Source organism: Harmonia axyridis, chromosome 2, assembly GCF_914767665.1.
Source record: "Harmonia axyridis chromosome 2, icHarAxyr1.1, whole genome shotgun sequence".
In the NCBI taxonomy this organism is placed as follows: Eukaryota; Metazoa; Arthropoda; class Insecta; order Coleoptera; family Coccinellidae; genus Harmonia; species Harmonia axyridis.
This window is the reverse complement of record NC_059502.1, coordinates 33,258,152-33,330,240: the sequence shown is the minus strand read 5'-3', so window position 1 is coordinate 33,330,240 and position 72,089 is coordinate 33,258,152. Positions and strand designations below refer to the sequence as shown.

At 33.1% G+C, this 72,089-nt stretch overlaps 3 protein-coding genes across 4 annotated transcripts in view; 2 read left to right on the top strand and 1 right to left on the bottom strand.

The window, feature by feature from the left end:
* The first annotated feature begins 31,128 nt into the window (after positions 1–31,128).
* On the top strand, positions 31,129–41,395 carry LOC123671967 (leucine-rich repeat-containing G-protein coupled receptor 6-like). 2 transcript variants are annotated; one of them, XM_045605889.1, is made up of 3 exons: positions 31,129–31,469; positions 40,169–40,908; positions 41,158–41,395. In XM_045605889.1, the coding sequence occupies exons 1-2, from the start codon at positions 31,420–31,422 to the stop codon at positions 40,902–40,904; spliced, it is 786 nt and encodes a 261-aa protein (XP_045461845.1). In that variant the 5' UTR covers positions 31,129–31,419; the 3' UTR covers positions 40,905–40,908; positions 41,158–41,395. The 2 variants fall into 2 exon arrangements, with proteins under 2 accessions (XP_045461845.1, XP_045461844.1); XM_045605888.1 differs by having other exon boundaries at positions 31,134–31,469; positions 40,169–40,900.
* A 26,327-nt stretch (positions 41,396–67,722) lies between these two features.
* On the top strand, positions 67,723–70,039 carry LOC123671966 (protein extra-macrochaetae). The gene is made up of 2 exons (XM_045605887.1): positions 67,723–68,245; positions 69,592–70,039. The coding sequence occupies exons 1-2, from the start codon at positions 67,865–67,867 to the stop codon at positions 69,634–69,636; spliced, it is 426 nt and encodes a 141-aa protein (XP_045461843.1). The 5' UTR covers positions 67,723–67,864; the 3' UTR covers positions 69,637–70,039.
* Positions 70,040–70,189: 150 nt separating this feature from the next.
* The window catches only part of LOC123671965 (tigger transposable element-derived protein 4-like), a 2,156-nt gene continuing 256 nt past the window's right edge, over positions 70,190–72,089 (bottom strand). The window contains exons 1-2 of the mRNA XM_045605886.1: positions 71,582–72,089; positions 70,190–71,521 (exon numbers count right to left, since the gene is read on the bottom strand). The exon at positions 71,582–72,089 is cut by the window's right edge and continues 256 nt beyond it. Of these exons, the coding sequence (XP_045461842.1) occupies positions 70,300–71,521; positions 71,582–71,976 (1,617 nt within the window). The 5' untranslated portion in view covers positions 71,977–72,089 and the 3' untranslated portion in view covers positions 70,190–70,299. The remainder of the gene's footprint in view (positions 71,522–71,581) is intronic.

Here is a 72,089-nt window from a genome sequence, read left to right as displayed (position 1 = left end):
TTCTCTAGTCCTATTTAGGAAAAGAGATGGATGAATCTGGGTCTGCAAGGCTACTCCTGGTTGAACATTTATATAGAGGACAAAAACAATGATATTATTATATTCTATCATATAATAATGATTCACATATTAAAAAAATATATAAAACAAATATCAGTATGCGATGATTCTTCAATTAAAATTCTGAATGGGATTTTGGCTCGAAACAATTACGGACAGTCAAGAAATATTGAATTCAATAATAATATTTCAGATACACACGTTCTAGATCTTATGATTGCATGATGAATAAAGTGAATATAGTTCAATAATTGTGAATCATTTTTTTTTATTTGATGCCTTGATCTTTGACCTGTGAAATTCATAAATCCAATTCTGGATCGAAAAGGCATAATTCTTTATAACAACAAATTATTTTACAGTTTTTTTTCTTGGAAAAGGTCGGACGGATTCACTTTGGTTTATAAAAATCAATAATATAATAATAATCATATAAATGTTTCAGAAAAATATTTTTCTCAATTTTTCAATTATTATTCTATTTAATGTAAAATCATCTAAAATTAGAATTCAACAATACTTTTGTCCAGAGCTTTTCCGAAGAAGTATGTGAGATATTTGAATTGGATTTTGTACAAGAATTGTTTGCTTTGCCTCATTGATCATTCAATGTGATTATTAAATTCTCAAATATATTAATCGAAAAGTCCTCTAAAAAGAATCACATTGTCGAAAACTAAAGGGCTATACTGAACTTTTGTATTTTTCGCTGTAGAATAAGAATCTCCTTTAAAAAAACAGGGATTTCCATTTGGAATTCCAAAATTTGACCTCCCCTATTCCCTCAACAAAGAGATTTTCGACTGATTTAACTCTAAAAAATGTCCCGGTATACAAAATTTTTTGGATTGATGATCACGGAAATATTTTTCTTGAATTTTCAATAGTTCTGAGGATAGGATCCTCAGCTGGAAATTTTGTACTGAGCTTGAAATTGTTATTTCATATGAGAACCTCAACTCCATCGGTTTTGTACTCATGTGACTACTCAAGATAGCTTTGAAAATGTACATCAAATGAACGTAGGAATTGAGAAATACCTCTGAGTATGCAATTGAGTTGTTCCATTAAATTTTAAAATGTTGGGAGTATTTTTGATGAAATCAGAATCCTGTATTTCTGAAAAAATATTCGAGGGGGTATTTCGAATATATTTGGATCTAAAAACTTATCGGATCGAGTGGATTTATTTTTAATTGATTTTTGTTGATTTGATATCCGAGAAATATTATTATTTTGATAGAATAAAAAAAAGTAGGAGAAAATAAACGTAAATTGAATAATTGGGCTAAAATATTCCTTTCCTATCTTTTCGTTAAAAAAAATGTTTTTTTCTTTTTCAGAATTTGTTATGTAGTATAGAAATGGTGGTAAGTAACAACCAAATAACTGGAGGTCGAGGAGAATTTTTGTCGAAAAATGGGACATCTGCTGACAGAATGAAACAGCCCGTCCACACATTTACACAAAAGACGTTTGGCATTTGGCTCAAGCAATAAAGTGCGGTGGGTCACTTGGGCAACATGGTCAATGTGTTCGTATTTTAAGATCTGTTTTACATGTGTTAAAATCTACTGCTTTGAAACTGTAATGCCATACTATTTTCCGCAATAGCGACCAGATGTTGGCCACAAAATGTGGAGTTCGAGAAGACCTCGTTTTTCAGATGTTTGCCGTTGATTTTGACAACCAACCCAAAAAACAATCTCGAAAAGATTTCGATCTTATCTACTGGTAATATCAAATAATTCAAAACGGTCACCTGATAAATTGGATTAATTAATCCGAATATTCATTGTTTTTTGAGCGCTCGTTCCCCGAACAGTTTGTTATGTCGTTTTGTTACGAAGAAGTAATTTTCGGATTTTGATCCGACAATTGTCTAAAATGATAAGATTCCACTTACTAGTGACAACTTAGTGGTCAAATTCAATGACGTTCATTCGGTCGTTCGCAAACACAATAATGGTCAAACGGAACGACCTGTGAAATTTAAATTTTCAGACTAGGATCGGATCTCGACTGCTGCGATTAAGTTCTTTGATGGCTAAATCCAACTAGGTGACTTTGGCCATTAGAAATTTTCCTGATAATTTCAACACTACTGATTTGATCGAAACGGAATCTGTATTTAAATATGAAATAACAATAACCTTCATGCAAAATTTCATGTTAATCGCGTCACCAGAACCAGAGAAAGATCGAGGATATAGAAAAAATGATCCAACATTTCCATGACCACAAAACCGAACCTTTGATATTTTTACTATTACTATTGCTGACATGTGAACCGCATAATTGAATATTATAAAATAAAAGCAAACAAAATATTGGTGATGAAAATATCAAATTCACTGGAACCAATTAAAATTCATATAGTAAGTTTTCAGACTTTAGATTATTACCTACAATGTTAACGATATTTTCATCAACTCAATTATATACCCATCGATAATTTTCTTTAGGAAATTTATATTATTTATTTCAGGAATATATCTCCTGACATGGTATGAACATGAACAAGTCATGACTCATCGTAGAAGATACAAGAGCGAAGATCTTTTTTTTCTTGGGGGGGTTATCGAAAAAAAAATTTTGACGATATTGTTTACTCATATCTATAATGTGGGAAAAAGAAGTTTGATAACGATGTTTGAACCAAATTACTCGAAATATTTTTTTTTATTTCCATTTCGATTGTTCTTATGTTATACTGGGTGTTCCTGAATTGGAGTTACGAAGGAAAATGAGTTTCCTTGGATAATTTTAAGAATAAAATGGCCCAAAAACATGAGCCCGCAAACGCTTTGTTTTCGAAATACAGGGTGTTTCTTGTAGTCCAACCTTTTTGTAATGCTTAACCAGTTTATCGAATCTTTATCAAACTTCGCTATATAGTTGGTAAATAAGTTCATAATTTTTTAATTAATTTATTTATCACAGCTACTTAACTGGATCTTTATAATAATTTGGATTTTCCTGAGAATTACTATAGAGAGCTGTTTGAATTTTTTTAACAAAATTGATTGCAGACAAAACTACAACAAACCAAAAAGTGTAGTACTGAACCAGAGTTTCCTTCAGAATTTTTCTTAACTACCAGTGGTTCACAAAAAATAATTCTGGTGGAAAGAAGCGGGCACCCTTCCAGAAAAATTCTACCTGTAGATTTACATTCAAAATTATGATATCTCATGACGAAAACTTTGAATTGGAATATCTATGCCAATCCAAGTTAAATATCTTGTGGAGGGAAGTTGCTATGAGAGAAAAACTTGAACTTTAACACCTGTATCTCAAAATGAAATAATCCGAGAAATCTGTCATTTTCAGTTGATATCCTGTAAATATATTCTTTGATAACTACCAATTGAAATTTTCTTACAATGATACAAGAACCAAAAACAACGGGTAAGTGTATACTGATGACGAATGCAAAAATTACAGATGACCAATAAGGGGCGATGCCGAGAAAGCGGATAGATACAGGAAAATAATAAAACTCGGACAAAGACGAGCTCGTAGTGCAATAAAAGTACTCTTCTTGAAAGCGATAATAAACTTATTAACCGTAAAGGGGTTCGATTTTTTACTGACGTGTCGATTTCAAAGGAAAGTAAATTGATTATTATTGGTTCATTTTATAGGGAAATTTTCGTTCTTCGTCTTTGCGAGATTTCTGAAATGTTATATTTTGAAAATTTTGGGGGGGTAATTACCTCCAGTACCCCCTATCTCTACGCCCTTGGAAGATTAGCACACTATTTATTTATGCTTATTTATTATCTTTGGAAAAATCTGTTCAGGACACGAGCTCTCGAAAATGAGAGTGACTGCCTTTTTCATCAAAACTGTGATTTGGAATTGACGATAAGGATTATAATATGGCCATGATCTCAATTATAATCTGAAGACTATTCTCAACAATTATTCATTTGATCTTCATCCCACTAAAAATCAATATCAATGTCAGACTCACAAAGTGAAAAACACCAAGAAAAAATAATATAATCTCCCAATATACCTTCTGGCTTTTGTGCAAAAATTCCGCCAAAGTATCCTTGGGAATGTTGATATAATTTTTTTTCCCAAATTCCGCAATACACGAGGACTCCTTCTGAATAACGAAAGCAATCTTCGGGTCTTACCCACCGAGCGACTCGGGCGGATTTACAGGTGTTTCGACGGTTCGAAATCCGTTCCCACGGAGGACAAAACAGGTGAATGTCGAAAGTGAATCACAGCTTATTCAAGCCACCGCGATTCTCACGAAAAGCTCAAGGCCTCAGATTCACGAATCGCCTGCTGTGCATTTTTTTCTTAGCGGTAAAAAGATAAAGATTAAATATGAACTGAATGTACCTGCAGTTTGTATTTTGGACTGCTAGGAAGTAAGTGCACGCAAGGATATGATAGAATATAAGAAAAAAATCCTAATTTTCAGAAATATAAAGAGACTCATCAACTCATTGTATTATTATTTTTGTTCAATGAATTTTAGACATCTAGTGCTAAGGTTATTAGATATTTACTATTGCTATATACATGCGTAAAAAATACATTTTTAGAAACAAGCTTTTATTTGAATGCCCTAAAAAGAAAAAATAAACCCCTCATTTTGTTACATTATAGAATTTTATATGACTTAAAAGCTTATTACGAGAAATTCACACAATAAAATCTATTGGCAAGCTTTTTATATCATATAAAATTGTATACATTTAAATAAATGCATGTATGCCAACCACACTTGTCCGTAATTTTGGAGCCGTCATCTTGAATATTCTAATTTTGACAATGGATTCATAATTTCCGACCCAAACACCCCCCACATACCAATTTTGAACAAAATTGGACTATAATCACCAAACTCATCCGACAATTTTGAGCTGCCCTCTTGAATTTTGACGTTCCTACTTACGGAACCCCTACTCGGATTTTGTCCATTGAAGAACTTATCCGTAACATTCAAGATCTGAATCTATCTTGCAAATTCCAATTTTTTAGGTATTTTCTTTCGAAAGTTCAATGTTTTCTTATGGCCTGGAAAATGGGGAATTTTCTTCAACTTGAGATATTATCAGAGATACAAATTTTAACTTAATACTAGCTTCGTTCATGATTTTTTCAAATTACCTGCAATAACTATTTAAATTCAGTTTTCAAAAGGTTTTTTAAATTATTATTCATTATTTAAATTTTAATCCGCTTTGTTCAGCTGTACAAATTGGCAATGGCTCCTACTAGGATATCTTGTACAACCACAGAAAACTACTCTTTTTTGTGGTACTATACCAAGGTCTGTAGATTACACTAAGTTCTAAATCTATAGACCTTGGTACTATACGTGCTATTTTTCAATATAGGTAACCAAACAGAAAACATCACCCTTCCTAAAACCTGAATTCTCAGATGATGTGATATGACAGATATGAAGTATGTCCTATTTTTTCTACACTTTGATTGTTGACATCTACTAAAACCTAATTAAAATGTCTTTGTTTACCCTTTTTTATCTAATAAATGTCATATTACCATAAAAATTTCTTTCTTCTCGTTTGAAGGATCATTTCCCATTCACCAGATCGAGCTCCCAAATTTATCGTTAAAACTCAACGTATACTGCAGTCTCACCATATTGTCTTGATTTAACCTCTATATGGACTTAGTCCTATGGAGTTATTTAAAATCAAGAATTAATGCAGTCCACAGCTAATATGAAGCCCATGAAGTGACTTATTTGAAAGAAAATTTTTTCAGGAAATGGAAATCCCCAATGATTCCATCTCTCGGCAGTCAAAGATCATTTAGTAGAAGGTGCTACTACCAGTTTCAATTTTTCTGGTACTGCAAACGAATTAACATGACTTTTTGACTAGAGCCATAGAAGTTAAGGCTTTTTATGTAGACTTTGATTTATAATATACCTTTCTTGTGGAAAATTCAAAAATATATCTTCAATTTGTTGAAACGTTATTGTGAGACATGATGTATAAATCTCCTTAGAGATAAATATTCCAATAAATATTCACTAAGCGAAAGAAGAATTAAGCAAAACGAGTATAAATTAGAGAGAGAACTGATTCAGAATAAATAAAATTCGCTATGTTGTTCGATTCCTGAAACGTAGGTACCTATATTTTTCATATAGTTCTGCTCTAATAGATTATTGTTTCATGGGGTATTCGTGGAAACAGATAAATAGATTTCAAATCAAAATCCCCTAAATGTATATTATTTATCCACAATAAAAATAAAAATCCCACCCATATATCGGGTACCTAATTATCAAAAATTATGAAAATAAATAACAGCTTATCTTCTCTGAAACTGAATCGTTTTGCTTCTCCCACCTATTAGTCCACAGCTAATGTGTCACAAATTAGAGAAAACTTGCCAAATCAGCTCATTAGAAGGACCAAAAATCGGCTCTGCCCATTAAAGAAGCCTGTGAAAATATGCCGGACGTATAACACAACAGATGATATACCACACATGTGTCAAGTGTTCCTTCAGTAACGAATTCTGTGAGTGATATGTTAACAATCTGTTAAAATTCTGCCAAATGTACCGTCTGACTGATACGTTGAGCAGCTGCATTATTTTCGTCGAAATGCTATATAAAACAAACGATACGTTTCGAAGTAGGCTTTTCACAACATTCTCACTTCTTGTCTGTTTTATGTTTTAGACTTTTTTTCTGGCCAAAGAAAGATTTCTGTTAGTGATCTGGTTCATGTACCTTTTTTCGATTCAAAAAATTGTGATGTTCTACAGGCTTATTGAAGAATAGCAGAGCCTTGTTCACTGGTTTGATCATTAATCGATTCTATATTCTATTCATTTGGAAAACCACGATTTTTTTTCTTTGTGAGTTTAATCGTAATTTGCTTCCGGGTCTATCGAAGATGAAAGTATATGAAGATTTGTGTTCACTTTCGGTATGAATGAAAGTTTTTGGTTTTCTATGTTCAACTTTCAGACTGCTGAACTACTTGTTCTGCCTCTATATGTTGGTCTGTGTCTGCAAACCAGTGTGACCATCTATAGTAGAAATCTACTATTATAGTAGATTTCGGGCCACCCATGGTAGATAAATTTTTCATAGTAGATTTCTGATTTGTTTGTCTGTTAGGTACTAGACGGCACTATTCGCAATGAGTTTCAAAATTTGAAACCACCAAAACTCTGGCTCAGCCAACATCGAAAAATATTCGCACATTTCGAAATTTGCCAAGCAAATGCTATGTTTGCCATTGCCTAATGTTAAATGTGAAAGAATATTTTCCGAAATCAATAAAATAAAAACAAAAGATAGGAATAGATTCATGAACATAAATGTTGCTTCGATTCTAAAGAAGGATTAAAGGAAGCTGGTGAATGTAGCGAATTTACTCCAGATTCAGAAAAGTTGAATATGATGAATAAAAATACACTTTATGAAAATATGAAACTTTCTGAGATAAATGGTTAGTTCAATGTAGGTATGTCCTTTTTTCAATTTTAGGTAGACAACGTTATTTTATTGATTTTCTAACTATACTTTATATATTTTTTATTATATATTATATTTTTGTATATATTTTAATATGTGTATATTTTTTAGATATTATTTTTACACTGTTAAATGTATAGGGGCCAATAATATGTTATGATACATAAATTAACATTATGTTATAATGCTTTGAATAAATCCGTTATTTATTTATTTCATATTTGAATCAGTATTTTGTCAGTTTTAAATATCATTGATAAATGCCTACAAATATGGATATGCGCATGCGCAAAGCTGATAGTAGATTTTAGTAGATTTCTATCATCCTCGTAGTAGATTCGCTTTTTGAAAGATGGTCACACTGCTGCAAACCCTTGTAACAACCTTAACTTCTAAAATACTCATCCGATTTCGATGGAATTTGCTATAGGCTGTAGAATGTCCCATACGAATATCAGCTTTTATGGAAATAGGTTATGCGTTGAGCATACGCAAAGAGTGGCGTACCCAAGTATGGGGGAAAGGGGTATATATCCCCCCAAGAGAAATATATATCCATTATAAGTCGCAACGCCCAATAATTCAATTGTGCAAAATTGAATCAACGAATTCACCAACCAGCGGTTACATCAAAGGCTCGATCTGATTCGACTATCGTTTGCACAATCATAATTAACATACGGGCTATAAAAGCTGAACTGATGATGAATAATAGCGTAAACATTAATGATATCCTGGAGTAAAAGCTCCGAACTACTAGAATTGAATCAGCGGCACTCCTGATGGCAATTTTTCAATTCTCTGGACCCAAAAGTGAATAAATAATATCACATTATATCTAATTACCCCTTTGCCGAAATTTTTTTTTTTTATCGGCACTTTGGATTCCATTACATACGGCCAGTTTGATAAACGAAAGGAAAGTCTAGTTTTCCATAAGAATACTTTTTTACAAATGAAACGTTTTTATAAACCAATTATGAGGTTAGAAAAAGGTTTGGAGTGTCCTTCCTCATCCCCCGATATTGGCCCTTTATGGCAAGAAAGTTATCCTTTTCTCCACGTATGTTCTATGACTAAAAAACATAACCTCATTTGTCATGTCATTTCCATCACACGTTTTTCTCTACCACACAAACTTTTTTTGTTGATATTGATCACATTTGAAGTTAAGGACCTTCATTTACTTTTTCTTTACACACGAAATTTCAGTTGAATTTCAATTTTCAATAAATCAGTAGTTCTCATAGTAACCAACCCTTGGAAATTTAACACTTACTAATTAAAGGAAGCTTTCTCTAAAATACGGTCGGAATATGTTCATGAAACTGGAGCCACTTTGAAGCTCCATAAGAAGACTACTTTCTAATGTCTTTACTGAGTGTAGCTTTTTCAGATGGATTATGAAACTTTTTGCCTCAATATTTTCACTCACATAGATAGATCAGTAGGTTTAGTATATTCTATATCGATCAGTTTGGGGTGGATTACGTGAAATCATAATCTCTATTATAATCCGTGTTTAACTTTTGATGTGTTACATGATGTCATAACTAATCAAAATCTCATTATGAGTAAGCAAACTTCTTTAGAAAACTTCTTCAAAGAAGGAAAACTGATGCAGGCGAATGTTTTTCGCGTTTTTCGCGTTTGAATAAAACAGCTGCCACTTCGACAGGTGAATATCAATCTTAAGAAGAGGACATTCGAAGGACATTGGAAACGAATAGAAACGAATTGTTTTTTTGTTTAAAACTCTTCATCCCCTCCAAGGCTTATGTCTGGGTACGCCACTGTACGCACACTTGAAATTACCGATATTTTCATATTTCGGGATTTCAGCTAGTCCAATTTTGATGAAAGTCAGTATATGAGTTCAGATTGATAAGATGTGTCCAAATAAATTTCCGCTGATCCAGATATAGTACACGTTTTTAGCATGCGCAAACATAAAATTTCTTGAACCTTAATATTTCGCGGTCTACTAGAACTAGACTCTCTTCTGATGAAATCCGTTATGACTATGAGATAGCGTAGTATTAAACCCATTGAAAATTTGGCTGTATTAGTCAATATCATTTTAGCATCCTATATTTTCCATTTCATTTCGTACGTCTCAGATCTTCTTTTTGTATAAGGACCGGAATTTATATTCCCTTCGCCTCTACTTTCCTTTCACCTATTTTCTGCTTTTGTCTGGTCAGGAGGCTTTCCTCCCTACTTCATGTCACTTTTTTCTTCTATCTAGTTCTTTGAAAGAGGTATTTCCTCTTATCGGTCGTTCTTACTTTAATTTGTATTATCTTTCTTAATTCCTTATTCTCGTGCTCTTTCAACGTCTCTATTATCTTCTTTCTATGCTTATTGACTATTTCTTCAATAGTTTCAATTTTCAGTTCTTCTCTGATTTGTTGGTTAGTTATATACCATGGGGCGCCAACCGCTGTTCTTATTACTGAATTTAGTGTACTTTGCAACTGGTCATTATTGTTGTCCTTCGTATTGTACCAGGTAACTCCTGCATACGTAATGCTTGGTATTAGCACTATTTTTACTATCTTTAGCTTGTTTTCTAAAGAAAGTTTACTTCTAGGGTTGAGCAATGGGTACAATCTGCCGTGCAATTGCCTTGTCTTTTTTCTGTTTTCTTCTATCTGTTTGTTAAAATTCATTCTTTCATCCAGTATTACTCCCAGATATTTTGCTTCCTTTTTCCATTCTATCGTCTGGTTATCTATTCTGACGTTTCCTGCTCTTTCTTTCTTTACTGTTGTTCCTCCGAAGTAGATTGCAACTGTTTTCGATGTGTTTACTTTGAATCTCCATTTCTTGAAGTATTCCATCAGTCATTTTGTACGTCGTATTATTTTTTATTATAATCCTTCATTGTTTATTATGTCTCGGATGCCGGAAAGGTTAATGATATAAACAAAACAATTTTTATACAGAATTTCATTCGTATGCTATAGTAGTTACCGTGAAAAATTTTAGTTAATGCATTGGGAACGGACTATTTTATTTGATTTTTATATTCTAAATATTCTGAAACTGTATCAGTGAGTTAAATTTTTTTCCTCAATAATTCAACAGATATTGTCCAGTTGAAAATGAACAGAATTGTTTGGTTCCTTCTCATAATTTTACAATCTACTCATAAGAAAGCAATCCATACAAAAATGGTGTGCATTATGATCTAGGAAAATAATTAGGTCGTTAATTTCAAAGAAGTATTTCAGCACCGGAGAATGGCGTACGTTACCGTGCATGATCTGGATGTTATGCTTGCATTTAAAAAAAATGGAAAATTTTATTTAAAAAAAACTATCTCAGTATAATCACAAAAACTTATAATGAAAAAATCGATAAAAATGAGAAAACAAAATAAAACTTGATAAGGTGATATTTGGACAAAAGCATGTTTCCATACTATCCATTATAAAATGAAACTGATTTACTGATTTTACAACAAAATCAATGAACTGGGGAGTAACTAATATTATTTTTTTGTCCCTTCAACACCTGCTTCCAACATAAGGTTGGAAGATTTGTTTGTGATGTCGAGTGGTTTCAGCAGGACGCCTTATAAATGGAATTGTTTCAGTTAAATGTCCATTGTATGTGTCGCTGTAATTTATAGGTGCACCACTTATCTGAAATGGACAAATAATTTCTTACATATTATGAAAATTCAATTCGAAATTCGAGATATTTCTTGGATAAAAGAAAATAATGAATTAATGTATGAATATTTGTGTGTTTTTTAATGATTGTTGTTGAAATTATTCAACGAAAAAATTAACCCCCACCCTTCTGAAATTATTTCAGCAAAAGGAATCTGGATATAACATCCGACACAAAAAATTGTTCGTATATGAGACGAATACTTTATGATTAATAATATTTTTATTCAATAAATTCGGTTATCAGTTAATTATCAATATTTTCATCGGACCTAAGAAAATCAAATCATGTTAATTTCGTCATCGGTTAGAACATATTAGAATATACACCAAAGAACCAGACTAGAACACATTACGTTAATAATTTATATCCTGTAACACTTCACCGCCCGAAGCATCCGAATAATAAATATTTTAGGGTCTCCGTAATTGGCAGCTTCCTGTCAAAAGTGTTGATCTTTCGAGGGTACCATTTGAACTAATCACTAATTACAACGATTCTCTCGGAAGGAATTATAATGATTTGTTAATTTCGAACGGATTCACACACAGGTGTTTTGTCAGTTATATTTGGATGCTTGTCGATAAATACTGTCATTTGAAAATGTATTAGTGAATAACTGATCGTGATGAGCCAAATATAATGGCAACATAGAGATGAATGGTTTATCATTTAAACCTAGACTAAAGGTTCTTCGTTCCATACAGAAAAAACTTGATTATATTTGGTATTCTCATTTTTCTATTCAATGGATTGTGCCTTCGATGGATTTGAAACTGGAATCTTTCAATCCTGGATCATACCGCTGCCATACCAGTTTTGAAAAAAAGCGATTAAACAATTTTATTGTTTTGATTGTATATGACTCTTATCCTCAAAATGTCAAATGGAGAAAGTATTTCTCAATCGAACCAAACTGAAATAAAAAACAATGCGAATTTCACAACATGATCTCACAATTCATTTTGTATCTATGAATTATGTAATGAATATCTAGGACTCACAACCTTGATTATTCATTCCGAAATTAGAATAACACTTTTCTGAAAAAATTAAGGGTAGGACATTGCATTCGGAAACATCGTATTTTGAATGTCATGATTTTAAATTCCTTCAAATGTCCCAAAAAATTATTTGCCAGTTACTCTGCTTCCCAAGAATGGTTGACCCTCGGACCTCGGTTGAGTTAAACCGAGCATCAACTACCAAAATGCGTATTATAAACGTCAAACCGTAGTTTGAGCTCGGACTCAACTGGAAGTTGATCAACTTTTGGAAAGAGTAGAGGTTTTGCCTCGAACCGACACGACGGTTGAGGGCAGACCATTGAGGAAGATAAGGGTATAACCTTACTTTCTATGTTTATTGTTCATGTCTAGATGATGTCTGAAAACGGAAATGAACAGAACTTGCATTCGGAATACGATTAAATCTAGAAACAACAAAATTGCTCATTGTGTCATGTGCTATATTGCATAATATTGAAATAGAAATGAAAGAATTCAATGCAATAGATGATCCATCCAAATGTAAGTGTTGAAATTGAGGAAGTTTCTCAAATAAATGTTGTAAATGGGTGAAAGCATTATTTACGCCAGGAATTTATTTCCAATTTTTCAAACTTACTTTTTAACGGAATTAAATGTAATCATGATGAAATTTGAAATAAAATTATAGCATTCCAGTATATTTTTCTCTACATGTCTTTTTGATTATATATCATGGATTGTATATCCATGAATGTTTTGTCATTTGAGTTCAAAAACAGAAATAAGTTTGATATAGGTACCTATTAATCATAATCATATTACGAGAACCCAAAATTGAATTTTTCCCTAACATTATTTAACCATGGTGGAGAAAGGTCCGTATTATGTGTTTGAAATTTTATTCTAAGTTACTCAATGATATCAAATGCTGTTATAATTTGTGTAAATATACGAAATTAGTTAAGAATATGTTGGTTCACTTAGAACCCTACACTTTGGTGGATTATTTCATATCCGAGCAAATATGATGATTTAATTATGTTTGATTAAGGCGCCACCTCATTTTTTATGAATACTTTGTAAAATCTGAATTTCGAAATATTTTCTTTCTAATCACACAATCCAAGCCCAATATACCAATATAGAGATTTTGATCTATCGCTCATAAGAATTGAATATTATTATGTTAAACATGTTTATTAGGCTGAATTTTGAGGTTATAGTCATTGAGGCATATGTGTTTGGGCTAGGAAATCTAAGAGAAAACTCATCAGACTTGAACAAGCAGTGTAGCTAACCAAAATAAATCGGCTGAAACCGATGTACAACCGACAAAAAAAATATCTTAATCTACTCCTATTGAATTATATATTCATTATTCAACTGCTTTTGAGCAATCTTTTGAGTATCTATTGACAAACAACGTGAGTTATAATAACTCAATGCTATAACTCACTATAATAAATCGGAAAAGATGGTTTTGTGCTTCCATTCGGTTGGCCGAAAGGGAATATTCCATTGGTGTTATTGAGGTTACTCGAGGAGTAATGTCAATTTGATAATTTTGACGTTTATAGGTAACTTTTGGGGTTTGTCAATACTCGTAAAGTTCTTTCTCTATTCATATATTTTAATATTTATTGATATAGTCGTAGATAAAGTATAGTATTCAACTCGCGGTAATGGTCATAACTCACTTGATGAATTACGCGGCTCGTGCTGCAAATTTCATCTGCGTGAGTTATGACCTACATTACCACTCGTTGAATAATATACTATTATAATAGCCACTCCGTTTCAACTGTCGGTTGAATCTCAATTTGCCGTTGGTCGACCTTCAGTTCAACCTTTCTTTTATAATACCGACCCTAAGGAGATGGGAGGTATATTTGGCAGAAATCAAAAAGTGCCAAATTGATGATTCTATCAGTGGCTCGGAATGAAACACCACAATCCTCAGAGAGAGGCTCACCTTCGATATTGGCTCGAGAACGCCTCACCAAATAATAAACCATAGTATAGTATATCCAAAGTCACTTGAACTAGTCCATATAAAAACACTTGGCCAGAGTCCCTTTGAAGTGGATATCGCGATCCGCTAAATAACAGGTTTTATTTGGAAGTATTATTAGGCAATGAATTCACTGGCCTCAAAGGAATTTCTGGAAATTTAGACAACCCTTGTATAATCGAAATATTTTGGCTTCCTCCAAGTGACTTTGGATATACTATATACAATTTGATACAATTAGACTAAAATACCAGCGTATTCCTCTACGGTTACTTCATTGGACAAAGAGTATCCAACCCAGTGCCCTATTACCGCCTAGGCCAACATAGGCCATGGCCTAGGGGCGGCACAATTTTAGGGGCGGCAAATTTTTCGGTGAATAAAAAAAAATTCTTCAACTCCTCTACGAAAATGTAGAAATAGCCATCTTCGAAAATTTCGCACATTTTTTCATTACCGATGTATAATTCTTTTGAATGGAAGATAGAAATATTGTTGCATTTTTCACACCCCTCGGTAATCTGAAAATCAAAGGAGCCGCCCTAAAACCGAACAGCAGTCGGCACTGTCGGCGGTTAAGCGCATCAAAGAGAACGTGGAAAACCTATCCTATCGTAAATTGTAATTGCTACTAATAAAACACGAATTACTGTCAGGGAAATCAGAGGACTGGCATAATATTTAAAATATGAATGCGGCACGTTTGATGAGTTGCCCTAGTAGGTATTATTTTCAATGGATGCAAGTAACTAGTTAAATTTTTTGCGTGAATTTCGGAATCGGCACTGGCAGCTCGTCAGTCCTATTTTTCCGTCCATGCAATACACTCAGAATCGAGAACTAACCACTATAGAGTTGTCGCCAGTCATTTTTAAACATTACTAGTGCAATTTTTAGTATAAATAAATTTTGTGGGAACTTATCTTCAGATCTACTTGTTCATTCTTTTTTTCGCAATGTCAAGAAAACGTGAAAGTGGTTGTGAATATAGAAAACGAGCAAAGGAAAGATCAGAAAAAAATGAGGAACTGGTGAAGAAGATTCCCAAGATTGACACCTTTTTACAAAAAGGTGATAAAAAACAAAAAGTGGACTCGACAGAGCTGAGTGAAATTCAACAAGAATTCGATCAACCTTCAACAAGTGGTAACAACACATCAAACAAAGCTGAAAGCATTATGGAGATTCCGGAACAAGTGGAATCTTGTGAAAATCCGAAAAAAGCTTTTCCAGAAATTAGCGGCAGTTCAGATAACTTCAGTTATGATCCAGCTCTGTGGGATGAAATAACAGAGGAGTTGAGGCAGAATTTTCTCAATCGTGGAATTAAACAAAATATTGATTTATTAGATTTTGAAGCTTCAAGAAGGAATTACAATGATCGCGTTCGATATTGTTCGAAAGGATTGTAGGGGCGGCAAATTGTTTTTGGCCTAGGGGCGGAAAAGAGTTTAATCCGGCCCTGATCCAACCCAGCGCAAAAAGTGACGTAACATTGAGCAATTTCCCTTGAATTATTCAACCGTGGCGTTAACCATTGCGACCACTATCTAGGCCTGCTTAATTTCCACTCCTTCTGAAAGCAAAACGACGATGTCACTGTAACAATCTGATACCATTCATTCTGAAATGGGCCGCCACTATCGCAAACCATTATACTGGCGTATCTCACACGTGCTGCAGCCACGCGATAACGTTCATTAAATCGGGATTTGGCACTGGAATAACAATGGATTAAACGAAGTATCCGCCCCTCGGATCACTGGATTATGACGGTTAATAAAACGCTAGCGACGTCCATCGTAGTGCCGCGCGTACGGCCAGACATAGTACGCGTATCGCAACGTTTAATACGCTTGTCAAACATACATTTATCTCTTTGTGTGTGGGGTTAATGTAGCTTTTCCAGTTTCCAGAGTGATGGATCGGTTTCTTGTATTATGTTCGACTCGGAAAGTTTTCCCATAGTTGGCTTAACTTGGTGATTCGATAGGCGGTTTAGAATTTTAGATTGATAAAACACGAATATTGTTGCTCAGCTGGATTTGTTTCCAAGTCTGGCGAAAAAATGTTTGGTCTGAGATTCTGAACAACTTTTGTGTCTCTCTCTCTGACAGTTTGTCAGTGTGTCGGTCAATTTTTTTGCCAGTTTCAACATCTACAATTTTTCTCCGATTCCACTGAAATTTGGTGTTGTTATCCTGTTTGGACAGTAGATAAACCAATGCCAAAAATAGGCTACTCATAGAGAAGACGCAAACGTGAAATTTCCGGTATTTCCATATCTCTCAATTTCACCTGTCAAATTCGTTTTATATTACATAGATATATGTATTACATTCAGTGTGATCCATTGGTAAATGGGCGAAAGCTAAGGTTAGATCAAGATACAGAGTGTTTTATTGATTTTGTCAATTTCTTCAATTACCCACAACCTCAAACCGCTTTTTATATTTGTATGATATTTGGACCGTTTATTCTCTGCAACAACTGCTTCAGACAGACATAGGGACATAGCAACATTAGCAACTGAATTTTTTCCAGATCCGGCCTAGGGAAAATTGATGATTAAGATTCAACCCAAAAAAACACCCTGTATTTCAAAATTCCTCAAATTTGAAAGGATACCCGAATAAAGTAAAAAAAAACTAAAAGGAACATGATATTTCTCGAACTTTCGCATGCGATTTCGATACAAAATAAATCTAGTCAAATCTGAATATTCAGAGAACACAGTACCTAACCAAAATTCCAAAAAATTTAATTTCATTCGTTATTTATTAATTTTTTCTTCATCTTCTCATCAGGCTCTTATTTTTTGGGTCACAAACTTGAAACACAACAAATGAACAGATTTTTATTCGGATAAATCTTTAATGATTTCTACTAATTTTACCACACTTGCGAATTTTCGTGGGAAAATCACATAAATATGAATTTCATTTGAACAAGAACATAAAACGTAAGTGCTGTTTCATTTTTGGTAATTGCGTCAGCAGTATTAGTTATTAACTTTTTTACACATCTGAAAATCCACAAATTGCCTATGTTTAAAAACGAAGCATTTTTGAGGATTCCCACAAATAAGGTATACGTTTAGGTCTCGCTTAAAACCATATAGGTTTTTATTATGCTTGAAAACTATAGAAAGACTATTGCTATTGCTTTCAAAAACAATGTATTGAAGTAACAACAACAAAAATCCATGACAATATTCGTATGTCCTCGGAGTTACTATTATTTCCTTTTATGAAATACTAATCTATGTTCAATGATATACAGAGTCTTAACGTAGTGTCCCGATCTCCTCTTCTCAAAATTTAAAACCTTTGAGGTAACTTCGAGATAGCTTCTTTTTTTTTTTGACTCTCTTCGACTTCATAAGCCGAAGGTATATTTCCGTTTCTTTATAGCTCGAAGGATTCGATCATAATATCAAATGGAAGATGGTTATTCTTAATTTCAGAGTACTCAATATATCTTCTCTTCAAGCTATTTGCATGGGCTCTCTTCTCTAAGAATTTTTGAGGTATAGTTAATACATAGTATTTCCAATCTTGTCGGTAGTCCTTCCAGGTTTCTATTGGTAACTATTGTTACAATGAACTTGGCAATACACCATATCACCAATTTCAAAAATCTGGAAGATATAGCAAAATTGTCATTGAGCGGATGAACTTTTTCTCGAGATGGTAAACTGGTCAAGAGTTGTTCTCAATTTTCAACTGATGAGTACTTCGGCTGGAGATGTTCCATTTGGTGTAAAACAACTCGAAGTGTTTCGGTATGTTCACAAAATTGTCTGAATCTGTTGTCCCAAGGGTTATCATCCCTTTTCAATTTTTTTCAAGGCTCGTTTGAATGTTATCGAAAAACCTTTCAATTTGTTCATTTGATTGGGGATAGCAGGGTGATGTCCTTATGTGTCCCACTTCATTTTTTTACAAAATATCTGAAGAAATCCACCGCAAAACTGACTAGAATTATCAGAAACATGAGTTTGTGGATTTCCGAATCTTGCAAAAATTTCTTTCAATGTTGTGAGAATTAATGCAGTTGTCATGTTTTTCGTGCTTACTATTTCTGGTCATTCTGAATAGGCATCAACAATAATGAATAAGGAATCTCCTTTTATAGGTTAACAATATCCATGACATCCATGCTTTGCTTACTTTTGCTGACATGTGGGATGGGATTGAATAATTGTGATAAATCTGCTTACGTAATACTTGAACGGAATTTTTCAAGAGATTTGAGAAATTCGATGAGGAATTTTACAACGATGCATCAAAAGATAAACATGGAGTTGCATGTTCAATGATAGGGAAACTCAACAACTCAGTATCCTTCAAACTTCCACCGACCTGCAGTATTCATACTGGTGAGCTATTCGCAATCTACGAGTTCTTATTCAGCACCATGTCGCCAGGCCAGCATATAGCAATATTCACAGGCTCACTATCATCAATTTAGTAGATATCCAACATCTACCACTAACAAAAAAAAATCAGGCACAATGTCATACACTCAATACCAACAAAGACATCTCTATACGACCATAATTTGGATACAATCCCATGTAGGCATAGAAGGAAATGAAGCTGCAGACAAATCCTCGAAACTGGCACGGTCCCTGTTCTTCTCTCAACAAACTTTCAGATGCACTCAGACCTATGAGGTACATTAAAGTTAAAATCCCTTCAATACTAACAAACCAGATGGACTAGTAGCAATAACAAGCTACTGGCAATCCAGCCTGAACTTGATGTCATCAGAAGAACATCCTATATGCGATTACTTTCGAGAAACTCGTTTAACTGTAGAACACCTTCTATCTCGCTGTCTACATTATGATAAACTCCGTCGTCTAATGAAACTCAAAGAAAATATAAAGCACAACCTCAGCTCATCGACACAAATTGAAGGAACAATAAAATTTCTGAAATAATGTCAATTGTACAATCATGTATGATTGATGTAACTACGTTTCCTTCTCTGTAATTACTCATATTTTGTGAACATTATTACCTGTAATACTTAGAGGAATACAACATTGTACCATGTGTCAATGGCATAATTGTCGAGGCACGTTGATTTAAATTGAAAAAATACTTGAACAGCTCCGTACCTAATGAAAATTTATTTATTATTCTTATATAAAATATGTATAAACACTTCGAATTATTCGACCTCTCAAGACGTGATATATTGCAATCCAATTTCCAGATTTCATATTATGTACTATTTAATTGAGTTATTCATTCTCTCTACGAGGGCTAGTTACCCATTAGCACCATCAAATAACCTATATTTACTTCATAATCCACCCCTATTGATGGCCGAATGGTGCGGGTCCACTTTTCCACATTGCACAATTTTCATTAATTACGAAAATCATGGAATTAAGGAAAAAGTGTGTCCAGCTGCATGAATGCCGCGCGACCGTACACGTGACACGTTGTGAACTGCACGCGAACAACGTTCACACGACCGTTCCCCACCGAATGGGGTTTGATACACCCGGTATATTTACATGCCTGTTGTGCCTTGAGCCTTTGTGCGCTCTGGCTTTTCACAATGAAAATAATAAGTGGAGCTTACATCGGTGAGCAATGACCGCATTCTTTCTATTATATTTTGAGATGATGATAAGAATAAGGAAAATATATTACGATTGGAGGTATCATTCATTAGTTTAATCTGGATTTTGTTATGAGATTTTTTTTGGATCTTTATTTGAAATTCACGTATAACACGAAAATTTTCAAAATATTTACTGAAAGCAGCAGGTAGTACTGGTATTTTTTTCTTATAATTTTACTTAGTCATCTCATTAATTGATTAATAGGTTTGTGGCTTGAGGAATGGGCAAATCAAAAAAATCTTTTTAGAATTGTCGACGTTTTGATCCCAATTTTTTTTTCAAGACTGAAACATTATTAATTTATTACAAACATTGGAACAATACAACAGTGAACAAGAACTCGCTTCAGCAATAGGTACAAAGTATAATGTAAATTATGAGATAACTATGAGAAAAAATAATCAAAATCTACTATATACGCACTAAAATATTCTGCAGAAGCCATCTCATCTTTCCAGAAATGTCGATTTGATCGAAAACTATATTAGTAATTATTCTCAGAAATAACGAATCATCTCAGAGCACAGTTGTTTTAGTCAAAGGTATTCATGTTTCCCTGAAAAAAATAAAGGATTGAGCATAATTCCAGCCAGAAACAGAATATCTAAAAAATTTCTAATATGCAAGGTAGCACAATAAAAAAAAAGAGAATTCAATTTCAATCGTTTTGTTAAAAAAAAGACTAACAACCTCGAAAAAGGAATGGTAAGATGAGAGTTGAGATGAACTTTTTTTTAACCCCATTAATATAAATATAAAAGCAATAGAAAAACTCTCATCACACTAGGGCACAATATAATCAAAACCGAATCATTTTTTCTAGGCTCACTTCCTAAAACAGTCAGTCTTTGAAGTCGTCTATAGATCAACTGTTACTTTGCAATAATTATTATTATGGTTTCCAGTGGCGAACCCAAGGGGGGGATATATCCCCCCAGAAGGAATATCCATTATATGTAACAACCTTATATATTACAATCTTATTAGGAGTAAGCACTTCTCTGGAAAACTTCTTCAAAAAAAGGAAAATTAGATTTTTTTTTTCTTTATCACAAGACCCACCTCCCCCGCCCCCAAGGCTTATGTCTGGGTACGCCACTGAATGTTTCTGATTTTTGAATGAACTCCAGAATTGCCAACTTAATAAAAAAGGATTTCCACGATACTAATCCATAATAATTCTCGTTTCTATGAAATTGCATCTATTATGGAATAATAAAATAAAGCCATTACCCAATATCTTTTACAGTCTGCAGGTGCACATTTGTCAAATCAAAGCAACCAAGAATGCCACCTGATCAAAAAATAAGTTTTTCGGCAACCGTCCGGGAAGTGCTCACTTCCTGGACGCTTTTTCTCTGAGAAAGTAGCATTTCCCGGCCTAGTCCGGAAAGTACGTACTTCCCGGACTAGGCCGGAAAAGAATCATAGAATCCATAGCAACCGAGATAACGGCTGACAGTTCATATGAAATTAGTTGTCAAAAATTTGCATGTTTTTTGATCGCAATCGCAATAAGATATGGAAAGCAGCAGCGATAGTGTTATTTTACATGGTTGCCGAAAAAATATTGTACGCAACACGCCCGAAAATGGTTTTTTTGGACTCACAGACTTCCAGGACTCGCTTACGCTCGTCCTGGAATTTTGTCTATTCGTCCAAAAAAACCCTATTTTCCGGACTTGTTACGTAAATTACTATTTTGTCGGTATCAAGTAAAATTTGTTTCGTGTTATAGTTAGTATTTTTCTCTTACTGATCTGAATAGCATTGATTAATGTGCTAACAAACGACGTTATTAACATTATTGCGCTCATCATTAAAATCTTCAGTTTGTATAAACATAAAACAATAGGGATAAAATCACTGGATCTGAAATTGGAAAAATTTAGATAATTTATTTATTAGATAAGTCTCAAAAAACATGGTTACTATATTTTTCAATCGTTAGGTGTTACATTTCATTTATGTGTGAGATGTCAAACTGATAAGCGTTAATTATTAATTACTTGAGCACGAAACTTGAATCAAAATTTCAGAAAAATTTTATGTGGTTGAATCGATTGTATGGTGGATGAGACTCTAGATGAATATTCCGAATGGTAGGTATTTCGAAGTCAATTTCTTCAGCATTCCTATCTTTATACGACATATCGGTAATCAACAGATTTCGGTACAGTTATCCAAAAATTTTCTCATCGAGCATCTGCTGCTATTTATCACCTGAAATCTCGTATATTTTCGATCGGAGTTCTTTTTTAACTGATGAATTCAATAATTGTTGTGTAATAGTTTGGAAAGTTTCCTATCGTCTATGTTGTTATAATTCGAGGACCGCTAGTCTTGAATCTTGATGGAAGATGGACGAAATTGTCTGAAATACCATTAAAAACACAGCTAGGATGGATTATATTACTGGAGAACAATGAAACACACAGTCCTCAGAAAGATATTCAATACAGAATGATTATTATTTCTCTCAATAAGAGAAGAGCCATGTCGTTGACAGAAGATCGAAAGTTTTCTATCTGGTATCCAAAAATGTTTAGGCATTTGTTTAACATATATGGGGATTTCTAAGCTATTTTCTTCAAACATCCAGATTTAACCTCTCTCGATGAATCAAACGAAGCTGTAAAGTCTTTATTTTTGATATGCGAGATACATAAACCTAGTATCTTTATAAATTATCATAACATCGTAGTGGCTTCTGAAATGTTTTTTTTTTTTCACCTTTTACTGATACTGAGAATTATTTTATATAACATTTAGAGATTGACCATCATAAGTTGTGCATTATCGCTTCTAATTTGAAATTTGCGAACTCTATATTTTAATCCCACTATATCAAATTAAAGAGGCCCTACGATGTTAGACTATGTAGGTACGTACCTGTTAAAGTTTCTTATAAGGATCAACTTTATGCTGTTAGTCATCTTGGAAAAAATTCTAAGCTTCGCTAAGAAAATTTACCACGTTGTCATGACATTTTGCCAAGTTATTATTACCATTTTTTCCTGAATTTCTAGGAAAGTTCCGTCGATAAATGAAGGGGTCTCACTAGAAGAAGTTTTTACATGCGATATTATGCTGAATTAATGGTATTTGATTCTTACAATCAAAAGCAAGATAAGTATTCAGTTGGTACTTGATGTTACCTTGAAGTCCTTTTCTTAACAATTTCCAAGTATTATAAATTAAAGAAAATATACAATGTTTCGCTAATTTTTTTTTCCCAATATTATATTTCTCAAGTTGTTGAAACTTCCCTAAAAATTTAACTGCAGATTTTTGAGTAGTGTAGACTTTGATATACTTTGAACCGTTAACTTTTGAGGAGATTATATTCGATATTTAATTACTAAATTTGGAAACACTCTGATCGTTTATTATTGAAAAAAAAACAAACTAATGAACTTAAATATTAGATAACCTTCTCCAAAAATGCAGTATTATATTTCTCATTCATTAAACTGATTTACGTATTGCAACAAAACAATAACAAAACATTTATGGAAAAAATCGAGAATATAATCAGATCTGATACAACAGGTTAATTCCTATTTTCAATAAACAAAATTTGATTTCGTAACTTGTTCACAGATTAACGCTCATGTCAAAAATCAATACGGATTGGAAGAGGAAATATCGAATAATACTATACTGAAATATGTGTGTATACTCATTGATAATTGAGGATGATATTGGTATTCGAATTTCATGGATAATAAATTTGAGTACATTCCCTGATGAAAGGAAAATTACTGAATAACAAAATGAAATAATTGATTGACTTGCAATTGAAGAAAAGGGAGATAATGACAATATGAGAAATGATTCAGACGAATGATGAATTTCGGAAGAAATTCAGTGAAATTATCGATTATCACACATTCATCCAATAAATATTTCAAATCAATCACATTGCCCTACTGAACCTTCGGACATAGAATCATATAAGGTTCCTCTTCTTTCGTTTCAAACTGAAAATTGTTAACGAAATTAATTTGAAGTATGACTAATTAAAATTCCTAAAACTGCTACTACTACATTTATGTTAGTTGCCATACAGAATAGATAAATATGTGATTCAGATTCATGAACCAGACATGAATTGAAAGCTACAGATCGATCTTGAGGAAAGTATCTTGAGAAGATTCTTTCACTGAAAAGTTATAGATCCCAAAATCTATTATCCAGATTATTCTAAAAATGGAAGGTGTTCTCCTAATATTTAGATATGAAACAAAAAAATATATTTTCTCTACTGAGGTCTCGATTTTACTAAGTACTACGAATCTTTTTTTATTTAAATGAAAAATTGGTGAATTACTAAGAAAAATGGTTTATTATTTGCAATAATGAGCGTCTGAAATTGTTCACAGTTCACTGCAAATTTTACACAGAATAATCACAAATTCGAAATGTTCCGTACCTACTGAAACATATTTCTTGACCACCATAGAAATATGATGGAATACCATGAAAAATATTACAAAGCTGTCTATAAGACCTCCTTGAAAAGAATTTCTTTTTTAATCTATCATTGTAACATAAGATATTTTTAAGGTATGAATCTGCAAATGGATGAATTTTTCAGAATTGAACATTTCGAATATAACTTTCGCTTTCTTTCGAAACGGACATTCTGGATATTTTTCGAATGTGATGTAGAATATGATTCATAAGAATTTTTCGTTTCTAGAAGGCTAAGGCGATTCGTAAAAATTTTCGACTAATTGAATTTTAAAAATTGTAAGTAGCTAGAACACACTGTTTTTGACCAAATGTAACAACACCGAATAAAAATGCTTTCAATAGTGTCTCATATTAATGACTGTTCACATCTTGATTACTCAGAATAATGATGATTATCCAGGATAACGTTTTGTATTGTTTAACAATGAAAAACAATGTGAGTTTTCAGGGACTTCTTACGTCAAAACTGGCCTAAAGAAAAACTTGTGATCTTTTTGTTTGAAATGACTTAGACTAGAATATATCAAAAATTCAGCCAGATTGATAGGGTGACACTTTCTCTAAGGACTCCAATAAAGTGAACGGTATCCTTTTACCGTAATTTTCAAGTTCATGTGATCAGGTTGCATGTTCTTCTAATTTTCTACAATAAGGTATACGAGTATTTGGTGTTCGAATCCCACTTTCATATTTTCCTTAGTAAATTAAGATATTCTGCGAAATGAATGGTATAATAAGACTTCATATTATCATTGTAAAGGTCTGCGAATTGTTATCATAAATAGTATCCATCCGACATAGTTTCAATTTCAATCAAAATGCTGGCTTTGACGAACACGCAGTAGATTGCATGTATTTTCCCACTGCTTACCACACCCGGACGTGCTATAGCAGGCAGGACACTATCTACATAGAAACTCCAGATGGGCACCAAGCAATGGGTTCGGTCTCTCTTTTGACTGAACACTTGCGTTCTGCAGCTGTGTGCAAGATTTTGTCTAACGCTCTTTTTCGCCCTGACCGGTGTTTGTTCCTGGTGCAGACCCGTGAGACTGAAACCCAAACATTCAATGCTCGAACGGGTGTACACCGCACCCCTTACCTCTTGGTGGCGTTGATTATTTTCGAGTTCACTTAGACTGATTAGTACGGGGTTGTATCACAGAACCAATTAATCAGCACAGACGACCCTTATGCCACCCTGAATCATGTGATAAAATCATAATATGGGGTTCAATTGATAGGAGGGACATAATTAGTAGTTATGGATATAAGAGGTGTGTGTTTAAATTATTGGCGTAGGCTCGATCGAAAGATATGAGAATTTTTTTTATGAACTTTTATCTAGATTAAAGATTCTTCAGAAATTCGGCATTTACATATACAGAGTTGATATCAACCTAGACCAATGTCTTGTTGATTGTTTTTTCGGTATTCTCTTTGAATTTTCTATGGTTCTGATATCGCGATTGTTAGATACGAAATTTTCTACGCAGCTTGAAATTTTCATTAATTTTACATACATATGCAAAATCTCAACTCGGTCTGATTTGTTGTCGCTCAGTCAATGAGATATTGAGTATATTTTTATATATTTTCTCTAGATTTTCTCTGATGATACGATCATCATGTATGGGATGTCCCAAATACGTTGTCTAGTGAGGGGATCTCAGAATCCTTCTGAGCTAGAAAAAAATGAATGTCCCATTTTCGGGCTCGATGAAAACCGCATAACCTCATAAATTCAACTATATTTCCAGATAAAAGAGAAAATTTGTGAAAAGGCGTGAAAAGAAAAGTTCTCATAACTTCTTTATCACTGGTGCTATAAACATGAAACAAAAACGTTCTGCAGGCACTTTTTTCAGTTAAATCCATTCAATTTAATTTTTTTTATCGCAATTATTTTTGAGGTTATAATACAATCTGAGGTTTTTTTCAATATAAGCCATATAAAATTTTATAACGAATAAAATTGCTTTTTTTCCTTTTCAAAACTTAAATTTTTATCAAATTATATGAATCATCAAAAGTTTGAGTTGAGAACATCCCTCGCAAACTGAAAGAGATTGTAGTTTTTCAATAAAAATGAATATTCACTCCAATTTTCATATATACTCATAATTTCAAGTGGGGATCAACAACCCAATTCTTTCATGAAAAAGGTTTTCTTGTTCACATGTTCCAAAGTTAAATTGTAATGGAATACTTCTGTTCTAAATTTTGAAATTGGCTAAGCTAAATGTTTCGGAAATACGATTGTTCTACATTGTATGTAAACATACCCATGATTCTTCTGTTTCTATCGCTTTTATAATCTCCAACTTGATCATATAATCGATATGTACTTAAGAATATTAGGTTTTTTTTTAATTTTTCTTCAGTTTTTTGATATTCCATCGGATAGAATAACCAAGAATAATAGATTTGTATGTCGAATTCAATTTTATCTAATTTAATTGGACACTACTAACGTTCAAAAAATTTTTCATCCAAAAACAAATTCATGATAAAATCGCATGCTTTCAAGGAAATCAATTTTACGAATATGATCTTTTTCCATTAAAATTGATTCTTTCGAAATATCGGATGAAAATATATTTTTTCACGGCCATACGTTTTTACTCAATTTCCAGAATTTTCGGGTCTTGGGAGTCCCGGTTTGAAGGATTGACAAAAAAAGACCTTTATGGAAAAGTAAATAAGTACAAAGATCAGTAGAACACCCATATCAGGGAAGTTGAGCTTACTTCGAACTAAAATGAAGAAAATGGAAGATTGAGAGGTAAGGAAGAAATTTGTATCCAAGTGATATGTCATTCCTACCATTTCCTGATTTTAGATAAAAAAACAATAAAGATGAAAAAAATTTACTGAAAGGGCTGAAGAACCTCCGTCGATTGCTCTCTGATAACTAGTTTTCAATAAAGATCAGTTATTATTATTATTTTTAGTAAATATCCAAGAGCGTAAACCCAATTCAAATTTTAAAAATTCGTTACTCCGAAAATATTAGTGATAGGAATTTTCGGTGAAATTATTCTATTCAGTATCATCGTAACAATATACGTTTTAAATTTCATAATTAAAGGTGAATAAGTTTGCGAGTAATGTTCTTTCAATCTTTTTCCTTTGATATTTTTATCTTCAAAATTCTCGAGCTAGAAGGATTCTAAAGTTCCTTTTTTGGAAATAAATAATAAACCAAAATATTTCAAAGAAGTTTGAAGTTTGTTTCCAAGAATATCAAATGTTTGTCCTTTTTTAATTAATGGTGAATTGAAAACCATATGAATATCAACTACTACCAAACTAAACAATTTCAAATGAAATCTTTTATTCCTTAATTATATCCTTAAAAATTACAGTGAAGCCCACCGCAAATTTCAGCAACGGTTATTTCCACCTGCCCATACTACCCCTATCTTCCTATTTCACTGTTCAACCCTAATCTATTTTATATCCGGGGTCAACTTGTATGCAACTTAGAAAGTTCCAACGATAATTTACAAGTCCTTTTTGGGGAAAATATATCAATTGAAACTTGATTTTTTTCAACCCTCGTTCTCTTTATTTCGGTCATGGTCAAATTCAAGAATTCTGTTCGACCAGCCGTGAGCACGATGACTGCCAAACGAGATTCGTTCAACAAACTGATAGTTCCTGACTTAAATGAGACAGCTTAAACGAAACTTTTAATTTCAGTTGATTATTATATCAAAATGCAATATTATAATTAATACTCAAATCAATGAGTTTATCGATTGATTGGAGTTTTATGTAATCCGTATAATTTCCTAAAGTTAAAAGATGTCATAATAGTTCAAAAATCGAAAATAATGACCAGAAAGTCTAGAATTACAAAATCTGTTTATTGTTTCCTTGTATATAAGTAATCGCGCACAGGCTCTTGCCTCTGCGATCAATGTTTATGTTTAATAAACTATTATTATTATATCATAATACATTTAGGTAAAATTTATGTCAAATAATAGGTGACTTATCCATATAGGTATAGGAGAATCAAAAAACTGCAGTTCGCAGTCCCGGTTTTATATTCAGAATTGTAAAGTACACTAGCAAGCAAAGAAAGGGCCACTAAGATTTTACACTGTTCTTCCAATAGCCTCACGTGTTTAAATTGATTCATTAATATTTTGTTCTTCATCTATCTTTCATCAGAGAATTAACTAAATATGCGCAAAATGTAGACATATGGGCTAAAGAACTTCATAAAAAAAGCCATCTTCGTATAATTCTTCACGAAAAATTCATCGTTTATAAGTTGCGTTCAACAATGGTCATTGAAAAGTTTATTTCCCACTCTCTGAAAGAAACAATTTCTCAAAATCAATTTACCCATCGAAGATTGTGCGAGAATCTCGGCACTTGTTGAAAATGGCCTGAGATAGAGATCTGTTGCTGAAAGAATGAATGTAAGCCTATCTACTGTCCAAAAAATATTGACATGTGATCAAGAGGCTGGCAGGATGACCAGAAGACCTAGATCTCGAACAAGACGGTGAACATCGTTGAGGGATGACAGATTCATAGTTTCCACAAGTCTTCGAAATGGCCATCTCACTACTATTGAAGTTCGAAATCGATTGATGAAAGTACGTCAGGTAAACGTTTCTCAGACCGAACCGACCTGTATAGGTCTAGAACTTCCCAAAGAGCATCAAATTGCTGGTCTTCAATTTGCACGAGATCACATAAACTGATTAGAAGCTCAGTGGGCCTAGATACTTTTTTCTGAAGAATCCAGTTTTAACATTCGAGGAGAAAGATACGCCAATGCCTGTTAAGAGGAGATAGTTCCATTCGATGGAGGATTTGTTATGTTCTGGGGAGGTGTATTTTTAGGAAGCCGTACACTACATAAAGTAAATTCTTATTAACCATGTTGTACCTTATATACCATTTTTGAGGGAATTTTTAGAGTGATAATGCACGCCCACATACTTCTCGAATAGTGACAGCGTACTTGAATGAGGTTGGAGTTTCAAGGTTCAACTGGCCAGCACGAAGTCCTGACTTGAATCCCATCGGTCAATGAGACCAACTGGAAAGGAGGGTCAAAACTATGGTTCCATTGCCCAACAATTTACAAGAGCTAAGTGAAGCCCTTCGTCATGAATGGGGGAATTCCACAAGAGAATATTCGAATGCCCATCACGAGATGTGAAAACGTTTGAATGTTATAGTCAGAGCTAGGAGAGGTCACATTTCATAATGATATGTGGCGGCTCCTCATAAAGCCCCACTTAACAACAATAAACACAGCGCTCGGTGGCCTAGAGGTAGAGAGTGTAAAACTCCTTCACCGAGTTGCGACAAGGTGCCGGGTTCGAGTCCCGGCGGCTCCCGATAATAATAAATTACCCAAGCGTCTGTGACACGGCACACACAAATATACCAAAGATGAGTCCGGTGTGTGTGCCAGGGACGAAACGCATAAGTAATCATATGTGAAATCCTACATTGGTGACCCCGACGTGATGGGAATGGCCGTCTTAACGATGTGTCCTGGAAAGCAGAAGGTTGATGCGTAGCTCCCATATATCTGCAATTTCCAACGAAACTCTAGACGCCCATTCCCCTGACGTGCAATACGTGCTCCTTGGTCTGCCGCGGTATAGCGGACCTGAATAGGCGGCATTCACCGTCCGCACGATACCGCGAGGTGCAGCTCTGATTAGGCGGCAGTCACCCGGCTGCACCGATGACCTCGTAACACGCATAAGTTTCGTTCCTTCGTCACTGGGGAGGGAGTCATGTGGCGGCTTCTCATAAAGCCCCACTTAACAACAATAAACACAGCGCTAGAGCGCCTAGAGGTAGAGAGTGTAAAACTCCCTCAGCGAGTTGCGACAAGGTGCCGGGTTCGAGTCCCGGCGGCTCCCGATAATAATAAATTACCCAAGCGTCTGTGACACGGTACACACAAATATACCAAAGTCATACTGATGAGTCCGGTGTGTGTGCCAGGGACGAAACGCATAAGTAATCATATGTGAAATCCTACAGATATAACATTTAATTTTTTTAGAAGTTTTGATTTCTTAAGAAAAAGCTCATTATTTTTATACAAATCGAATTTTTCTTTCGGAAATTTTCTTTTTAGAAATTTCTTGATTGTCCTGAAAATTTTAAATTGTAAAGGTATCTGAACAGTTATGATCAAGTGACCTGTTTTTTCTGCTCGGCAGAGTTTGTTTCAATATGCTTTGTTTTCTTTAAAAACTGCTCTGGTCTTTGGACGGTGATCGAATTTCTTTATTCAGTTTTCTCGTTATGGGTATACTTACATTTCAAAATTAAATGTGTGAAAATTCGAAGAGAGAAATTAACATAATTTGTCCTTCATCAGTCCCAAATATTCCTTATTGGGAATAATAAACTAAGTTCAAATTAGAGAAGAACATGAATTTTCGAACATTATTTCATGAAAATATTCAACAGGATAACTTCCGTTATATAATAGGCTTGTCTGGTGAACGACCCAATCAAATCGTGATACTCAAAATTGAAGAAAGAATTCGTCGAATCATATAATCCTCGCCAAGTAGTGAGGTTATGACCGATGAAACAAAGTACTTACTCTCTACCAATTTCAGAAAATGTTTATTACAAATAAATCAAACAGCATTTCAATAACACATAATTGTTATCATCTAAATGAAAGCTTGAATCGATGGTGGTTTTAAAAATAGCACCAATAAGATAACCTCTATTCACCATTAGGAACTCCAAATTAATTATTTCTATTGAATTTCAATGGATGAATACATTATCAAATATCGAGCAGAATAGAAACACCTAATATTATTGAGGCATTCGATCGAATGCAGCGAGTAGAGGACATCACATTTATCGAGTCTATTAGAAAATGTCCTGTTTAACATCAGTTTGCCATCAGACGCGTACGCGGACATCAATCATCACTCAATTGTTTAAAATTGGCGCCATTTTGTGTGACGTAGTGTCGTTGATAAATCAATCTTAATGAAGTTATTAAGAATCCACGCTGTTCTAGTGCCTGTTGTTACAACCTAAAATGGATTTTTATCACGTGAATTTGGTGATTCTGGTACTCAGTTGTCAAAGGTATGTTGATATGACCTAGTTATTTGTACACAAAAGTAAATAATTCCCCAACCACGAGATCCGTTGAATTTTTTCACCATTTGCTCCGAGTGACTAGTTACTATTCAAATTCAATATATCCTAACAATTGCATGTGGTATTCTATTGTCATACCTTCATTCTGAAGGAATCGTGACAAGACCATGGAACAAAAGTCATGTTAGAGTTCAGAATTCATGAAGGTTGTCCATTAGGAAGGGCAAATGGTAATGAACAGTTAGTTGTTATTTCATCATTATGACATGCGATACGATTATGTTTTATGCAATAGCAGTTAAAAGGCAGACAAATAATAAATATTTAGAAATGCAACTTTTTGAATGGATAACAGTAACAAAATTGAATGGAACCATTGGAACCTGAATATATTAGTTGAGTCTTGAAAGACCAACATGTATTATCCAATGAAATATTGAAATTTACTCAGTTTTTTGAGAAAAATATACAAAAATCTTCCTGTATGGATTTATAGAAGAAAAGTTCTTTGAAAGTAGACCGAGGTCAACTTAATTTGGATCACATAGTGTAATAACATTTTGATGTCAAATGAATTATAGAGATATCTGGAGTATTCAAATTTTAGGTATCTATATAAATTTGTCGCCTTTTTTTTAGATACTTGATCATGCAGATGCTTTTTTCTTTTTCGGATATTCAGTAAACAGTTTCTGTTTAGTGTAAATGAATCTTTTCACAACTGAAGATTTGAACTTCATTTTGATTATATTGGTTTTATTCAAAATACCATCTTTCAATAATGTTTAATGTTTTCACTTGGCTCACCTAGACCTCTGTTATAATTTTTAAAAGCTAAGAGGTATGAGTAGGAAGAACCGGTTGTGCTCTGAGGGCCGGCTTCATAATCCATGCGAAAAGGCTCCCTTTGGTAAAGAACGTTTAATTAGAAAGTCACCTTCATATGGAGCTCGAAAGTGGCTTCAGCTTCGTAAACATATTCCGACCGTTTTTTAGACAAAGCTTTCTTTAATTTGTGTCAAATTTCCTTGGGTTGGCTACTCTGGGAACTAGTGATTTATTGTCTGCATTTAGTAATATTTCATAGAAATTGAAATTTTGTTGAATTGAAATTTTGTGTATGAAGTGAAAGTAAATAAAGGTCCAATTTTAACAAGAAGGTTTGTGTGGTAGGGAAAAACGTGTGATGGAAATGTCAAAACAGAATGAGGTTATGTTTGGTAGTCATAGAGCCTGCGTGAAGAAAAGGATCCCTTTGTTGCCATAAAGGGTCAATATCGGGACCTTATGAGGAAGAACAAAATTTTTCATAACCTCAAAATTGGTTTAAAAAAACATTTCATTTGTAAAGGACTTCTTATGGAAAACGAGATCGTTCTCTTTCAATTCGAAAAATAAAAGATCTCTTGAATTGTTTAGCTACGAATAATCAATCGTTTATCTGTTTATGAGAAAATGAAAGTCCTTAATTTACTCCTCGCTACTTCATAGTTAGTGGCTATGGAAAGAACCATTGGCGATAGTCAATGAAATGTCAACTTAATTTTTCAATAAGAGAAACGCATTCATGTTGATTATTTTAATTTGAATATTTCCAACGTGTCATCACTCGAAAGTTTGTAAAATCAATTATCACCCTGTATATACTCGTGGTGGTCTATCAAATGACAATGTTGCAGCTGTTAGTTTGGCACAAATGTTGTTGGAGAGCCAAGGACATTAATTCACTGTCGTTCAGATCAATTTAAACTCAAACAAACTAATTCGTTTGATATTTCACACAAAATCTTCATGTGGGGGACCTTTGATATGCATTTGAATCAAGGCCAGGCCAAATGTCAATAAATCCTCAATTGAACCATCGAAAATGGAATAAAAGGAGAATTTTCCAAAATAAAATCTCATTTCGCAAAAGCGAAACACTTAAGTAACATGATACATTAACACAATCTTCATAGAACACGATCTGCACAAATTCTGATTAAAAATTGACTAGACTTAAAATTTGTAGTCACTTAGCACATATTATTTTCGAATAATAATAATAATAAATGTATTTGTGGCCATCGACCTAAGTCCTTCTTTTCTATTATCAGCTGAAACCGATTCGTTTGAATATTTATTAGACATTCCACACAAATCATTTCACTTTCAATATGAAATTAAATTTGGGATTAATTTTTCAATATTCTAATCCTTCTTGAAGATGAAAAACCGTAAAAATCAAATAATTGAAAATGCATCAAATTTCATAAAAAAGTATTACATATGTCCATACCTGATATATGTATACTCAGAATTCTTTTACCTATATTCTCTTTATTTTTTCGGTTCAGAAAGAAAATTTATATTCAGTCGATTTCTTACTTTCTGATTAGACTTATTTGAGCATCGTTTTTTCCGAGCCTCTTCTTAACTAGTAAAGGTGCTCATGTTAGTGCTCAAACGTGTTGGTTAAATGGTTTGATTCGGGTTTGAACCGGTTGTCTGCTTGGGTGCATTATTTCTCCTACAAAGATAACATTCCACGGAGCAACAGTGGAACAAATCACGGATGGAATCAACCGTAAACAAGGGGCTGTGTTCTTGGACATGGCCAAAGCATTTAATAAGTTAGGGTATAAGGGACTATTGAGGATATTTACCGAAATAACCAAATACAAGCAAATGTGGGCAACGAACTCACAGAAAGAAGTATACGTCAAGATGACTCATTGAGTCCAATACTCTTCAACACTATTATGTTTGACATCATGATGAAAGTACTCAATGATAAAGGCTATTGAATAGGAAGTAGAGAAGTGAAGATTTTGTGCTATGCTGATGATGCAGTCTTGATGGCAGAAAATGAGAATTATCTGCAAAGGATTCTCTACACATTTAACATGGTCGCAAAAACGCTGAGATTCCCAATACCACTCTCTAAGACGAAGAGTACGATAACAGCAAAAACATGTTTAAGATGTAAATTGGCATTTGATGCCAAATATGTGAAAACAAAAAGTACATACTACAATAAGGCCTATACTTGCATATGGAGCAGAGGCAAGACCTGAAACATCAATAACACAACAATTCATTGAAGCAACACAGATGAAAATAGTTCGAAGAATAGCCGGAAGAACATTAGGGAACAGGGGAAGCCAGATTTAGTGGGTGCTGAGTAGAAGAATAAAAAAAGAATGACCATATTCCCCAAATAACAAAGGACAGAATGGTGAAGGTAGTCTGAGATCACGTCGGGAAGGCGAAGCATAGGAAGAACTCGAAAGCGCTGGAGCGACAGTCTAGCCGCATAGGACGAGTTACCATGAGGGACCGGCACTGAGCCTATTTGTTAGAAAATATATTAGAAAAAGAAGAAGGAACTGCTTGAAGTCGGTTTTCCACTCTTCATGGTTAAAACTTACAGCCTCTTACCATGTGTTCTTACGAGTTTAAAGCCAAAGTTGATAGAGTACTGTTTTCAGCTCTAACCTATTTATTTTAATATCCAATACATATTTCGCACAGAGGAGGGACTCTTTCTTATATTCCTGCAGAGATCTCTGGTGTCACCGTAATTGCTTACATTGGATGTGCCCGACATGATCAAAACAAAGAAAACCTCTTTAGCACTCTCGGCTGACACTATTCTTGGCAGGTTTTGGCAAGTACCTTCAAAAAGCAATCTCAAGACTTCAATTATGGTTCGATCTATGGAGAATCGAGAGAGAACAGTGAGGCTGTTCTCTTCTGCCAAAAGAAGAAAATTCCCACTGACACGTCGTAATGTTCTGTAGGAAGATCGAATGAAAAAACTAACCAAGTATCTAGGAGAAATACTTGACAAGAAGAACCCTTGGAAACATCACGCCTCAACAGCCGTGATAACGGCTTCGTTGCAACCACTATTTTGCAAAAGCAGCAAAATATCTATTTTCAACGAGCTTATTCTCTATGAGTCCAACATTCGGCCGGTCATGCATGCTCTCATTCGAAAAAACTTCAAGTTGTGCAAAATGCAATGCTGAGACGAGCCTTGAATACGCTATAGTTCGTCAGCAACGAACGGATGTGGATACAACGAGATATCACGAAAACCTCCTTATACACATAAGGAAGGCTTGCGACAGCTACCAAAAAGCTACTATAAAAAAAAGCATATAAAACCAAAGATAACAGTCTCATAGGAAGTGCGTGTCAAGCTGAAATAGGAATGTGCAATCAGTAGTTTTTGGTATACGTTTTACTGGTATATTGCTACCTGCTAGAGCAGGACTCACTTCTAACATTGAGATGGTGCAGTAAAAGCAAACGGCTTAACTGCAAAAGAATTAGAAGTTCAAAGTCAGTTAATACTAATCTATTGTGCAAATGGATGGATAGATCAATTAATTTTATCCCTTTGTGTTCGCCGACAAACCGTATGTCATCGAATACCTGCGAAAAATAGTATTATGCCAGTGAAAAAGTAGTTTCATAATACCTTCAAATTTGTGCAATCCGAACAGCGAATTCTTCAATTAGCACGAGATCAAGGGTTTAAAGAATATGGAAATAATTTTTTATCTCAATCCTCAAATATTCAAACCAAAGAGGCTCGCAATTGACATTTCTCCAAGTATTAATAATTTGTCTTTGAGCAGCCGTACTTACCTATCGAGTAATATGTAATCGTTTGGACCCAGCTTCAAGGATTCATTCAATCAAGAACATCAGAAATAGGTCTTTGCCTGGTGTTATTTTGGAATGAAAATGATTTGTGCTTCATTCACTTTTTATTCTTCAGATTTCAATATTCATAGATCAGCATTCTTCATATTATGCTAAAACAATTCATTTACTAAGAGTCGCATATTAAGGACCAGGCAGCAGCCTAATGTAAAAATTTCCACCGGTTAATTTTTCGTATATTGTAGAATTTGACCTCCTGAACAAGAAAATCAATGGGCCCAACTCAATCCTAGTTTCAGAGATACAGTATGTCGAAGTTGGAAAATGCCATTTCTTTGAAGTAACATTTCTCGTAGGAAAACATCTTGAATGAAACATTTTTGCCCGCCAAATATTGCTTGCCCATAAGGTAACAATTTTAGACTGGTTTTTAATGAAAATTATTCTTAGATACGGGGTGCGTCAAAAATTATTCAAAATTAAATTCGTTTAGTTCATAATTCACCCTGTTTTAACCGTCCGTGAAATTTTTCAATTTTTTGTCATAACTCTTAATTCGAGTACATTATTGTAATGTCTAATATTATTGGCTTTGCTATGACCAGTTTTTGAGATACACGGTGAATTCCGTTATTGAAAAAGTTGTAATCTCGAAAAGTAGATATATCCCACTGACTCAGTCTTATAAGACTGAGTTGAACCCATAGAGTTTCTTGTTCAGGAGGTCATATTCTACAACATACGAAAAATTCAGAAAAATTAACCAATGACGAGGCAGCAGCCTTGCTGCCTCGTCCTTCAACCAATTTAAAGATTTTATAAGTTTTCGGGTAGGCTGAATTTGTTTTCATCTAATGATTCCAAAAACTTGTTATTATCAGAATAATAAACAAAAACTATCAACTATCCGTCCACAGTTCGAAGATGAGTTGTAGTAGTTGGTAGTAGATATACATATTATCAATAATTCTTAATGAATAATAGAAATTATTTATCAATTCAGTATGTGCTCTAAATTGATTAATAATCATAAACGTTTGATAATACGCGGTAAAAGTATTATGTGATGTCTTTCTCCCATCTAACTGATACTTGAGCATCTTTCGATTTCTGTTCAATTTTTCTTTGGCTCGGGCTTATAGGTAGCAAATGTGAATTCAAATAACCTTAGAGCCAAAGTTTTTGGTTGTTCAAGTATCTAATTTATTTAATATAATATATAATATATTCATTATTATTATTATTAAAAAAAAATTGGGATGTTGTTTTGTCGTGTAATAGTACCTACAGATATAAAAGTAAGTACCCTATAGGGTTTTCCAATGAAGGGTTTTGTTTTGAATATTCCGCTATATGGGCAGCTTTCGACATTTCACAAGTAAAATTACGCCATTACTAAAAATGGGAGATACACGCTTCAACAATGCATTGGAATTGTTAAAATTAATTAGGTTAGGGGTTAGATTGAACAGTACGCTCGATGCAGTGTGCTGGATCTCGCCCTTTCAATTATTTCTATAGTTGTAAGAGTTTTGTTATTGTTTTTCATGAAATTAATTGAATAAAGACCTTTATTATTATTATTTTTATTATTATTATACAGTTCCCAGAACAAAAGGACTATAATAATAGGAGGACGGTAATAGAGGAAAAATTTAAGATGTTGGAAGTTAGTGATGTGAACAATATCTTGTGATTCAACACCTTTAGACTTTTTCTTCTTTTTCACTTAAAAATAAGGTAAATGCTTCACATTCAAGACTTTGAAGATGGAATTCGTAAAATTATGGAGGATATACAGCCGTGAATGTTTGAGTTGGTCATGGAAAATGTCATGAAAAAGGCATAGTGTTGCAACCGTAGCCGCGGCTGCCATCTGGCTGATATCGTTAATGGCCTGTATTTTTTTCAAACGAGCCGAATCGGATAAAATGGTAAAGCCAAAAAGTGTTTCCTTTGATCTCAGAAATCTTCAGTTGAAAATATGTACAACTCAAAGACTCACCTTGTATGATAATAATAATAATAATAAATCTTCATTTGTCCAGTCAGACATAGCATGTACAGGACAGGTCGATAATAAAATAAATGAAAGAGTGTAGATACAAAAAAATATTGGATAGAAAAAATCAACGAGGAAATCTATAACATATATAAAGACAAATTAATCTCTCGAGAAAAATTAAAATATTCGCAAATATACGCAGATGCCCCGAAACACTAAAGTCTGCATGCCTTACCTTGAAACAGTTCTTTTTGTTTGTTTTATCACGATAATTTTCGAACGGAATCACCTTGAAACTTGAAAAGTTCAGAGTTGCTTTGAATCTCGAATGCCGCGGTAGTATAAGTTCATGGAAATAAACCTACAGCTTTTCTCCTAACGCGAATAAGAAAAACCTATTTTTTTTCTGAGCAGTAACTCAAGGCTGCTTCGTATGAGTTGGTGAGAAAACCATTTGTATTATATGTAGGTAATTCTCGATTAGTTTCGCAAATTTGTGTGGGTGTGTTAAGTGAATAAAAATGCAGTGTCAATTGTTTTTGTTCTGAACATTCATTTTCACTATTACTTAAGTGAATTACAGTAAAAAAATAGTCATAATTTGATGATATAGATCTCAATTGGTCGATAAGCTTCAGAGAAATGGTACATTTAAATCCTGTAAGGAAGGTAACTGAAACTGAACTGATGCAAGATAATCATCTAGAAGAAAAAAAGGAACTACGTAATACCATAGTATAAGGAATGGTAGGCTTATACTATGGTAATACCTACACAAAACATCTTGTAAGGCAGTATTAGAAAATCGAGTAGAACTATTCAATTCTTGTATTCGAATACCTTTATTTTGAAAAATATTTAAAAAAATTGAAGTTTTCAATACACATAAAAAAGTGTTAATAATTTCTTCACAAAGATGAACCTATCGAACTCTTACCCTTATTAAATTATATTCCTCATTCAATTACATAGATAATATCTTGTCGGTTCCTGTATCTAAGATCGATGTAGATAATGACGAAGTACTCAGTTATCAAAAACGTGCGTAAATAAAAAAAACTTTGTTCGAGGAGCTTATTCCAGATGTGAAATTTTTCGAGAAATTTGAGTAAATTCGTTAATTAGGTCATGGTGGTTCAAGTGGTTATTTTTAAGCAGCATTCATATTCTGCCAAAATAAACTATGTCTATTAAATTTTGTTAATTTCCATATTATGATTGAACAACTTTTTGATGATACAGATTTGTGATCTTTTTCGAATTTTTCGCTTCCTAAATGCATTTTAGATCATCGTCAATAACTTTAACATCGTGTCTGTCTATCGGTCTGTGTATCCGAAAGCTTTGTACGAGCTTTTACTTCTACAATTATTCTTATCCTTAAACTATATCCTTAGGCTATATATAGTCTAAGTTCTTATCTAATTTTGATGAAATTCGATAGAAGTATCCTCTTTAGGTCGAAGATGCTTCCATACGAATTTCAGTTATTTTAAATATGTGAAATCTCTGGATCTTATCATATCGAGCTCTGTAGCATTCAACATGAAATACAGAGTAATTGCACTTTTAAGACCGATTTTCAATGAAAATTCGCAAGATTGAGATTATTAAAATAGGTTATTTAATAGATCATTTTTTATAAATATAATAATTGCATAATATGTACTCTTAATGATGATAAATATATGTAATATTATTTCAAAATATGATTTTACTTGGAAATGACTTGATAAACATGAAGTAATAGAGGCTTTGTTATATTCTACTTTTTTGCGGGTTAGGAGATCCAGTTGTAATGTTGTATACTATATGGGCTTTGTAACTGTGTCCTACAGACACCTCAGACATATAACTGTTAATATTTTACCCAACAGTAAAATGATGGAACGGTACTTCCTAAATAGTTATATATTGATTTATTAGATGAAATTATTATTCTTGTGTGTGGAATTTTGTTCATTTTATCTCAAATATCAATTGATCAAATATCTAGGAATAATGAACCCAACTTTATTTTCAGGATATCAGCTTCACCGAATGAAAACTCAATAAATCTAGCTGCAGAGAAAACGAATGCTGAAGAAATAAGCTGGAGTGGAAAACAACTCAATGATATTCCTAAAGGAAATACTACAATTAAACGACTGGACTTGGCTTACAACAATATTCTGCTTCTTAACTCCAATATCTTTCAGAACAGATCATATAGAGATTTAACAATCTTAGACATGCACGAAAATCGATTGAATTATATCAGCCCTTTGGCCTTCAAAGGAATGAAGAAACTAGAGAGCATTGATTTATCTTTCAACAATCTAAAGGATATAGATACATACACGTTTGAGCAGAGCAGAAAACTGGAAAAAATAGATTTTACTTCTAACAGCATAAAGCTAACGAAATCGAAGGTTTTTTTGGTTTCTCCTTCTCTAAAAACATTAGTTCTGGCAAAAAATGACATAGACCAACTATACGAACTATCATTTGTCGGGTTGAAGCATTTAACACATTTGATTCTGGACGAAAACATTCTGAACAAGATACATCCAAGCTGTTTCAAACCTCTTATTGACATTCAGTTTCTGTCATTATCAAATACCGGTGTGATGCACTTGGGCGTTTCTATGTTTACACAGATACCAAGGGTTATAAATATTGAAGCAACCCCTTTGGCAAACAGATTCATCCCTCCATTGACGAGGATAAAAAAGGATCAGGTGACGAATTTGCTCAGAGCTGAAGACTTCGAAAGGTGAGTAGGTGAGTTGAAACACCAGCTCTAATTAAAAATTCTTACAATTTTAGATATTCATATGTATTTTATTTCAAAATGATTGCACTACATAACAGAAAAAAATATCATGGTATACAGTATTCATTCAATAATTCATCTTAATTATTTCAAATGATTCTATTGTTGAAATTTTTTTATATGTGTTGTATCTTGTATACCACCTAGAAATGTTACCTTTAGTTTCGTTCATTGAATTCTTTATAACTTTTTTGCAGACAAAACATTTGATGAAGATGAATTCAACGGAAATCTCAAGTTTTATTGAGAAACCTATGGCTGCCTCCTCAAGATTAGAGAGAATATTTAGGACTAAATACATGATGGATTGGGATTGCTAATCATCAATTTTCTTCAAGAAAATTGGTAAAGGCTGATGAGAGTGAGAGTTTATTTTAAGTATTACTATGTAAATAATCAGATTAAGTGGTAATGTATAAATGTTTAATTTGTAAATAAGCCTTTCACATGTTCATTCATCATTCATGCCATCTTGCGTAATGAATTTTTCTCATCCATTTCTAGTAAGAGATTAATCTTATCGCGAAGCATCTGCTTGTAGAAGAGATCTCTAGAGAGATTTTTTTATTTCCTAGCTCTCTAAATCGCTCGAATTTTGAAACTTCAGGAAGAAAACTATCGACAGTAAAATTGATTGCAACATACCTAGTCAAAAATAAGTAGAAATTTTTTTCATGCTAGTACCTACTGTTGTAGAATATCAAAAGAGCAAGATTTACACAGACTAGATCAAATATACATACTTACCAAAAATACCAAATCAATATTTTCATATTGCATATAGGTGGTTCTCAGCATTTTATTTTTAAAAACTCATCTCAATATTTCATTCTTTGATTTAATTCAAATTCACTAATTCAGTCCAATTATCATATTCCTGAAATAAATAAAGGTACAAATGAATTTAAATATTAACAATAAGAAAAAAGAAAAAACATTTATCAAATTACAATAGACTGTATTTAAATGAGTCGAATGTTTCTCATCAAGCAATATTATTACACTTTGATTATTATGTACTGAAAATATAAAATATTTTGCTGATAAGTGCGATACATTTTTTCATGACTAGAAACCGCAGGAATCTCCTGAAAAATTCATAAGAGATAATAAATATGTACACAGTGTCTCATTTGCACTATTAAAGATGAATTTAATATGAGAAAGAGGTACCATATCGATTGTATATAGTAGTAAATATTTATTCATAAATTTATTTCTTTTATAAAATAGTCATGCTTTATTTTTTAATAGAAAATTAATATATCATAGCTTTATTTAACGATGAAAATGTGATCGATTGTGTGTTATTTATTGTTTAAGAATCATTGTAAGCAAAGATAAGAATAAAGGGCCATTGGAACAAATATTCAAAATTATTGTATTCATTAGAGATCGGTATATTATCGAAAATTTCATTATAGAATGAATCCTCTGACAATTTCCACTTTTTGTGCATTCGTTCCCTGAACACATCAATCTATTATTTCGTCAAAATGTCTGCAATTTTCGAATTTTGAGTCAGCATTGATCTCAAATAATAAGATCCTACTCACTGATTACAAATTCATGGTAAAATTCAAGAACGGCTTAAAAATTTTCAGCTATCCAAATGAGAGGCTCTAAAATTGAGAATAAAAATATTCGACTTAGCAATCTCGGTAACACCAAGGAAGTTTTTGGGTGAAGTTTCATGATCGTCTCGATTATTTCGAGAGTTAAGGGGGACAGGTTTTTGAGCACAAACTATGATCATTTCATTTTAATTCATTTATTTATAATTTTCAGAATGTTTTTATGATGTGTTTCATTTTAAAATTATAATTTAGTCTAGTTTTTGGGCGAATTATTATTCATAATCTGTCGGCGATCTGTCAGCAAACAGATCACTTTCAGTTCGTGATAAAGGTGTCTATGACTCTAACATTCCAAACACCTGGTTTGGTTTAGTGGGTAGATCTCTTCAAACGCGGAGTCTGACGCTGTTCGACCTTTTATAAGGATATTCGCCCATGAGGATTCCCCCTGCCAAACAAGAAGAAATAAGTGTATGTTTAAATTTGATGAGGGGGTTTTTAAGAATAACCGATAGATATCCTTTATCATAATTTTTATGAATAAAAATGAAATATTTTGTGAAATCAAGATATATTTGATGGATCCGTTCCTTACCTGGTGAAAATTCGTTTTGAATATGATTTATACTGAATAAATAAATATTGAAATAAAAATATATGGTGTCTATGATGGAATTTTCCAAATTTCAGAAAGTTAGTATACGGGTGATTTGCCACAAACAGGGGCTTATGAGATAATCAGTTTTAGTTTATAATTATGGATGGTCCGCATTAAACAGTCCAGCAAGAGTATGACTCTGGAAAAAGCCGGGACAACTTAATTCCCTTCTCCCATCAATTCCACATAGTTTTTTTTTACACCACAACGGATGTCACAAAAATGTATGTCTTTCTTCCCACAGTGTTTCTTCCAGGTACATTTACGGGGTGGCAGTATCCTCCCGGAGCTGTGTAGGTGTCCCCCGCGTGAAAATTTTGAATGTAACACCCTGCAGTTTTATATTCATAATCAGATTCCTCATTCAAGTTTTCGTTGCTTAATGTTTCATTTGCATTTTTTTCCCAGAAAATTGGTCTTCAAGCTCAAAATTTTCTTAAATAGAGTTTTATTCCAATATGGATAACTTTGTGATTTATGCATGAAAATTTGTCCAGCTTCTATCAGAAGATATACCAATGCTTCTCCTGCATAAATGTATCAAGATCAATGTCAAAGTCAATGATAAAAACTTCAGAAACATTTTTTTTTACATAAGAACCTATTTTTCATTGGAGAATCTACGTCAAAAAATAGTGCATAAGTGTAATACATACTCTTGTCGAAAAGACTTTTTTCCCGATTAGATATAAATGACAAAATTTCATTTACTTCTAAATATTCATCTGATTCTCGTATAATTTATTGAAGTTCCATCCATTCTTCATAAGTCATGGTGAAAAAACAAGAATTTTGGCTATTCACTTTATCTTTCAAGTGTATCTCTACAATTCTTGCCCAGTGCTATTAAATTTTTATTATCGTTAAGAAGCTAAGAGTCATTTTTCGTCATGGTACGTTATTCGAATTATACCTACTCGTATCACCTTTGATTTATTTGTGATGTATGGTGAAGAACATGCCGAGTATATTTAACACAAAATATTTACATCTACTCCAAATGACAGAAGCAAAATTTTACAGAAATGCAATCCATTCGCGCGAAGAAAACAGTGGTCATATGAAACTTAAGATTAAAAGCATAATATTAACTATTAAATTCATGTTTTTTTCACCATGACTTTTGAAGAAAAGACTTCATTAATTTAATCGAGAATCAGAGCGTTCTTTTGAAAAAATGAGATTTTTCCTTATATATCTCGGGAAATAAGCATTTTAGAGCAGTAGTATATGCTACTCTCAAACACTGTTTTTTGACGTAGATTCCACCTGAAAAAAATCAGTTTTGTGGTTTTTGTCATGGCTGACTTTGACATCGAAACATCTTGTATGTTCAATTGAATTTTTAATTAACGAAGAAGCATTAGTATGACTTCTGATGAAAGCTGGAAAATTTGGAATTAGGAAGTTTTCAAAGTCATTAACATTCGAATGAAGCCCTATTAGAGAGAATTCTAAGATTTTTCATATTTCCGATCAATTTTCTGGGAGAAATATGGAAAAGATAAATTGTAGAATTCAAAGAGTAATATGATTATGAATGAAAAAACTGGGTGTTAGATTTCAAAAGAGAAAGTTGATTCCGAAAGATTGGACTCAAAGTCCATGTAAATAGTATCTCTTCAAATGTGAGGACGTCAGACGACAAGTATAATTTTTTCCATTCGTTCAATGATATTCGACACCATTAATTCATCACTAGGTTGCAAGGTAAAGTATTTTGAACTAACGCGTAAATTCATGGATGCACAAAGTGTCGACGAATCGAAGGCTATCCTCGTTAATTTTGCATACCAGCATTCTATAGGTACGTACATCCTTTTCAACGCCTCATTTGAATATTAAATTAGACGGCATAATCCTATCCCATATATCCGGTGAGGTTCATATAAAATCATAATAAATTCTTGACGCCACACTTACTCATTATTCTATGCAAAATTTAATATCTGATATGAATATTTTAAAGGTAATGGAAAAGGTCAAATTTCAGCCCACCCAGATAGAATGATCTAAATCTCGATCAAAAAAATTATTTTTTCGAAATAATATATGAATATTTAGATTATTTTGAAATAATAAGAAATCACTTCCATATTTAAAAGTCAGGAATCGTATGATGTTTCAATACAAAAAATGAAACAACTTACTTACAATAATTACTGTATCTATATTGTAATATGTTATTGTAATCATATATATTATTAATTCTTTCACAGCAGAGATGATGAATCGCTACACAGATCTTAGTATATATATCAACAACATGTAAAGAAGATAAATAAATTTAAAAATTTATAAAAAACCAGTGAGTGACTAAAAACACATGATGCCTGTGATTCTAATGCTATTTAAATATTAGATTCAAAATATGTGTCGATCTTTTGGCGATTGTAGATATAATAATCCTTTAACAATTAAATTCTGTACTTTTCACATCATTCTATATCATGAAGAAGACTCCAACGTCTCCAACGAATAGTCAGATATTATATCCTGGTGGCACCTTTTCCTACATTAGCTATCTCGATATTCTGTACCTGAATAAAGTGGATTATTTTCGATCAATTTGTATGCAAGTAACGCAACAGCGTTGAGAGGTTCAAGTCTCTTATCAGACGTTTTGTTCATCGCCTTGCTAATCAAATGTTTAATCTGCTTCAAAGTCACTGTCGTTGACTGTTGATTTCAGAATTACCTTCAAAATAAGAAGCAGCAAATATATTAGGATATTTCTAGTGTTCTGTTTCATATTTATGAGGCAAAAATAGCATAATTCATGATAGTTCTCCAAACTATAATGGTGTGTAGCAATGATGACCATTGCTACACTAATCTTCACATTGTCCTCAAGGTTCGCTGTTCAATATATATTTTGCATAAGCAAGAATTGGCGATAATTTTTCATAGAAAGACATCACCGACTTGGTGTTGTTGTTTCAGTTTTATAATACATTACACACGAAATCACCAGAAAGAAAAAAGGTTTTCATCGAGAATTAGAGTATCTAAATAATCCAAATTCTAATGAAAATGGCCTATAATCATAATAAAATAAAGAAAATTCATAAGGTAAAAGTGGTTTCAGAAAATAATAAAATATTCATCAGATTTTGGTGATCTGTTTTTGGGGCGAAAAAATTGGTTATCTATTAATCATAATGACTATTAAATGATCCAGTTCGGGTTCAATGATATTTGCGATATTTAAAAAAGCTGATGATATCAAAATTGTTCACTCAGAATTGAGCAATCCTTATAAAGAAACGTCTTATTCCTGATAGCTAAATGTGATCCTCTAATAGTTATTTATAATACAAGTGCAGAAGGCATTGATATTCTTCCACGAGTTCAAAATTCAAAAACGAGCCACGAAGTGGCGAGTTTTGGAATGAACGAGTGGTAGAATGAGCCTTCTGTACGAGTATTATACATTATTTTCTCTAATTCATTGCATTTTCATTGAAATTAATGAAATATTTCCATAAATCTAATTCAGTGATTTTTGCATTGAAAAATGTTGGTTGGCAGAACTGATTTCTTTAAGGCAAATTGATGAATTGACAGATAAAGCCGTGGCGGAAAGTTCGGAGTACCAACATAGAATAATAAAATATAACCATGAAAACTGTGCGTTTCTGATATATTCTCGCACGATTTTGTTCTACAAGATGTGGAAGAATGAACGGAATAACCACAGAATTAGAGAAAATATTTACTGGTAGAACACTGCAACTGCAAATAAAAGCAAAAAATGAATATCGAGTTTTAAAAACGTCAACTCCTTATGTCTTTTGAGGTTTGAAGTAGGAACATTCGAATCCACGGAAACTTTATTTTTGTTGGACATGAAATCTGTCCTGAAGATATCCTCATCCTTGTCGAAACATTTGCATAGTAGCAAAATTCGATTTTATTATTCAACATAGTTGCCTTCGAGGGCGATACAGCGATTATAGCGATCTTCCACCCTTTCGATACCAGTTTTGTAGTACGATTCGTCTTTCGCTTCAAAATAGGCCTCAGTTTCGGTGATTAGTTCTTCATTGGAGCTAAATTGCTGAGCTGAGAACAGGAAAAAGTTGCTGGGGGCCAGATCTGGCAAATACGGTGGATGCAGAAACCCAATTCATGCAATTTCACCATTGTATTTATTGATTTGTGACACAGCGCATTGTCTTGATGAAACAGCACCTTTTTTTTTCATTGAATGAGGCGTTTTTTAACGATTTCATCCTTAAAACGATCCAATAACGATATAAAATAATCGCTGTTGATGGTCTGGCGCTTTTGGAGGTAATAAATGACCATTATACCTTGCGCATTCCAGAATACTGTTGCCGTAACCTTGCCAGCTGACTGTTGTGTTTTTCCTCGCTTTGGATTCGGTTCATCGTGTGCAGTCCACTCAGCTGACTGTCGATTGGACTCCGGAGTGAAATGATGGAGCCATGTTTCATCCATTGTCACATATCGACACAAAAATTCAGGTTATCAAGCGATTGACTTGAAATTTTGCACCAGGCTTGGTATTGTCATTCTACATCCAAATGCAAATTGTCGTTTTGATCGAATTTTCAGTTTTGAAATATACATCGAAACAAAATTTCCAACGACCATATTTGCATTCAAGAATTGGACGACTCTACTGATTTCATGTTTCTAGGTCCTTATGTTTGAAAGTTATCTTGTATGCGAATTTGAGGACGGATTTATCGTCAGTGAGTCAAACCTTCTAGTTTGAGACCATTCCAAGCTCGAAATTCAAAAATTATACAGACAATATGGCGAAATGATCAATGAATAAATCAATTCGGAGGAGAAGCGCTCAAAAACCTGCTAGTGAAATTTGTAGTTCGATTCTATAAGTCTATAGACATTCCATAACGAGAACTGAGAATTCTTTATTGGGCAGGTTCATATTTTTTCGTCGAAGTACACACATCGGAAAAGTCTAAGGATATTCTTCGAAATGATTGGTTTTGAGTTAAATGAAAGAAAATTCGAGGAAATTATGTATAGATGTATTCAATAATTGTTTATATACTTCAAATAAACCGAAATTTTTATAATGAAAAAGTGAAAAACTGAAAAAAATCGAAGTCTCTAAATTGCGAAAAACATAGTAATTATTCTTAGTAATTTTTTATCGAAAATCAATTCAAGTTTGGCATTTAATACAATGTGTGGCCTCCTCGTTGATTAATTACGGCTCTACACCTACGATTCATAGACAAAATCAGATTGTTTAGGTCTTCCTGATTTAAATTTGTCCATTCAGCTGTCAGAAGCTCCCTGAATTCTAAAACATTTTGGACGTTTCCCATATTTGGCGTAATCCTTCTTTGAAGCATGTCCCATACATGTTCTATCGGATTCAGGTCCGGAGATTGTGCTGGCCATGGCAAAACATCAATTCCCTCATTATCCAACCATTGTGTCACAATACGAGCGGTATGGCGACGAGCATTGTCATGCATCAAATGGAAGTTTTCACCAACAGCTTCTGCATAAGGTTGTACAATTGGTTGCAGAATATTTTCCAAATATTGCTGAGCTCTTAGAAAACCATCAGGAAAAACGAGCTCTGTTCTACGTCCAATGGAAATTCCTCCCCACACCATAATTGTACCACCTCTATAACGGTGTACTTCCTGGACGTGTCTCAAGCGTTCTAAATTACCAGATCGTCTCCATAGTCTTATTCGACGAGAATCTGGATGATATCCGAATCTTGATTCATCTGTGAATAAAACTGTGGACCACTCATTGACACCCCAATTTTGAAACTCACGACACCAATTCAATCTTGCAGCGCGATTTCCTCTGGAAAGTGGTGGACACCTAATGGGCCGTCGGGAATGAAGATCGGCTTTATGAAGACGATTCCTCACAGTATCTCGCCCAATGGTCAAATTATGAGCCCGTTGAAATTCCATTACAAACTCAGGAGCCGTTATAGTGGGTTGCCTTCGGGCGGTCAAAACCAAAAATCTGTCTTGAATAGCAGTTGTACAACGTCCACGTCCTGGATGATTTTCGGCAGGATTTCCAGTTGTTCTGAAACGCCTCCACAAACGACTTATAACACTTTGTGAAACACCCATTCGCTCAGCTGCATCGACTTGTCTCATGCCCCCTTCAAGTAAACCAACCACTCGATTCATCTCTTCCAAAGTTAAATGATGTCGTTCCATAATAAAAAGAAGTTGATAGAAAAATATTGTCGATGTTATAACCCAAAATCGATCTAACGAATGCATGAAATGATTAAAATCAAATACAGAAATTTTAACTGCGACATTCATTTTTTTTATTTTTATCATATCTCCCATATTTTCTTGGCTAGCATATGTATACAACCAAAATTCATTCCGCATGATGATTTCAATTGATAGTCTGCAAAAAACTTGAGATAAAAGCAATATGCGATTTACCATGCGAGATATACTGAAATATCCTTAGACTTTTCCGATGTGTGTATTCATGTTTTATAATTTAAATAAATTACCAAAAGAAACGAAAAACCAAAATACGTTGTAAAATCATAGAACTGGATGCATTAGAATCCAACGCACGTTCATGCCATTTAAATAAATCACCCTAGTCACAATTTATACAGGCGAGCTAAAAGTTTCTCACACCTATGCAGGTGTTGATTCAATCTGGACAAGCGTGTATGTAATGTGTTCCTTCTTATCTCGCCACTCAAACACCGCAAGCAGTACGCTTCTGTGGGAAAATCTCCAGGCCAACGCTGATCTTCAAATATTTCTCATTTAAGAAATATCTTCTGTACATAATACTTATCAATATCAGGTTGGCTTTGTTTGTTCTTCCACCGAGGTTATTTCTCGTAAAAGAACGTTCAATGGATTGAGTGGGAAACAGTTATTTACAGATGATGCGAGAGAACCATCTGAGGAACAGAAGGTAATTATCACTTCATGATCGTTCTGGCTGGATGAGGTGGGATGCCCAATTGTTTCGTGCATAGGTATGGTCAGTCTGATTTTCATGATATTGTTTGTTGGAAGAGCATTGTAAATTATAATGAGGGGGACCTTGTTATGCCTTTATTCTTATTGGTATACAGTATGTTTCATCATGAACAAACATATCGTGTGGATGACACCAGGAGAATCATTTTCGACTTATGACATATACATCTTCTTCGAAGCACAATCGACATTTCTGAGCTATATTGTATTGAGTGTAATTAGTTATGTATATAACCTATAAAAGTACGACTTCTGATTACATCAGAGTATTTTTGAATGCTCAATTAGAAAAGGTGAAGAACTCTGAAAAAAAATTCTAAATGGCAGAAATCGTGTTCGTGAAGAATTTCTGTGAACATTTTTTTTCATACTGTTGAAATTTTTTGTGATTATCCTTTTTTTATATCTTACTCGAATATGAAAACAGAATCGAAAAATATGAAACGGTTCTTTTATTAAAGTCATTAATATCCTTGAAACATCCTCAAATTTACTTTTCGCAGGTAATACCTCAAGTCGAGAGTTCAACTTCTAACAGGGATTCATTAAATATACAGTGAAATTTTTTTGTAATAACTCTATATTACCATCTGAAATATTTTGACAGTCCAATTTCAAAATTTTGGCACAGCAATTTTTTTAATCATGGTAGAAAACCAAAGGGGAATGTATTCAATGAAGAAACCCTTTGATATTTTCCGATTTTGTTTTCACATTCATGTTAGGTATAAAAAATTACAAAATCGAAATATTTCAATAATTTCTAGTGATTTTTTTTCTCGCTGTAGATATGTAAACAAAAATGTTTTTCGCTTTATGACGAAATTTCTCCACAGAAATTTTCAGAAAATTTAATTCATTCAGAAAATTAAATTAATTTTGGAAACCGAAAAATAAAGCACGAACATTGGAGGTTTTCCACCATTTTGAATTTTTTTTAAGGTTCTCTGAATTGAGACTCAAATATACCCTGATGTGACCATAAATCGTAATTTCAAAGATTATACATATCCGACCACACTCAATAGACAATAGAAATGACGCTCCTGGTGTCACCGTACACGACTATATGTTTATGCAGTTTATGATGAAACACCCTGTGTATATGGGCACGGGATACTAAGCAGATCAGATTTAGTATTATTTCGTATTCTGGGCGATTCAACCTTTAAATGACAAACTTCAGGAAGGAAATAGTGTATTTACCAAAATATTTCTTTTTGAATTGAGGCTAATGTTGTCATTTCAAGAATAGTGGTACCTACGTAAAAAGATTTTGAAAAGTTGAATATTTTGTTTATGGAATGTTTTTGAACATTTGCTACTTAGAAAAATCATTATATAATAATAATAATATTGTCCAACAATTTAACCCATGACAATACAGGACAATGTGAATATAAAACACAAAAAATAACAAAAGATAGCATTGAAACAAAACAAAAAAATTTTTATATGATCTAAGATACATTCCCTGAAAAATAATGAATTGACGACTAGACCAAATTTCCCCTTGATGGGGAGAATATATCTTGGCCAACATAAAATGAGTTGAAGTTCTCACACATTTTTGTAATAGGTGCCTTTTTGCAGAATATTCTTTCGAGCTCTATCTGGCTTGAAAACCAGGACAATTCTTGAATTGAGACTTGAAACGCTAAAGTTGACTTTCGACAATATTTCTGAACAATCAACATTATAATGGGCACATTAAAAAGGAATGATAAAGAACTAAAGAAGCAATCACCCTTCTAATTTCTAAACTCAAATATCCAGTTCGCTCACACAAGATTGCACCATCACATCCTTGGGATGGATATACTCCATCAGTCTTGAACAGAAGGAACTTCATGAATCTTCTTTGGATACTCTCAAGTTTTCTCTTATGTTACTCATATACATATAGGACTCCACACCACACTTGCATATTCTAACTTCGAACGAATAACTGTATTATACAAAATTTTAAGATAGTTCATAAAAAAGTGATACAACTTATTTTCATTATTGAAATAATATTTTAATCTTCTTTGGTACACATTTGAGAAATAAAATGTTTAGATCAATTATTTAAACAATTTTCATCGCCTTCAGTCAAGACAGATGTCGCAAAAAATTTAATTAGATAATCAATAATTTCCTGAATTGTTGGAAAATTAATCGATTTCTCCAACGGAATCATTCATTTGAATGTTGAGAAGACACCATAATTAATTTTTTAATCAATGTTTAATGATTACTTGATATGTTTTGTGACGTATTCTTTTTAAAAATACCGGGTGCATTTTGAAATAGCCCACATGGAGGACAAATTTCAACATTAATTCAAAATTATTAGCAATGAAGATGAAGTTTTGGTGGTAAGAATTTTTTCATCGTGAATTTCATCCTTCTTAAGTCATTTTTTCAAATTTTGAGTATCTCTGAAATTTTTTGTGTCATAAAATTGAATACCCGCCCTTTCTTATTCAAATTCATTCGAAACTTTTGCAATTTTTCATGTGCTATTGAAATATTTTTTCAGACGTTATTCCGAATCCATAGATATTTATTTCTAAGAACAGTTCCAAGAATAAACACGTTTTCGAATTAACTAGTGGAGTACCTTATATAAATGAACCGTGAGGTAAATCCTCTAACGTTTTCCTGTTTAACCGTAAATAAGAAAAAGAATAAGAAAGAAGCATTCCTGTAGAATCAGCAAATTATTCGCTGAAAATTACAATCCATGCCTGTGCTCCATTGATAGATACTGAGGAATATTCTTGCTTGGTAACATCAACTCATTATTGTTTGTTTCGTTGTAAATAATTGCAGCTGTTTTAAAATTGGCTATTGTGAAATAAGTGGCAGATGGCGTTATTCACAAGTGTTCATCTATGACACTCATTGGATGTTGGATATGTTCCTTTCACGTGTGAGGATGCAAATGACAAACCATAAAGATCAACTTGAAACCAATTAAGTAGCTGTTATTCTAGAAATGGACCGTAAAAGAATACGACTTAATACGAATTGCTCGGTTAAAAATTATACATAATAATTATTGTATTCAGCTGTAAAATCGAAAATGATTGAATAAAGTTAACGGTTTTTATGATTGAAAATTGAAACATAATAATTGTATTTTATTGATCAATTCTACGAATCGTAAAATTTGATTCCCAATCGTTTCTTCGTAGAATTTGATATCAAGTAATGAAGTAATTACTCTGATCAACAGCCATAACTTGTTCAAAATTTAAAAAAAACAGTGCGAATTTTATTTCATTTATTATATTTATCTGTATATTCAGATTTACGTAACCAAATAATGTATAAAGTATTGATTCTGGATGTCAACTTATTTGTTTTTTATTTCCACGTTTGAACGTACAAAATTATTGAAGAGATGGAAGGTAAAATGTTACAGAATAATTCATTCGTCCTCTCACATGATATCTCTAATCATCAGATTTCTTTAAATACACAATTTTGAAGACTGCATCTTTTGGGCGCTTGATCATCTGTCTATTTTCGATTGAGATAGGGTGTTCCTAAATTTTAGGAACAAAAGAAAGTGACAGATTCCTCGGATCATTTTTAGGAAAGAATGTCCCATAAACAATTGAACAAGGAATATCTCATTTTTCAGGTAACTCATATTTTCCTATTAAAACACTGCAAATTAGCACTATGGTTAATTATTGCCTCAAAACAAAATATGAATACTTCCACAGGTGAAAAAGAAATATAAAAATATTAATGTAGAAATGCCTTCAATATTAACTGTTTCCTTTACATAAGAGGGCCAAAAAGGTATGACTAATTTTTGTACTTAATTTCATACACATAACTTTAATCAAGTTATGAAGTTTTTCGAAGTATCAAGCAATTTATCACTAATAGAACTTTTATTTATCATTACAGTTTTTTCCCATCCTATGATAAACATAGTTGATAGGATCATTCTGAAGTGAACATAAATCAGATATAACAAACCGTTTTCCCAGGTTCTTCTGTCAGTTTTGGATATCACGTCAAAAATAGTGAAAGATAAAGTTAATATTTATTGTCAATTAAAAAAATCAATATTGATCGAACTGTTCTATCTCTCTTGACCTCAGGATCAAAAGATTATTTAAGAAGAGTAGGTTTACAAGGGTGACATCGAGATGTAATAAATATTCGAGATAAGAGATCTAAATATATGAATCTCGTCGAGTCTTATCTCAACCATTTCTCATTTTTGGGATACTTTTTTCGTATTTATGAATAGTAGGTATAGTATGGCAACATATTGAATGAAATTGGTCTTTTTGGAATAGATAAAAAAGATGATAACAGAGTAGGCATATGACAGAAATATCACACTTGATCCGTGTTTACAATAATGCCAAAAACAAAAACGGCATGCTGGAAAGATTCTGAAAATTGATTACGAATCTTCAAGATTAAAATCGATGTATTCCGAGTATTATTATCTTGTCTAGTCTTCGAGAGTTCTTCATTATATAAAAATCTCATAAGTAGATGAGAGAAGTATGATTCATAAAGATATTATTCATTAAAGCACTATAATTTACACATGGAGGTATTTCAGATTACACATAATTGCACAATTCCTGAAAATAAATATTAAAGTACAGTATTCGAAACATATTATGATAGGGTTGTGTTCCGATAAAAAAATCAAAATTCGATATTTCAAAAATTGTACGGAATAAAACTATCGGTTTCTTTCATTCCGTATAAAATCAAAACAATTTTACATTCGAAGTACCACATGGCGTTCTAATTACAAGTTAGGACAACTGAAATCGTGCGGCGTTTCATGTATACAGGGTGTTTCATCATTGACGCGACGCTCTATTACTTAAGCGCTGAAATTTTCGAATTTTTTTTGACACATTATCATCAGACTTCATCAGAGATGCATTCACAAATTGTTTGGAAAAATACAGGTGTACCAAAAAAATGTGAATGACCAAACATATATTTTTCCTTATGGAAACATATGCACCCTATATTTTTCAAATCAAAATGAGAATGTAGCTCCAATATAGAGCCTAATGATAATGTATCGAATAAAAATTTCAGCGCAACCGTAAACGTTGCGTCAATGGTGGAAAACCTGCTATTATTAATTATTATTATTAAGACTTCGTCCAAATGGTTCTAATCCTGTAATTTGAACTCCATCATGTTCATTCAAGGACATGAAAACACTGAACCTAGTAATAGATTTTTTTCCATCCTGTATCCTGCGATAAATAATGAATAATTAACCAATGTTTAAACTTTCCGTTTCATTTTCCTTCAACGATAACAAACATTGGAAATTATAAACACTCACTCATAGAGGATCCCTAAATGTGTCACGTTATTTCATTTTTCCTACTTCTTATTGTTCTGAATGAGTCAGCTCATCTTTTGCCCTTCAGTACTATATTGAATGCTGAGCTATATCTTTCCGTTTCAAAATACCAATAAGCAAAATTTGGACTACACACACCCTATTTTATGGAATAGGGAAAAGGAAATGAGTGAAAATAATTTTATGTGAAACTCGTTTTATTTTAAAATACCTATTCCAGTTTAATTGAACAGGAATTATCACATCATATAGTTTCTGGTTTCATATGTTTAAAAAAACTAAGCAGGTTTCTATGAGGGTTCATCAAAGAATATTATTTTTGAAATAATAATAATATGGTTTATTCTGTGAAGCTACAGGGTATGAACATATAAACCCAGAGGCGTGAGCCTGTACGTGATATGCTTTATTTATTCTTCATTTCATTTGATTGTTTATGTCCTTATGAGCATTGGCTACTAAATTAAAAGTACTTATTAATAGACTACAGAAGAGTTCACAGGTCAGCATGAATTACCCTTGATTTCTTTATTGTAAGGTCTTCAGCTCTTTCATTGTCTTCAGTAGGCCCATAGTCATTTATCAGTGTTTACTGCCTTAAGCTCCGGTTTGCAGACGTTATTTTTTTTTAGTGTTATATTTTCTTTGAACATTTATCTGCAAATAAAGAAATTTACTTAATGTTCTTATTGCTTTCTCAGAAGATCAGTGACTTTGGCTATGTGATTCCAAGATTCTCATCGTAGAATCTGCTAACTATATCATATGCCCGTTTGAGATTATGCCTGCATAACAGAGTATCAATGGTTGGTTCATAACCCAAGAACATGGATAGCCTCAACTCGGATCCATAACCTTCTATTCCTTCTTTCCTTCCAGTACCCTTATTGTGGTTCATCTGTTCACCATATGGATGAATTGCTGTTCGGTCGATTCATGAAATCCAGAGCACTTCGAAAGTGATATAAAGAATGATTTCAAGTGAATTTTTCAAATTCGCCTTTATGGTTTTATTATAGTCAATGACGTACTTTTTAGTAAAATATTTTCAAACCTCCCCTAAACATTCACCAGTTTTTGAATGGAGAATTTTTCATTTTACATCCATTAAAAAAAAGGTGATGACTATTATATCGGAGGATTCGATTATTTGAGCTGGGCTTTTTTTATTTGAAATAGAATATGAAAAATCTTAAAATGGCGTTTCCGTATAGAGTTCATGTTTTATCTATGAATTATCATCGTAGAAATCATCGTAGATGACTCATATTTTCCGTCATATTTCAAAGATTCTTTACATCGATATTAGACTGAAAGATTATACTTAAAAATTTTTTCCAAATTTCATGATGATGAAAATTTCCTAAAATAATTATAAAGTCTGATTCAATAAAATGTTTGAAATTATTATACTGTGGATTCGAATGTTCTGTCCTAGTTATTACCTCCGTCTATTATGGTTTAGCATGAATGAACTCGACCACCGTCTAGTTTTTATAACTAGATTTAGTTCTTTCTAGATTGAAGGAGAGGTAGTTTTTCGGAGAATTGATGAATACTAAAATTAAGAAAATACTCTTCCTAAAATTATTTCGATAATCAGAAATATAATTTTACTATTTCCGAGACTATTTCTACTAGTTCAATGAAATACATATAAGAACAACTAGAATTACTATCTAATTCACTTATGAGAACTATACATACACGCAAATTAAGGATTGTTGTTTCTATGAACGCCTTTGTGGAATATATCAGTAAACGGCATAAACGTAATAGTATTACATATGAGCGTTAGCTTTTAAATCATTTTTGCTGAAGTTCATTATTCCATATCAATTTTTAAATAAATCTTATAAATACTATTATTAATTCTTATTCTAATGCCTCAAAATGATTTGGGTTCACTTTAATTCAGCTTGTTATAATTATTCAATTAATACCATATTCTAGTTTATTTCTCTTGTGTTTTATAAATCCACGAAAGAAAAATTTCAGCAAAATGTGTTACGTATGTAACAATAAATAATTCAATGAATAAATTCGACCTTTGGATGTCTGACCATTGAAATTTACATTAGTTTTGTTTTCATTTCAGTTTGATGGCCTAATCATTTCAAATATGATATCTATGAAAGGTCACAAAACTCAGGCACATACTTGACTCTAATAGCTATTATTACAACTAGGGAAATATGAATAGTATATTTCCCGAGGTTGTCAAAGTTACATCCCGAGGGCGGAGCCCGAGGGATGTATAGACAACCGAGGGAAATGTATTCATATTTCCCGTGGTGTAATCAATAGTTTTTTTCTGATTGAAACAATCTGATAAGGAAAAATTATTATTAGATTGTATATTTTTGTAATAATTAAATTTTTAACGTTGCTATGGGCCATGTTTCTGAGAATCTTGGTTGACTGGTTTCATTTTGACGTCTTGTCAAAAATAAAATTAATGAAAAAATGTCGAACTACGTCGAAACTCAAGCGGCAAAGGCCCGTGAATCTTTGGTTCCAGCCAAATCTCAAGCTGCCTACAGTAAAGAGTACGAATGCTTTCAGGAGTGGAAAAGAAAAAAATTGGTGGACGGTGTGAGCGATAGTATTTTGTTAGCATATTTCCAAGATTTGGTATGTTGCTCTGATTCTTGTTATTCTTGATGTATGATTAATTCATTCGATCCCCAGTCCCAGAAATATTCTCCAAACACGTTATGGCCGAAACTATCGATGTTAAGATCAATGCTACATTTGAAGGAAAAAACTGATGTCAAATTATTCGATGAAGTCGAAGCATTTGTTAAGAACAAAAATAAAGGATACGTTCCTAAAAAATCATCAGTGTTGTCCCGGGAGCAGCTCAAGACATTCTTGAGTGAAGCTCCTAATGACGTTTTTTTGATGTATAAGGTAAAAGTTTCATTTTGATTTCCTCTGTTGATAAGATTTTTACATTCATAATTTTGAAGGTTGTTTTAATAATGGAAATCTTTGGCGCCTGCAGAACACGAGAGTTGGTGAATATGCTATCTTCAGATATCGAAGATCGTGGTTCGGTAATCATAATCAAAGTCTCAAAGACTAAGAATGATATAAACAGAATATTCACTATAATTGATGAAGAAGATCTGGGTGCTGCTCGTTTGGTGAGGGAGTATTCAGCGTTGCGCCCGCAAGGCGTTCTTAGGTTCTTCGTAGCTTATAGGAATAAGAAGTGTACTCTTCAGCCTGTCGGCAAAAATACCTTCGGAAAAATTCCGAGTAAGGTTGCTGAATGGTTGGGTTTAGATAATCCGAAAACCTATACAGGTCATTGTGGAAGACGAACATCCGCGACATTGGTTGCCGATGCGGGAGCCTCAATGACAACACTCAAGAGACATGGTGGTTGGAAAAGTTCGTCTGTTGCAGAAGGCTATCTGGCGGACAGTATGCTGCACAAAAATAAGGTAGCGAAGATGATAGCAGGTGTGGAGGGTGAGCCATCTGCAGCATCACAATCTTTGAAGACCGTTTTGGGAGAATCGTCCGAGACTGCTGCTGCAAGGAATGTTCTCAAGAAAACTGTAGTCTCGTCGTCGAATAATTATGAACAAGATATTTCTTCTTCCTTTGTATCTGGTGGAAATACTTTTAGTGGAAATTTCAACAATTGCAGTTTCCATTTTGTTACTAAATAAAGAAATAGTTTCATATTTCCCTAGGGAAATATGAACTGACGTTTCATATTTCCCTTGGGAAATATGAGTGTGTTATGACACATGGTAACTAAGGCGATATAGCTCAATATTGGTTCGATCAGAAAAAAATAAAATAAGTAGAAAACTATTTTACTTAAATTCATTGTACTTATCATTTTGAGCAGATCTGATAATTTTTTCTTTCACTGATTTCTGATTGGGATAGATTTTATGAAAATTACTTGAATTTGTTTCGAATCAGACCACCTTTTTTTAATTTACACTACTTAACACTTTTTATTAAATTTATTCATCCACGGGATAAAGGAAACATACAAAGAAAATAAGTTCACAAGTAGATATCGATTCATAATAGGGCACACAATGTTTTTTTGATCTTCAAGAATGAAATCCACACCCGAAAACCATGGTACATTTGCAGCAGTCATTCTACAATATGTCATTCTATAAAGGACAAACCTTGCACGCTTAGGCATATTATGTATACTTACAAAACGGAGTCTGGAGCAAATTTGATGACCAGGTTCTCAAAGTGTACTAAGAAATTTATTACTACTAAGCAAATCGAAACAAAATAAAATTTCTTATTATCTTATCGAAGGAGACTTATTGATATTGTACCTTTTAATCATCATTTTGATAAGAGTTTCTTTACTTAACCCTATTTATGTACCCAATAGCCCTAAATCTAAAGGTAAATTTGATTAAGTAATTGAGTAAATTTTTTATATTGTAAATTCCCACATTTTCATGCTTATAGCCTGACACTTCTTGAATGTTTTACATCTTATCATATAAGTGACATCATATTGTCATACAGTCAATAAGACAATTTCTGGCTTTCTACTTTCTTTGTGATCCTTCATCATATATTAACGAGTATGTAGGTCTTAAGGGGTCCTAAAAGACCAGAAATCAAACACATGATTTAAAGAAAACCCAAAAAATCGGTCAAAGCCAAATCGAGGTAACAAGCTGCTAACACTTTACTGCCCTTTATTGAGTTCCCCCAATGTGGACACCAAATGATTTTTTGTTGTGTTCTTTGAATCCCTTATTCGGGACCACGCACTCTACAAGATTTGAGGCCTATATCTAGGTAGGCATAAATTTCTTTTTAACTCTTAATTCTGAATAATAATACATATTTTTGCCAAACTATATAATTCCATTTTTGAATATATTTCAAATCAAAAATGATCTCAATTCAGAAAAAATACCTATGAACCTTTTTTTTTATTTTGGTATTTGGAAGTAATCATTAGGTCATTTCCTAGTTATATCTTCATTTTAATTTCTATTATGAAAAAACCATAACAGTATGTATTATGTGATTCATTAGTTACATCTCAGGTAAACCCATACAGTACCGTGCAAATATATGGAATAAATTCATTTTCTCCCAAAAAAAAAAAACAAATTTCGGCTGTTTTTTCAAAAGGGAAAGTATGTCAAGTGACACCTCAATTTAAGATCCTTCAATTAGCTACTCAATGGTACAAATCATTGTAAGCTCTGTTCATACAGGGTGGATACAAAAATGTTTAATTGTTGTAGTCTCATAGTTTCTTATTGCAGTAGATACTTTCATTTATTATTATTATTAAAATTGAAATGAATACTTGAAAGAATTTTCAACGACAATAAAATAAAAAATTGTTTACATGCACCACCACATCAACACAAATTTTTTGTTTATTTTTATTTGCAACATGCAGCGGTCCGAATAACTAACAGTCAAGATTCAAATCGTGAGTATATCAATTCAATTTGAAAATGAGATTGACAGAACAAGAACGAATCGAAGTTTTAATTATGATTGGATATGGGGATAGAACGAGAACCCAAAAAGAAGTTTGCAATTTATTCAACGCGAAGTGTCCAAACCGAGAACAACTCGTTTCCCAATCAACTGTTGGTGAAATTGAGGAGAATATCACAATCGATATTTTTCAAATAGAAAAAAAAAATTGGTTTAGGGGGTTAAGGGTTGAACCGCTAACTTCAAAAATGCATGGATTTATTTAAAATAGAAATTAAAGTATTTTTTTCAATAATTATTTGTATGCCTTGATCGCAGCACCTACTCTCCAATCACAAATTGTTAATTTTGTCCTAATAAAAATAAAAAAAAACGCCATAGCCTATTTTCCTTCAAGTCACCGCTGAATGAGTACCTTATCGAATGGCTTTTCATTTCACAATCCATATTTTTCCATAAAAAAAAAATTGTGGAATAGAGAGGAGGGGTAAAAAATATCAAATTAAAAAATGCCTAACATAATTTGCCTTTGAAAATATAAATCGAGGAGTGCGTGGATTTTTCATTAGATACAAGAATAATGGGTTCGTTGATGCCTCACTTTTTTGGCACGCTCTATACAGATTGTCCCGAAAAATATGAGACTTAGAGAAAAAATTTTCAGGGACCACCAATCTCTTTTTTTGAAATAATAAGATATTAGAAAGCAAACCATAAACATCTTGATTCGTTCGCGAGTTTAAAATAGTTCGCTATATCTTGATTACTCTTCTAGATATTCAAAAAATGTTAAAACATTTTTTCAATGATTTTTACGGTTTACATGATACTCATAAAAAAATTATAGAAATTAATTTCCCTTTTGAAGATATAGGGGGAATTTTTCAACGTATTTTTTAGCCTCAGATTTGTCGAAGAGCATCCTGTTAGGTACCAATCTTTTAAAAAAGACATATTAAGTTTTTAGACTCAATTTTTCTGATGGGTCTCTTGTATATCGAAATTTTTCATTTATTTCGAGATTCAATTCATTTTGTGTCCATTGCATTCTTGTAATAAAGTCTTATATAGGGTGTCCCATTTAAAAAACACTTACTCTCCTTTATATCTTTAGAACGGTAATTCATTTCTATGATCTGTTATGAAAATCATATAAACCATAAAAATTACTGGAAAAAAATGTTTTAGAATTTTTCTAATATATCAAACAAAAACCAAATATAGGGAAATATTTGAAACAGTAATTTTTCAGAAAAGCCCTATTACTCGAAAACTTATCAAGATATTTATGATCTGCTTTCTGATATTTTATCGAATTTGGGACACACTGTACTATAGGCGTAACGAGGGGGTTGAGGGGAGATAAATCCAAAAAATTGTGAGTAACAATTAAAAAAAACTTGTGAAAAATTGAATGGTTTGCTTTTTCAAATTGGGGGTAAACCCCTGTCATGAGTCAACTCTAATTACACCTCTGCCCTGTACTAATATACAGGTCTGTGGTGGGATGTGATTTATCAATTACAGGAATTGGCGCATAAATGATGACCGCACAAAAACTGCTTACTTCATGTCAGTGCTTTCTTTATTTTTCAATTCAACCCTCTTCAGTGCCTATATGTTCTTTTCTGAATTATAAATATAAATATAAATTATAAATAATAATTTATATCAAATGACAGAGATTTTTTCATTCGATTTTAATATTTTATAAGTTTTACTATTTTTTGAGTAATTTTTTTTTATTTACAAAAGTTTATTATTCATGGCAATAACCAAAATCCCTAGCTGCCACTACAATTACTACTCAAATTCCACATACGTATACTCCACATTTATATGGAACAGAAAACTGGATCGATTTCGACTGAGACCAACAGTAATTGCTATCCGATTGAAGTGTGTTATTATAAATAACGTTCTTCGTTGATTATCTCTCTAGAAATAGAGTTTTGTTTAACGATTGGCGCCACAGCTATCTAAAACCTGCGATATGTGAATTGCGGTTGACCTTTGCAGCTGCATCTTCTGATTTGTCAACAGTATCCATTCATTACTGTGACCTATTGATTCTGTTGAAATAATGGTAAATAATTGTGAAGTGGGAGCTTCACGTGAAGTTATTATCGTTAAGCCCGATTTACAGACGCGGCTTCAATGCAAACAGGACAAATAAGGCAGTTCCGTATTCAGTTCATGTTTGCGAGAGGTTTGACTATTAAATATTAAAAAATATTATTCAAATTATTATAGAAAACCTACTGTTTAATTTGAGAGAGCTAGACTGTTCTGAAAATTCTACGATTAATATTTGACTCTAGACAACTTATCGTCTAGTCCGAATTCAAGAACTACCAAAAATTATTTCACATGTTTCAGCTCGATTTTCAGAAAAAATGACTTTATTCAATAAAGAAAACCAGTTCTGTATTTTAATAATAGAGTAACTTTTACCGTTAATCATTTCTTCCCTTTAAATAACAACAAACATTAGATCTTCTTAAAATATCACGCACTGGGTTCAACATTGGTGATTGTGAGAACTTATACTATTAATAAAAAGTATAACTATAAAAACTAAAAAATATTTTATTCATTTTCATCATTCCACTACCTATCATCAACATTAATCATAATTTGATCCCTTAATTTTTAGCCTTCAACATTCAAATTCTGAAGTTATGGCAATCAATGTGACACATGAAATTTTTTTAATATCTCAAATTATTTTCGATTTCTGGGTTTTACACATCCCAATCCCAAAACTCAAGCTGTGTAAAATATTCTTAGGAGGAAAACTTGACTGATGTTAGACTAATGTTCCTCTTGATTGGTTTCTGCTATATCTTGATTTTGCATCAGATTTTGCATTAAAGTGACACAAACATTCAAAGAAAATATTGAAACGAGACAACAACACTTTGAGAACTTTTTCATTTCTCAAAAGATTTGTATCTATTGTGAATAAAAATTAATCAACAATTCAATTTAATTAAAATTAACAAGATGGCTTTTTTTTCTTGACAGTTTATTGGATGAGGAAAAATTTCAAAAGTATCAAGAAATCGTGATGAATTTTTGTATTTGAAAAGTTCCATGATTACATTTATTGTCTGCAATTTTCGAGAACTCAAATTTTTTCCTTCATTTTGAGACTTGTAACAACCGATTTTTAGACTTTTAAATCTCATAAACAGAAAATATCGAAACTAACTTCAAGATTATTATTATAGAATTCGTTTCGGTTCTCCCTAGAAATTCATTTGGGCTGCAGATGTTGCAATCCATTCTCGAGTCTGGACTTAGGTACTGATAAAAGAAATAATAAACAATTTGGATTTTCTAAAATAAATGTAAGAAAGGGTCATAAAAAAAATGGGAAAACCAATGGATGATTTATGATATCTTGACGCATAGGGTAGTAAGTAAGATATCATTTGATCCACAGATGTTGCTTAAGTCTAGTCTAGAGTTGGGCCGACAAGAGAAATGATAAACAATAAAAATTTTTGGAGGGGCACTTCCAAACGGCCAATAAGAAAGAAAGAAAACAAGTGAGAACGTTTTCGGGTCTATTGTTAATTGTAGTGTCCCATTGAACATGACACATCTGTCACTACAGAGGCAAGGAATTCTTCCGAACAAATCAAATACCTAATTACAGATAGATATCCGGTCTTGAAATTTTGAGTTCTAAAGTTTATTGAGAATTTTTATCATACTCATAAATGTTGATTTACAATCACTTCTGATTTCGATCCATATCACTCAAAACATTAGGTAGCTACTGATACCAAATAGTTCTGCAACTGTTTTATTATTATTTTAGTATTTTATTGGATTAGGTATTTCGCCCTAAGCGAATTCAATGTGTATTTTAATACACGAAGAACACATCTGAAAGTATGTATAATTTGCAATTGTTATTAATATTCAATCTTTGCTAATCCAAATCAATTAAAGTTCACTTTAATCAAATAAGTCGTTAAATTCTCCGACAATTTCAATTAAACCAAGAACAATTACTATCTATACTTGTCGACCCTTTTCCTCATCAAAGTAGTTCTATCTGAAACTGACGTATAACTTCAACGGTTTCATTTGTTCATTTTCTGATATAAAATGTCAATTTTCAATTGTCTTTCGATGATTTATATTTTACACAACAAATGGTTTCAAAGTTTTTAAGCACTCAACAAGATATAAATTCAGGTGAGCAGGTAATGTTGTAACTAACTACCAATTAATGAAATTTTCAAGAATATACATACAGGGTCTTCTATAAGCTCCACGACAAACTCTGACAGATGATAGTCGTGCTCATTCTGAACTTTTTTTTCTATTGACATAGGTCTGATTCGTTTCAAAATTACTAGAAACTAGAATAATTGAAATTATTGTTTTTCATGTTTGAATTAAATGTAGGTCGACGAAAACACCAGCTGATATGACTACTAGATTATTGTCGATGGTTACTTGAACAACATGCACATAGGTATTAGGTAATAGATTTATTCCGCTTGTCATATGATCTGACGGGGATTTCGCTAATAAGGGCGGTATCAACAACAATCATAATAAACATGTATGATCACTGCAAAATTCATAAGCTATTATAAACCAAGACGATTCCAGCAACTTTTTAGTGTCAACGTTTTGGATGATATTTTAACAATTTGATTCAATACAATTACTAACGTCTATATTATCTTTCACTATTGGAAAAACAAGTTGCTGTTTGGTTAAATGAAAATTCCCGAATAAGTCAAGAGGGACTAATAGGTACCTGAATAACCTTGTTCACCGGATCACAATGTGTCAGATTTTTTTTATGGGAACATTATAAATTATCATCTCATCAACAATTACTGATAAACCTATTCAATATGCAGCCATACATATAAGAAACAACCCAAATCTGATCCGCCGAGTATCGGCATTTGAAGTTCGTCAATGTGAGGTTTACGTTCACGGCGAAATTGGACATTTCGAACAATTATTATATTTATTATTGGGGAAGATTGAAATAATGGTCGAAGTTCAAATATATTTCTGACTTTAACAGGGATAGATATTTGTTATATCTACTAGGCAGCAAAGTAGTAGATAGACTGCCGCGGCTGATATTTCAGGAATTCAGCTAAGGCAGTCAATCTACTTTGCTGCCGAGTTGAACATATAGTTTTTCTCCGATTGACAGCAAATATGAATTTTGCAGACACATAGATATCAATCAGCAAAGTATTACTTCTCCTGTCTATAAACAGCAAAGTAAGGACTTTCTTGCCTAGGCAGCAAAATAACTATTCTCAACGGGAATAAAACCTGTCATAAGTTGTCAAACCAAACTAGACAGGGTGATTCACCGCGATGGCCTATTAGATGCTCATGGAAAACTAATCATGAGTTTATTCTGAAAATTTGCATATTGGGGTTTGAGACAATGATCTTTCTCTCTGAAATATTTTCAGATCATTAGAACTTCCGGTTATACCGAAAACAGACTACTTATTCCTTATTTCAAATGGCACACCCAGTAAATCATTGCATCATCAGATAGCTTTTTTGATGAAAATTTCAGCAATATGCCATACCTTGCTGAAAACTCAACGGTTCATGAGTTAATGGGATTCATATGGAAAAGATGGTGGTGACTTTGATACCTACTCATCATTTATTATCGAGGCCGCACAGTTTCAAATGAATACAAAATTACGAAATGAGCATTTTGTAATTTTTGACATATAAACCACATGTCGATATAGGAAAAAAGAAGGCACAAGAACTCAAATGCAATAAATAAGTAATGAAATATGAAGAATGAAAAGATAGATCTGAGAATGATAAGAAAAAATACGAAGTGCATATTAAAGAAAACTGAATAATGATTTAAGTACATATACCTATGAATGAATTTCGTTCATTTCTCAGTCTCCACTTAGGGAACCTGAGTCTGACCAGAAGCATTTTTCTGAGTTTGGAAAATGAGGTTATACAAACAGTCGAATTTTACTTCCAACTTTATCGTGGTAGGTACAATAAGATTACCAAATTCATACAACAAAGAAAGTGATAATACGCCCTTCAAAGTAGCAATGGAAATGAGAAGAATAAACATACCTTCATATTTCGCTTTCAATTATCCCATCAGAACCGATAGACACATTTTCGTATATATGTATATAATATATATTGAAAATGCATTGAAAAGTTTTTATAATAAAATTTACAATTGAAATTAAAACAAAAAAGGCACTTCATGTACTAAGATATTATTTACAGCAATATAGTAAAGTAAGTTCACTAGAAAAAAAGTCAAAATGTCAGACGATAAATATGAATTTAGGAATCAACTAACAATAATACATGATGAAATCATTGTTAAAAGAATAAATCCCGTGGCAACAATTCTTCGAACTACAACTATACACAGACTTTGTGACATACGTAACCCCCAAGGTTGCGAATAAAATGTAAAAACAAAGACGCCACAACTTCAATTAATTATAGTTTCTGAAATCTGTGCAATACTACGACGATTCATAAATCCATTCCATTCATCACTGTCGACAGTTTATAAAGACCGTAAAGAGGCTCAGAGGCGCCTGCGACGATTGGCAGTAAAAATTGCCTCACATTTCTCTGGGCGCCTGCAGTTTACCTAGGCTCACGCAATTCACCACATCGCTCGACACGCCCTTACGTCAAGAAGAAGTGTATCATTGGGCGAGTCTCCCCCCCTCCTAGGTATATAAGCCGGCGCGAGTCGTCTAGCCGTCATTTGAACTCACGCTTCTGAGTTGTTTCTGTGTTGTTCCGTGTTGTGCGACAATCTATCTGATCATCATGAAGGCTATAGTTAGTGCATTGTGCAACGAAAATAGTGCCACCAATGGAGTTAGTTCCGGTAAAGTGTCGAAAGCAAGGAAAGATGTGGAAAACGAGGAGATTCAAATGTATTTGAGCAAACTGAAGGATCTAGTTCCATTCATGCCCAAAAACAGGAAACTTTCTAAATTGGAAGTGATTCAGTACGTTATCGATTACATATGCGATTTGCAAAGTGCGCTGGAAACCCACCCTGCTGTCAACGCTTTTGACGCCACGGCGGCTCTAAGTCAGAAAAAATCACAGGCTGCAGCAAGTCCAAGGCAACCTCTAGGTGTTAGATCCAGTCCAAACACGATACTTGGACCTTGCGAGGCCTCTATTCTCACAAATATCACGGTAAGTTCAATTTCTAAATTGGAAAATATTGTTTACTAAGGAAAGTTACCAAAGTCGTACTTGAAATTGTTAGTGTTCGATTATTTTTTCTTAAACTACGTGCTAAATTGTTCAATATGAATTTGTTAATGTTCAAGAGCAAATTGCTGTTTCGACATTTTCATCACATATAACCTTCTTCATAGTTTTTGATTTATAAATATTCAAATCGATTCAAAAGTTTGCATTCTCAATATTCAATTAGTTTCCAACCTTCGTTCAACTCGTTAACATTCATGTGAGTTGGGAAAGGTTGTTTCACACAATTATAATATCCTGTTGATAAGGAACTGTTGAAAATACATTGTCTATTAGATTATTTCCCAAGTTTTTCGTGTAATTGTGAGAAGGTAGAATCTATAACAGCGTAGAATATCGGGAAAAGTTTTTTCCCACATTCAATTGAGGTATTGTTCGTTTTAAATAGTGCAGGTGTGATTTTCTATTGTTCCCCCAAGCTTATCGCTATTAGGGGCTGGAACAATACGAATATTTTATGTAAGCTTTGATTCTTGACCTATGATGTGGAGTCTTGCCACCAGGATGTTCCTATCTAGGTAGAACATTATCAGAATTGACACCTGGGCTCATATGGCACATTAACGGTTCACTGCAGATGTACACTCGACGTTATGAACCACGTGCAATACCAGATGGTCGATTTGATTGTCACTGACACACATGGTCCATTGATCCGAGTTTTTGTCGTACTTAATCTAATAATACTCACTTTGTGTATTCATCCCACCCAACAAATATTCTCCCCGAGTTATTTCCTTATCAAAAAGCCAAGTGTTTGGCACTTTGACGACACATGTTCTATTAGGGTAATTATTACTGGAGGTCAGCTGTTTCAAACAAATAACACATGTGTTTGCTTCTCTTTCTGGGGGTTCTAAATTAATTTATTGGTCCCCTTATTACCCTCATGACAGATTTTCAACAGTTTAACTGTCTGTCTGGATCAGACCATACTTCGTCATCCTATGACTAAGTGGTTAAGTTTAGGTATTTTGTGCATTCAATATAACCAACACCTGTGTTTACTCATTAAATTTTCCTCGTCGTCATTACTTACTAATATTAGCAATACAAACAGCTCTTTGAATCATAAACTATTCACGGTTTACAGATAGTGCAGGTAATACAAAGTAACGATAAGAAATCGCTTCGTTTGATTTTATGACTCCTAGACAAAAAGTTAATTGCAACTTGATTTCAGACTTCATCGAAAAATTATTCTTGTTTAATTTTCTGTTTTTGTTCTGTTGAATTTTTAAACTGATGTTTTTTTCTTCTTGTTACAGAGTCCTGAGAAAATGTCCTCACAAGAGCGATCTGTGTCTTGTTGATTGGGCCGTTGTTGAGCGAATATGGACATCTCGTCTGCGAAGATGCGTTGACTGATACTTTATTTATGAGTTAGTGTGGGGTTGTCTGTGGGTATAAATGAGAGAGCACTTCATCGTGGATGTACCTGTTATGTTGCAATTGTTATGTAGAGATTTTGTTGTTGTTTTTGTATATACGATAGGCGGGTTTAGTACAATTTCTATCGATCCAAATGAAGGTTTTGAAATATTGGAATGATTTATACCTTATATTTGTTTGTGACTTTTCTATTCTGTGATTTTTTTAGAGTATAGTTGTACAAATTAAGATATTCTGGAGAAAGTATCCCTTTTATTTCATAAAATGGCCCGTGTCGAAGTAGATAATACTTCTGTGGTCGTTTTGTAAATTTTGTATATTTTTGTTTTAGAAAAACCCATGTAAATATTTATCTATAGAGCAACTAAATGTTGTTAAAATGATATACAGTCGAACCTCTATAACTCAAACTTGAAGGGAAAGCGAAAAAAGTTCGAGTTATGGAGAGTTCAACTTAGAGAAATATCCAACACATACTTTCCAAAAAAAATTTATTACCTCATAATAATAATATAACAAACTAAAATTCATTTCTGATAACTTGAATCATCCAAACTAGAATATGATCTTAAAACAATAACGAATTAAAAAAAATCAGTTATTAAAGTTTGCCTAAATGTTTTATTGTTTAGACGATAGGCTTCAAATTTCTTGCTTATTTCGAATATGAGAGTTAAATCGTCATCAGTTGCAGCCTCATTCATTGAAAACGCAAGCCGAATGGTTTCAATTGCTTTAGCAACTTCAGCGTCAGAAGGCTTTTGTCTTGCAGCTCCTACACTGTCATCTTCATCGTCATCTTCAGGTATGGTCTCTGAAAAATTTTCCAAGTCTTCTTGTTTATTGTTCACATATTCCAAGATCTCATCCTCTGAAGGATTTTCACTTGTTATAAGATCCACGTCCACATTTATATATTCCTCCAAAGAAACCTTATCATCAGCATTCAATACCTCCAAACATTTAAAAACAGACTCTTGGAGATCTAAAGCTACCTTTTGTTCACTGGTCATAATTTTTTTCAATTCTGATAGCGGCAGTTCGTCTTCATAGTCATAGAAGTTATGTGTCCCAAAACCAGCCTTTCTGAAGCAGTTTTGAATAGTCTCCTGGGTTAAATCTACTCTCCACACTGCCGCCGACGTATGAATGCAATCCAAGAGATCAATTTTGGGGATAGTGCCATTGGACTCAAATCCATCTAGTACTGTTTGTAAGATCCTGCGTTTATAATGAAATTTGAAACTTTTTATAATTCCCTGATCAAGAGGCTGTAATTTTGATGTCGTATTGGGTGGAAAAAAAATCAACTTTATTGCCTTCAATCGATGATCGATATTTGGATGAGCAGGGCAGTTGTCAATCAGTAATAGAACTCTACGATTTTGAAGTTGGAAATGTTTGTCTAGATTCAACAACCACTTTTCAAATATCTCACTCGTCATCCAGGCCTTTTTGTTACTGTAATAAGTAAGGGGTAAACATTTCACTCCTGCGAAACATCGTGGCTTTGCGCTTTTCCCTATTATTACAGGTTTCAATTTCTCACTGCCACTCATATTTGCTGCTAATAAAAGAGTCACCCTTTCCTTGGATAATTTGCCTCCGTAACATTTTTCATTTTTGAAAGTTAAGGTTTTATCTGGTAAGCATTTGAAGAACAACCCAGTCTCATCTGCGTTGAAAATATCGTCAGCTTCGTAAGGAGCTAAAATTGTAGGAAGAACATCTCGAATCCAGTTATCACACTCTTCTTGATTAACAGCAGCACTTTCCCCACACGCTTTTTTTTGCAATACACCATGTCTAAAACGGGAAAAATAAACATGTACTCATGTATCGAACAGAAACAATAAGAATCATTACCTTTTTTTGAATTTTTCAAGCCATCCCGAGCTAGCCTTGAAATTTTCATCTCCCAATTTTCTGGAAAAATCTAATGCCTTCTGTTGCAAAATGGGCCCTGAGATTGGCAAATTTGCTTTTCTTGAAGCTTCGAACCACTTGATCAATGCAGTGTTCACTTTCTTCTTAGGCTTATTTCGCTTCACTACACAAGGGTTATTCACTTCTGCACCAAACTTAGCTATTGTATCTTTGTTTTTTATTATAGTGCATAATGTACTTTTCGGAATATCATATTCTTGGCAAATGATTTTTCTGTTGACACGATTTTCCACTTTTTTTAAAATTTCTAACTTCTTTCCGATCGTTAAAGACTTCAGTTTACGCGGCTTCGACATCTCACCAACTCCAAACATATTTCATTCCAGAATCAGATTGGTGTTATTGTTATGATGTTTCATTCGCGGTATTTCACACTTGGTTGGGGGAATACCCTAAAATGTCGGTAACGCGAGCATCTCAGCCAGCT

Bases quoted from the DNA above. Each gene is read 5' to 3' on its own strand.
- LOC123671967 (XM_045605888.1), top strand. From the start codon at position 31,420: ATGGATTTTTATCACGTGAATTTGGTGATTCTGGTACTCAGTTGTCAA. The intron at 31,470-40,168 runs GTATGTTGATAT...CTTTATTTTCAG, and splicing joins CTGGTACTCAGTTGTCAAAG to GATATCAGCTTCACCGAATG.
- LOC123671966 (XM_045605887.1), top strand. From the start codon at position 67,865: ATGAAGGCTATAGTTAGTGCATTGTGCAACGAAAATAGTGCCACCAAT. The intron at 68,246-69,591 runs GTAAGTTCAATT...TTCTTGTTACAG, and splicing joins CTATTCTCACAAATATCACG to AGTCCTGAGAAAATGTCCTC.